Source organism: Rhipicephalus microplus, chromosome X, assembly GCF_043290135.1.
Source record: "Rhipicephalus microplus isolate Deutch F79 chromosome X, USDA_Rmic, whole genome shotgun sequence".
Taxonomy (NCBI): domain Eukaryota; kingdom Metazoa; phylum Arthropoda; class Arachnida; order Ixodida; family Ixodidae; genus Rhipicephalus; species Rhipicephalus microplus.
This window is the reverse complement of record NC_134710.1, coordinates 171,396,993-171,456,652: the sequence shown is the minus strand read 5'-3', so window position 1 is coordinate 171,456,652 and position 59,660 is coordinate 171,396,993. Positions and strand designations below refer to the sequence as shown.

The following is a 59,660-nucleotide window of genomic DNA, read 5'->3' as shown; positions in this document are numbered from 1 at the left end:
TATATATATATATATATATATATATATATATATATATATATATATATATATATATATATATATATATATATATATATATATATATATATATATATATATATATATATATATATATATATATATATATATATAGAACTATATATATATATATATATATATATATATATATATATATATATATATATATATATATAACTAACTATATATATATATATATATATATATATATATATATATATATATATATATATATATATAGTTAGTTACGCCATAGTGGATGACTCGGGCCTCCATTGCGATGGGCCTCTACACTTTCGCCTCCATCAAAATGCGGCCGGGATGGAACTAATGACGTTTGGGTGGTCCGCCGAGGCAGATAGATAAACACATAAATAGTTCATTTACACTTAATTATTAATTCTAAGGCGTATACTACAATTTACAAACAGATTCGCAGGACGTTCCGCCTCAAACTAATATTCATCATCATGATCATCAGCCTTACTACTCCCACTGCAAGGCAAAGACCTTTCCCACGATCCGCCAATCAACACGGTCTAGCACTTTCTGCTGCCACGTTATACCTGCATGCTTTTTAATCTCATCAGCCCACCTAACTTTCTGTCTCTCTCTCTCTCACCTGCTTGTCTTCTCTGGGAATCCAGTCAGTTACCCTTAATGACCAGCGGTTATCCTGACTACGTGGTACGTGCCCTGCCCATGTCCATTTCCTGTTCTTGATTTCAACTATGATATCTTTAACCCCAGGTTTCGTTCCCTCACCCACTCTTCCCTCTTCTTGTCTCTTTAAGTTACGCCAATCAATTTCCCTTCCATCGCTCGCTGCGTCATCCTCAATTTAAGCTGAACCCTCTTTGTAAGCCTCCAGGTTTCTGATCCGTAGGTAAGTACCTGCAAGATGCAGCTGTTATATACCAGAAGTAATATTCAGGGCTACGCTAATTTCCAGATATTCATATCTTCAAGTTGTCCGATGAAATTCACGAGTGTTTTCTAAGAACGAGGGAAGTTTCTTTCTTTCATTTTTTTGTTAGACACAGCCAGTAATGAACCCAACGGACCCTTAATTCGAGGAAGGTATAGGGGATGTTACTCATTATTTTTACCTACAGTAATTATAACATGTATGAAAAACACAAAGGAGACGAAAACATTTGTCGGGAGGGAGGGTGGACAAATCATTTTTGAATAACGTGCTATTATTGCTCAGTGGGCAGAGCATTGGAGCCGTAATGCGAGGGTCACCACCGACGGGCAAACGTATTTTTCGTTCACTTTAATTCACCTTCATTTATGACATTAAGAATACGCCACAATTAAACATTAAAAATAATGTTCTGCCTTCTTGGTTGTATTCAGGTTTTTTTTCTACGTTCCGTAAATAATTGTGTGTTTCGTGGTAACAAAAAAACTGTACTAAAATATAAAATGTAACTGTATCAACGGTGCACACATGCGGTGGCATTCACTGAACATGCGCGGATTCTCAATATTTCGTTCCAAGAGGGTATTCCATGCCTGTTTTCCGGCGAATACTAACGATTGGTATAGTATATTTATAAAAGTATGAAATTATCAAAGAATTTAGTCGATTACGTATTTTTCTATACCGCGCTCGACAATAGAACCCAAAGACAACACATTTATACGCTGTCACCAACAGGCCACATAAATGACACAATTTTATCTGACTATACACGCGTTTTATACATGTTCATTGTGTGTTCGTGCTATTACCAACCTGCGGAGATTTCTGCAGCAACTAAAGCTAATCAGGGACAGTGACATAGCTTACCGGCTACATTTCAAGTGTTTTCGTGGTGCGTCATTATAGGCCAAGCGGCTATCTGCCTCTATAGTCGCTAGCATCGATTATATAGGATCGACCGGTGTGAATTTGGCCACACAATATCCATTGATTGATTGATATGTGGGGTTTAACGTCCCAAAACCACTATATTATTATGAGAGACGCTGTAGTGGAGGGCTCCGGAAATTTCGACCACCTGGGGTTCTTTAACGTGCACCCAAATTTGAGCACACGGGCCTACAACATTTCCGCCTCCATCGGAAATGCAGCCGCCGCAGCCGGGATTTGAACCCGCGCCCTGCGGGTCAGCAGCCGAGTACCTTAGCCACTAGACCACCGCGGCGGGGCCACACGATATCCATTACGTAAAAATTTTAAAAAGAAAGGCGGGAAGTAACGTTCGGCAAATATCGACGTTGGCACAATTTGCAGCTGTATTTCACTAGACCGATTACGTTCTTTACACACAATATAGGCTGATCACAATAGCTCACGATAGGCCCCAACCCCGGTAGCCCATATAACAATTGTGGGCGAAACGCCGCTCGGACAATTGTAGCATCCCGAAGAGGAAGTACCTTGGAGTATAATTAGTGCATCATCCAGGTCCACGTGTGAAATACAGTGAGATGGCGGCTTTGAAATGTATTAATGATCATTTGCACGAACAGCTGATATTTACAGACCTGCGAAAGCAGTTTCTATTTGAGGGCTATCTCGCCTGTGAGTATATCTTTTGTACAGGCGCGCCTGACCACACAATGAAACACAGCTGGCGTTGTCCGAACCCACTAGGAACATTCCACTGATAACATTGTGTGCGGCTTGCTCACTGTATCTTGCTAAGTCAACACGGGCGAGTGTGATAGTCAACCCTCCTACTGTTGGCGCTTTTTTGAGCCACCGAGCTGCTTAAGCGTGACGCCCAACGAAAGCGGGAACCTTGGTACACCGCATTACAACAGTGTTTGTCTTCACCAGGAACACCCGCACAGCGTTCACCGGTGCTGCTAAAAAGCGCCATCTGCCATGCATGCGTGCCGAGCACTGTATGCACGTCACAACTGTGGTTTTATTGAATGGGAGGTCAATCGAATTTCGAACAGCCAATCGAATAGCGTTTTATTCGATTCTATACTGAAACCGAATGGTGCGTATTTCAAATACAGCTCAAACATCTTGCGAAGAAAAATCTTTTGAAAAAGTGATGAAGGTCACGAGGCGCGCGTGACGTATTTTCTTTCACCATGCCATCCCTCCCCTGCTTAGCTTCCAGCACTTTCATCGGTACTAGAGAGAATGCGATTGAAACGTGCGATAAATCTTTGAACCTTTGCTCCTACTGGGCAGATTCTTTTTTTTTTGCAGCGTTGAATTCGTAAGGTGATAAGCTCATTTAGTGAATCCACTCCATGGTTACCTGAAAAAGTGTTTCAATGCCCCTTTAACAGATGTATACATAGATGTAATAAAGCTTGGTAGAAGAGTGAGGCAACACAAAACGTTTCAAAATGCGAATTGCGTAATGAGCGGGTGGTTTAATGCTTCCCACCCATTGCAAAGGGCTCAGCTGTAATTAGTCATTGTCACCCGTCATAGGATCAACAAAATTTTGTAGGATGGTTTTCAGCTTCAGCTTAGCTGAACGCAACAGCGCAATCTGACTCTTTCACATCACTTTCTTAATCGGTGGACACCTAAACCGTGCCGCAAGGAAGCAAGCATCTATGCGCCTGCAAATTCATACTTTGTCTTATAGAATACTTAATTCAAAATACGGCTCCGAAGCGCCCATACTTTGCGACATAATCCTTCCATTTGCGAGTTCGTGAGTTACCCATAATGCCCCGCCGTGGGGGTCTATTGTGCCTAAGGTACCCGGATGCTGATCCGCAGATCATGGGATCAAATCCCAGTTGCAGAGGCTGCATTTTCTATGGAGGTCAAAATGCTGTGTGCCCGTGCGCTCGAATTCGGGAGCACGTTAAAGAACCCCAGGTGGTAAAAATTTCCGGAGTCTTCCACTACGGCGTGTCTCTGATAATTATATGGTGGTTTTTAGACGTTAAACCTCACATATCAATCAATCAATCAATCAGTTATCCAGAATGCGTTAGTAAGGCAACACGTGCAGCTGCACACGTTGCTGATTCTCTAGTTGATAATGATAAATAATTATGCCAGTGTGGTTTATATTGGCCCCCCCAAACCAACCACCTATTGAGCGATTCGCGTGTTTCGATCCCTGGCGTGATTCTATGCTTCTGCCAGGCAATAATAGTGCATGTGTTGGCGACACTCCTTGCACCACACAATTAATATAGCGTTTTTTTTTTTTCTCGAAGTAATTTCGAGCACGGGCATGGCTCTGAGGAAGAACACCGACTGCCCGTGTTCGATTCCCACTCGAGCCACAGATATTTTATTATTTTTTGTTTTCTTCAAGTGAATATGTCTCGAGTTTTCACTCAGTTACAACACTGATTTTTCGCTCACAACCAACGTGCCCGACACTGGATTTTCAGCGGAACGAGCTCTTTAACGCTATCCTGTTAAAGAGTGTGCATCGATGTTCCTGCTTCCTCCACGGAGAGGCGAGGAACGAGGAGCATTGAGCCACCCTCGCATTGAAATGCACATCACAGACACGTGTAACGGGTACCTCGATTCCGCGTAAGAGAATAAATTAACGGCTAAGTGGGGACTTCCCCACTTCGCAAAATTATGATGATTCATGGCAGGGGTCTCAAACACGCGGGTCGTGAACCTTTCGCTAGCGCCTCACACATGACACGTCTTCGTCTCATATATTTTTAATTATTTTTGTAATAATTACTTTCAGGAGCTCCACAGACATGAGTTGTCTCAAGCATTTGTTTGTGTGTGTGTGTGTGCGTGCGTGTGTGTGCGTGTGTGTGTGTGTGTGTGTGTGTGTGTGTGTGTGTGTGTGTGTGTGTGTGTGTGTGTGTGTGTGTGTGTGTGTGTGTGTGCGCGCGCGCGCTGCGCCCCAAGCAGTCAGCATGAGCTCAAACGTAACCATGGAATTTAAAAAAAAAACACCATATATACTACAGAACCGGCGTCCAGATTTCAGTAAAATCTCTGGAGATCCGTACCGATGTTTGTCAAATTCTCACTGCAAGACCCCTCCAGAAATGAACCATCGGATGTACGAAAAAGGCCTTCTTGCAAGTGCTAGCGTCTTATTCAAGACCTCCTCCTCCCCTTTTCCCCATTCCCGCTCTAACCTTCCTCACTGCCCCGTTCCTACGTGACTTGTCGCAAGTACACCAACTTCCCACCCTACGTTTATATCTATCAATAAATGTTTTTCAATCAGTCCTTCACGCGTCTCGCGCTTGGTTTTTGTCGCTGCAAACACTCGTTCGAACGGAGCACGAGACTGCGCTGAAGCGTCGCGGTTGGCTGCAAGTGATCGCATCAAAAAGAGAAAACGAAGAGGCGCTAAGCGACTTTGATAAGGCGCATAAATGGGTTTGAGGAGCTTGTTCGCTAAGATTCCTCTCTTCGGGGCATGTCTCTTGGTGAGTAGAAGCGCAGCTGTGCAATGTACGCTAGGATGCGGCAGGCGAGGGAAAACCAATCAGGCACCCTGATGTACCCACTACACGCCCACTGTAACATTCATGAAGTAGGGAAGCACCCACTATGCCACCATGCTATTCGTCATTCTGCTGGTAAGCAAGCTACCCACTACACATCAGCTGCGAAGAAGGCTCGTCGACAGGCGGACCCCGAAGTGAGAGCCTGCGTAGCAGTGGCCGCAAGAGAACATCGACTCGGGACCTGTTTCAACATTGCCTTTTCCAAGTTTCAACTGCAACCTCTCATTCAAGAACACCTCGCCACATACTTCACCAACCATAGTCTTCAAAAAGAAACCCGTCCTACAGCTTTGTAATCAGTAATGTAAACCTTGTATATACATGCATCGATATGTAAATTATTAAATGTTGTGTATATGTAAGTGTATGTTCAATCACCCCTATAAGATGCCACGTATTTTTATGATGGTAGAAAACTTGTGCGGAGTATTCACTGGTTCTCGCGATCAGTTCCGACCAAGCTCCTCCATCATCATTTCCTCTGTGGATATGTTGTTTATTTGTAGGTCACCTGATGAATAGAACAGAATATAAGTATATGCGTTCTTATTGCAGCGAAATCCTCAAATGGTTCATTCAGCAAAACAGAAGAAAAACTCTAAATCATGCGCTTAATATGGCTCTAATTATGCGGTTAATAAAGCACTAATGTAGTTCTCGTTTGGATTTTAGTGTACTTCTAATGTAGGCCTTGATGTAGTTCTAATTTCTGCCTCCGTGGAACAGTGAATTTGGCGCTTGGCTGCTGACCCGAAGGTTGCGGGTTCGATTACGGTCATGGCGGTCACATTTCGATGGAGGTGAATAGGTAGCTGTCTGTGTGCTGTGCGATTTCAGTGCACGGACACCAGATGGCCGACATTTCCGCAACCCTCCACTACGGCGTCTCTCATAATCATATAGTAGTTTTAATACGTAAAACCCCAATTATTATTATTATTATTATTATTATTATCACTATTACTATTATTTTATTGTTGTTTTTGTTTATATAGTTCTAAATCATCTGCCTATATGCGACTCCACTACCCTGAACCCTGCGGAAACGCCTATAGAATGGCCGACCCATGGAGCTAGTATCACTTGGCAATCGTGCGCTTTGCGAGGCGATGACACACTTTCTTGCCGCATATTTCAACAGCGTTTTTAGCAATTTTAGATTAATCACTGCGACTAACTCTTGGACATCTCTGTAGATTATAACATTTCACACCTTGTTAGCTTATTTTGTACTAGTTTTGGAGGGACTGTTAACCTTGTTGCTGGCCTGTGTTGACCAGTGCATCACCATGCGACACGAGACGTCCCCATTGGCTGCGATGGCACGTCATGTTCGTGCTTCCCATCGCAAATATTCCCTTCCCTATTTAGATTATCTTTTTTCGCATATAATCCCCCTCTTTTTTCTTCTTTTTATTATTAAATTTTATATTATTTTCTTCAAAAATTATATTTCCGCACGCCTCGTGGTCGATCCCCCGTGGTGGGTAGTGCCATTCTTCCGGGAATCATCATCATCAAAAGCTCAGCGGAGGAAAAGAAACGTTTGCTGGTGCACCGGCATATCACCACTACACCACGTCACAATCGTGAACTTATCTTTTCCGAGCGTTCCTTGTCCGCACAACCTCTCGCTCACGTTCTTACTTCACCAAAATAATGGCTACAATGAAAATTAGCGCACAAAGAACAAAATAAGTCTGAAAGGGAAAACGCTCGCGATTGCGACTTTCCAACCAACGTCCCCACGCTTCGTAGCTAAGTGTCTTTTCCATTGGGTTGAAACGGGGCCTCATGTAGATCAGCGAACTATACTTCACAACATAATGCAAAGTGGGCCGGACGTTTGACGTTACCATTTTCTCGCGCCGGGTTAGGCAATAGAAATTTTGGTCTTTGCAGCACAATATGCATAGATATATCTGGGAGGCGTCCCATGTGGCCCTTTCCTCCTTCTCTCTCTCTCTCTTTCCATCACGCCCACTGGTAAGCTGGTGTGCAGCCAGCCAAATATTTAACTATCATGAGGAGTGACGACTTTTTGTGTGTCAGCGCCACATGATGTAACAATGTCCCGAAAATTATTTCGAGGAAATATATGTGGCACGTGAGAATGCACCTGCCCTCATCTTTTTCGGAACTTGAAGGGGCTCTGCAATACTTATTGAGCGTGTTCAGAAAACATTGCCGATCGGTAGTAGAGGCTCCCGAAAACACGCGAGCCAAATATTATAGCGCAGCACGCAGCATAAAAATATGGAAGTCAGCAAAAAACTGCTTTTCTTTCTCTCGACAGCTTAGGGAAGACGCCCAAAAATCACTCCTATAAAAACTTCTATCAGCCATTAGCTGATTTGAACATGGCGTGCTTGGTAGTTACCGGGATCACCGTGGGAGGCCGCGACTTGTCCATGCGTGCGCGCGGTATCACACTGAAAAGGCCGCGTATCCGAAGAAAGAAAAAACTGCTCGAGCTCATGAGGCGCTCATGACGTATTTTATTTTCCCCTACCGTACCTCCCTGCTTAGCTTCCAGCACTTTCGTCGGGACGAGAGAAGAGAGATTGCGATCGCAGCGTGCGACTAATTTTTGTAACTCTGTTTGCACTGGACGAATTCTTAAAATTTTTAGCGGCATTAAATTCACGAGGCAATAAGCTCTTTTGAAGAATACATTTCACGGTTACTTGAAAACGTGTTTCAGGGTCCCTTTAATTCAATGATATGGTGAAGATACACAGAGCAGATTGCCGCTCGCACACGATAGCTAAAGATTCGGGTGACTGTACCAACTGTACCATGGAGCCAGCCCTAGGAGTCGCTGCTGCTACCTCGAACTCTCATCACGCAGGGCGTCGGTAGCATGCGATTGATTGATTTTATGATTGATTGACATGTGGAGTTTAACGTCCCAAAACCACCATATGATTATGAGAGACGCCGTAGTGAAGGCCTCCGTAATTTCCGACTACCTTGGGTTCTTTAACGTGCACCCAAATCTGAGTACACGGGCCTACAGCATTTTCGCCTCCATCTAAAATGCAGCCGCCGCAGCCGGGATTCGATTCCGCGACATGCGGGTCAGCAGCCAAGTACCTTAACCAACAGACCACCGTGGCGGGGCAGGTGGCATGCGGCGTTGGCAGTGCAGGCGGCTTCTGCTGCTTTGCTGGCTCACCGCTTGACAAGTATCACTTAAACGTTATCGGTTCGTTTTTTCGAGCTCACCAAAATGCGACTGCCGCGTTGTCTGCAATTGAACTCACATATTTCAGCTTTGTCGCACATCTTAGCGGCTAAACTATCACGGAGGACAATAGTAAGAAAATATAAATATTTCAGAGCACGCACACACGCACACGCGCACGTACACACACACACACACACACACAAAAGCACAGCATGTACTAAGCCTCGCCAGGCTGGGTCACAACAGAACTGCTGGCGGCACGTTTCAGTTTCTGTTATACCATCTGTACAGAATGCTTGGGCGGTGATTAAGTGAGGGCCAGTTAATGATTATGATGATGTATTTCTGTCTACGACATGTGCACATGGCCAGTCTTGACCATAACAGCGCTGCTGTAAAAAGAAAAGCTAAAAAAATAACATAGTGAACCGAGTAAAAAGCTGCATGTATAGTTTTCAAGGATGCTTGAGTACGTGATAAGCTAGACGAAATGAGGTTAGATTTTCCTGTGGGTCTCATATAGCCAAACAACATATAGTTGCTTTGAGGAATCGTGTCTCAATCATATATTGTCCTTATCTTCATGGTTTAGAGCGTAGTCTTGTTGACTGGCGTTATCCCAGATATCTTCATTCCCATATCATACTGCTTGAATGGTAATCTTCCTTCAGCACACCCCCCTACAACTTTTTTACACTTTATTGTCTATCCTTCGCATCTCAGTGACACGGGAACCAAGAAGCGCCACATATTCCATCGGTTTTGAGCCGAACGTCCGTCGTGCATTAAGCGGAGGTCGTGCCGAGTACTCACCTCAATAGCTCCGTGCGAACGTGCAGAATGCGAGCCTATATATGCGCCCTTTCAGTGCTGCGTCGCGGGATGATACATAGGTACAAGATATACCATATTACTATTCGTGTCGGCACAGAATGGAAGCGAGCTAATATAACAGCCACCCATATGGCATGCGCGCGTCGAATCAGGGCGGATCCTGTATCGCGGTCAGACGCCTTCCACTTAAAAGTAGAAAAACGAAACTTTCAAAGACATGGCCCATCGTGCTCCTCTCTACGAGAACTACGAGAACGTGAAATTGGTTACGGCAGCAAGGCGCAAAGTTCTCAACAAAAGTAAAATTGCGTTGAACATGGTATCTCGCCAAAGACATCCGAGCCGCACATGCGTAAGATCTGAGGATGCAGACAAGCTGGTCAGATCAACGGGAAGCTTTTTGTAGCCTAGTTTAGTGATGTGAGACATTTCAGTATCGCGGCGTATAAAGTGAGAAATATCCGTGCTGTATTGGTCTCTCTGTGCAACACCTCAAGCGAGGGGCGCTATAGCTAGAATTTTTTTCGGGAGGGGTTCACACCAACCTGACTCGTGGGGGGCGGGGGGTGCACTGGTTTCAGCTTTTATCGATGACGTGACTATCAGCGGTAGTTTGAGCAGATTGTGTTCATGCACTGGTATATCAAAGTCATAAGACCCCCTCCCCCTCTCCATGGGTATGCATGTAAAGATAGTAAGTAAAAGTAAAGTAGTTACAGTAATATCCAGTAAACGACAAGTAATTGATTTATTGATATGTGGCGTTTAACGTCCCGATACATCTATACGATTATGAGAAACGTCATACTGGAGGGCTCAGGAAATTTTGACCACCTGGAGTTCTTTAACGCGAGCACACGGGCTTATACAGCATTTTTGCTTCCGTCGAAAATGCAGCCGGATTCGATCCGCCGACTTGCGGGTCAATAGCCGAGAACCTTAGCCTCTAGACAACTGCGGCGGGTGTAAACGACAGGCAGAGTGACCGTTTGAAGCAACGGCCTCTCGTCGCACAACTGAATGAAACATCTTGTAAATATGACTACGCACCAACTAGCCCAAGCTTCCACTCTTGTGAATGGACTAGTCTTCGAAAACGCATCCTTTCGATGACCCGCCCGACCAGAGAAGACATCGTTAACCCTTAATCTCCGTTAAACGTACATGGCGTAGTCCTCATCTTGGTCAATTGCGTTTCACGAGTCAAGGACAGCTCCGCTTAAAACGAGGAATGAGAGGTATACGTAGCATGTTTTTGCACATTCATAATTACATTTCGGTTTCGCTTACTTTGCTGGGCTAATCATTTCTTACTGTTGATATTTGTGGCTGCACGCCTACGGGAATTATTTTTATGTTAAGCTCTATATGTCAAGCAGCCCTGATGCAGTGATAGTTTCTAGTCAACATTTTTTTTTACTTTACTGCGCATCCAAGCATGCTTGCGATACGCAATAATTAATTATTAGTAAGTTATGCTGCACGTTGGCAACACAATTTCGCATGCGTGATTTTTAGGCAGACTTTCTCGAAACCTTGGTAGACATTACACTTGCACTGTGACTTTTGATAGCAATAAAGGACTCCTATCATAGAGGTGTTATCTTGCAATCTGCAAGGGCAAGCTAATCATTCTAGAGAAATGTTCCGTTGGTCTCAATCGAAAATGCACCCGAGACCAGACTATATACCTACTCACATAAAAATAGCTTGTTCGATCAACCTGAATATGCGCAAGAACGCGTAATGTTCTCGTTTCTTTTCTTTTTCGTAAATTTCGTCGCTCTGCTCTCTGAAACGATAGCGTTGCGGCGAGGTGTCTTCCGTTGTTTGCAAGCGTGCAGCCGTCATTTCCTTTTACGTCAAAATATTGAGAACTGTACATAATATTTCACGTCGCAGCATAGATATGTCATGTATACACTGTTGTAACTAGTATACGTGCATTCATGTTTGCAACACTTACGCCAGCGCGAACAGGAGCAGCCTCGTACTGCACAAAATCTCGAGAGATCGGTTCACTAATGATGACGAGTGAAATAAACTAGGGTCTTCTTCAGAGCATAGTGTACCATAATCAACTCCCACGACAACTGCCAGCGCATGAACGCGAGTTTACTTACGCTGTAATGTGCATCATCCGTTCCTATCGGTTGCCTGTTTTAGGCATTATGATGCGAGTCACTGAAATTTCACTGATGTCATCAACACCTTCGCGTTCATTCGCGTTTGTCGTATGGCATCACAGAGAGAGAGATTGACTTTATTTAAAGCATATCCTGAGGAGGCTGAGAAAGGGCCATTCTGACACTTAATTCAACCTGGAGGCTCCGCCCAGGATGGCGCTGGCAGCCGAAGGTGTAGCGATGTCCCGGGCCCTCTGGACCGCCTGTAGTTGCTGCTTATATTCATTGCTCTTGAGGGCTTCCTGCAAAGCCTCTTGGGTATTCAGTTGTGCTGCGCTGTGGGTAGGGCACAGCCAGAGCATGTGTTCGAAATTGCAATAGGGATGGTTGCAAAGGGAGCATGTGGGTGGTGTGTCGGGGTCGACTCTGTGACAGGTGGATGGTGTTATGTACGTACGTGTTTGCAATCTTCTTAGAGTTAGAGCTTGTGCTTTGTTAAGCTTCAATTGGGCGACATATCTACATAATGATAACACACAATTATACATACAAAAAATTATATGTTAACAGTATATATTACATACTGTAATGTCGAGAAAGTGCATCTAAAAATAACGCATGCGAAATCGTGTTGCGAACGTTCAGCATAACTTATTAATAAATCAATAATTGCGCATCGCAAGCATGCTTGCGAAAAGTAATAGTGGAGGCGGATGTCGACAGCACCGTCGCAGTCCGCGCACTCGGCGAGCCTATCCAGCTCACATTCAACAGCCTGATGGGCGAGCTCTACGAAGTGCTCAGGAAGCTCCCACAGATCTTCTACACAGATGAGAGGCTTTTTCCCTCATGAACGAAGCAGCACTCCACCTTCCCTTTCTCGGCGTTCCTGAGCGGCTCCACTCGCAGGCATCGACCGTTGTAACAAGTGGCGTACAGCTTGGCCACCTCAGGAGAATCGGCGATTTTCGTGGAAGATGGCCCACTCGTGAAGAATGCAGTCATCTCCTGAAGTAGTTTGGTGTACGCCTCTTCGTACTCGATAAATCTGAAGTACACCTTGGTAGTGCTTGCCACGCATGATATGAACACATCCACATACTCGGAGATGATACATGGTTCTCCGGCGGAGCTGGTGGGTGAGCCGGTCGAGATGTCGGAGCTGTGGCCGTTTTTCAAAAGTTCCTGATCGGGTGCAGCCTTCGTTCTTGTGGGTTCAGTCTTAGCGACACTAAGAGGGTAAACTATGCACAAGTTTTTCATTTCTGTGTGAACGGCATTGGACTTCACTAAGTGCTCACACCAGTTCCCTGAAAACTGTTCTGAGTAAATCTCCTTGTACTGAGGCTCAAAACCTTCCTTGAGTATTCCGTGTGGTTTATCAAGCACAATGCTAGCCAAACCGCGCACCGAGACCGATAATTCTTCGGGTTCGAGGCAGGAGTCACAGGAGTCCTGTTTTTCCTGCGATGGCACAATTCCAAACAATTTTAGGAGAAAGGAATCGAGGTTGTGGTGGAATGGGTGCTGTCTGAACTCTGAGAGGAGTGATAGTGCCACACTGGCTAGCTACTCACCATTTTATCAAGAGCATGAGCTCCCCACTAGAGTCCGTAGCACCGATGATCTGCTCTGGCTCTAGCCCCCGATCAAAGCCGCGGGGTTGCCCTTCCTCCTGCATTACCAAGGAGACGCAGTAGTTGTAGTACAGTGACAAAAGGTGCAGTAATAAATAAAAAGATAGAAACAAAACGAACTAGTGATTATGCTAAATGACGATGACGCACGTCACCCCGCTAGCCAGTCGCATATTCGCACCTCTTGTTGGTGAAGCCCAAGCTCCGAGACTGCCCGTGCTGCGGCCACCTCCTTGGCTTCGCCCCGAGTGGCTCTTTCCGTAGGGTATGATGGGAAATTGCGTTGCCCAAGTCACAGGGTGGCCAGCCAGGTCGGGGAGTCCTTATTGTGCTTGCTCCGGCTCTGCAAGCTGCTATAGCAATAGAGGAGTCCCTCGCAGCGTGCATATGTAATTGGCACTATAACAACCTGGAGGCCGCCGACAACACTTTTTAGCCACACGCCTTGGTTTGACGGCGTGGGTGCGACTACCGAGCAGTCAACCCGCATCGGAGACGTAATGCTCCAAGAGTGGAATGGCCAGCCCGTCCAGCGAAGAGCGTGCGCCGAGACGCGATGCTCGGCACAACCGTGACCATTAGCGAGGCCAAGGCCACGTTCATCGCTGCGCCGAACGGCTGACCGTGGAGACGCCTCGCCGAGATCCGCGATGCCCTCGGCAAGGAAGAAAACAGCAGGCCAGGCCGCGCCCCGAGATGCAGTACTCCTGCCGGCAATGTCACCCCAGCTGGTAGTTGGACGGCAGTAGCGTGGACAGCCGCGTTCCCTGGCCGGAACCTGGATCGCCTGCGTCCGACGCTTCGGCCCGTTGTCTTCCGTCTGCCGCTGCTTCGGCTCGTCACCAGCAACGAAGCTTACCGCCACGTAATGGTCACACGTGGCCCAATTGTGGCGCGCCACCTCTATGGGCCACCTCTTGTTAAGTTTCGGAAGACTTTAGGCTTGAGGGCTGGAAAGCGCTGCTTAGTTTCATGCTACGCTTCCAAAGAATATCAAGTAAGCTGGACTTGATAAACTCAGCCTCTGTGAAGACTGAGTGAAGGCAGCCTTGCTGCTGTTTAAGAAACAGGACATAGAGATCCCATTAAATGGCTAGCCATAGCACATGCAGGGCAGATAGCGTCTTTTTTAAATTCTTCCAGATTGGTTGGCCAAAAGCGCAGCTAATACAAAATGTATAGGTTACCCTAAAGTGCCTCGCAAGTTTAAACCTTTGCAGGAAGGGGTATTCCAAGGTAAAGTTGTTCGGTTGACGTGCAGAGGCTTGTGTGGAAGGTGACGTAGCTACATGCATACATACGTTACTGAATTGTTCCCGCTTCAGCGAAAAAAGTTTGTTGTGTGTTTATTCAGAAGATTGCAGCAAATATTTCTTGGGTAGAGTATTGCAGCCTGGGCAGAAGAGTTGAAAATTGAATTTTACTGATAGAGCTGCTTTAAAGACTTTATTTCTGCGCTAAGTTAGTATAAAAACGAAAATCGCGCGTGTAAATGCAATCGCAGTAGAAAAGTGTCAGGCCATTTGAGGTCGAGCATTGTTTGTTATTGGTTCTTGTTGCCCGTGTGCATGTCTAGTTTGGAAGTTTGCATTCTTTTGGACTGTGTCATTGTGAAATCAAGTGAGATTGTGATATTGAGACATTAAAGTAAGGACCAAGGCTCAATTGATACATGTTTTCATTCCTCATCACTGTGTATCTGCGAGAAAAGTTGTTTGACTGGAACAACTTTCTTGTGTGGGGGGTTGTTGTGATGGGTGAAGAAAACGACGACAACGACGGAAGTGCGGGGCATCTTACTTAATTAAGTCATCGATTCTTGGCCGATCCCCCTGAGTGGGTACGAGCCATGTCTGTGGAATCATCATCATCATCATCAGCAAGGCGCGTGTGATTTGGAGCCAACTGTGAGCGTGAGGTCAGCCAATCAGCTGATGACCTGTGGCGGCCCATAGAGGTGGCGCGCCACAATTGGGCCACGTGTGACCATTACGTGGCGGTAAGCTTCGTTGCTGGTGACGAGCCGAAGCAGCGGCAGACGGAAGACAGCGGGCCGAAGCGTCGGACGCAGGCGATCCAGCTTCCGGCCAGGGAACGCGGCTGTCCACGCTACTGCCGTCCAACTACCAGCTGGGGTGACATTGCCGGCAGGAGTACTGCATCTCGGGGCGCGGCCTGGCCTGCTGTTTTCTTCCTTGCCGAGGGCATCGCGGATCTCGGCGAGGCGTCTCCACGGTCACCCGTTCGGCACAGCGATGAACGTGGCCTTGGCCTGGCTAATGGTCACGGTTGCGCCGAGCATCGCGTCTCGGCGCACGCTCTTCGCTGGACGGGCTGGCCATTCCACGCTTGGAGCATTACGTCTCCGATGCGGGTTGACTGCTCGGTAGTCGCACCCACGCCGTCAAACCAAGGCGTGTGGCTAAAAAGGGTTGTCGGCGGCCTCCAAGTTGTTATAGTGCCAATTACATATGCACGCTGCGAGGGACTCCTCTATTGCTATAGCAGCTTGCAGAGCCGGAGCAAGCACAATAAGGACTCCCCGACCTGGCTGGCCACCCTGCGACTTGGGCAACGCAATTTCCCATCATACCCTACGGAAAGAGCCACTCGGGGCGAAGCCAAGGAGGTGACCGCAGCACGGGCAGTCTCGGAGCTTGGGCTTCACCAACAAGAGGTGCGAATATGTGACTGGCTAGCGGGGTGACGTGCGTCATCGTCATTTAGCATAATCACTAGTTCGTTTTTTTTCTATCTTTTTATTTATTACTGCACCTTTTGTCACTGTACTACAACTACTGCGTCTCCTTGGTAATGCAGGAGGAAGGGCGACCCCGCGGCTTTGATCGGGGGCTAGAGCCAGAGCAGATCATCGGTGCTACGGACTCTAGTGGGGAGCTCATGCTCTTGATAAAATGGTGAGTAGCTAGCCAGTGTGGCACTATCACTCCTCTCAGAGTTCAGACAGCACCCATTCCACCACAACCTCGATTCATTTCTCCTAAAATTGTTTGGAATTGTGCCATCGCAGGAAAAACAGGACTCCTGTGACTCCTGCCTCGAACCCGAAGAATTATCGGTCTCGGTGCGCGGTTTGACTAGCATTGTGCTTGATAAACCACACGGAATACTCAAGGAAGGTTTTGAGCCTCAGTACAAGGAGATTTACTCAGAACAGTTTTCAGGGAACTGGTGTGAGCACTTAGTGAAGTCCAATGCCGTTCACACAGAAATGAAAAACCTGTGCATAGTTTACCCTCTTAGTGTCGCTAAGACTGAACCCACAAGAACGAAGGCTGCACCCGATCAGGAACTTTTGAAGAACGGCCACAGCTCCGACATCTCGACCGGCTCACCCACCAGCTCCGCGGGAGAACCATGTATCATCTCCGAGTATGTGGATGTGTTCATATCATGCGTGGCAAGCACTACCAAGGTGTACTTCAGATTTATCGCGTACGAAGAGGCGTACACCAAACTACTTCAGGAGATGACTGCATTCTTCACGAGTGGGCCATCTTCCACGAAAATCGCCGATTCTCCTGAGGAGGCCAAGCTGTACGCCACTTGTTACAACGGTCGATGCCTGCGAGTGGAGCCGCTCAGGTACGCCGAGAAAGGGAAGGTGGAGTGCTGCTTCGTTGATGAGGGAAACAGCCTCCCCATCTGTGTAGATCTGTGGGAGCTTCCTGAGCACTTCGTAGAGCTCGCCCATCAGGCTGTTGAATGTGAGCTGGATAGGCTCGCCGAGTGCGCGGACTGCGACGGTGCTGTCGACATCCGCCTCCACTATTACTTTTCGCAAGCATGCTTGCGATGCGCAATTATTGATTTATTAATAAGTTATGCTGCACGTTCGCAACACGATTTCGCATGCGTTATTTTTAGACGCACTTTCTCGACATTAGAGTATGTAATATATACTGTTAACGTATAATTTTTTGTATGTATAATTGTGTGTTATCATTATGTAGATATGTCGCCCAATTGTAATCCTATCTCTTATGTAATACGTTTTGTGAGCTGGATAGGCTCGCCGAGTACGCGGACTGCGACGGTGCTGTCGACATCCGCTATTACTTTTCGCAAGCATGCTTGGGATGCGCAATAATTGATTTATTAATAAGTTATGCTGCACATTGGCAACACGATTTCACATGCGTTATTTTTAGGCACACTTTCTCGACATTACACTATGTAATATATACTGTTAACGTATAATTTTTTGTATGTATAATTGTGTGTTATCATTATGTAGATATCTCGCCCAATTGTAACCCCATCTCTCATGTAATACGTTTTGATAGCAATAAAGTACTCCTATCGTAGAGGTGTTATCGTGCAATCTGCAAGGGCAACCTAATCATTCTAGAGAAATGTTCCGTTGGTCTCAATCGAAAATGCACCCGAGACCAGACTATATACCTACTCACATAAAAATAGCTTGTTCGATCAACCTGAATAAGTGCAAAAACACGAAATGTTCTCGTTTCTTTTCTTTTTCATAGATGCCCTTATGAAAAAATTTAATGTACATTTATAAACAGGCTAATGTCATTCGACATCACAATCATTAAACTGTCCAATGCACTTTTCTAATGTGTACTTAATGAGAGTCTAGTAGTAATTGGCCACCATTAGTCCATAGAGTTATGACATTAGAGTTTCTGATGACCATTGGCTAGTGTTAGTCTATAGAGTCCTGACATCTGAGTTTCTGATGGCCGTTGTCTAGTGAAGTGCCATCGAGCATATGCAGGTTGACATCAAAGGTCGCATTGTAGACTAAGGCCCTATGCCATCAACAGCACATTTGCTGAAAGTGCTGTTTTATAATTACAAACAAAGAAACACCAAATGAGTAATTTCCAGGAATAACTGCATTTGTATTTAATTTTGGACTTTGCACTGATGATAGGGTCTCTTGTAGCATCGTCGTGGTGGCACCACTGCTGTATTTAAAACCTGCAAGAAAGAACATGAAAACATAGAAGGCACTGAAGCATACATTTTAGCGCAGCACATGAATAGACATAGCAATTGACGAGTTATGCCTTTTCTAAATATTGATATATATTAATCAGTTATATTAAATAATGCATCTGGATTCAATGTCGAACCACATAGCCTTGACTTCAAGCTGCATTGAAAAAAAAAAAAAACTAACCACTATGCATCAGTTCAGAGGTCTGCGGATTCATCACGAATTGGAGAGAAGCCAGCTACCACGAACAGAGGAATCAGCTCAGTCAGCTTCTCTAAGGCAATATTGTAGAATAACCTCCTTTCACGATTCCAATTGCACCCATATGTATGACTACGGCATGCAACAGCGGGTCTATTCCACAACTTTGTTTTACACAAAACTTCCACATTAAGACCCCTCTTCTTTAACAGAGAACTATTGAGGGCTCAAGCTCAGAGGTGCAAAGTCATAGACATGCGCAGGGTTTCTCTACACTCGGGTGGTGGGGAGGTTCACCACGGCACCCCCCTTACTTACTTAAGTAAGCTTCCGATTTTGTAGCCCCCATCTTAGGTAACAAGTTGGGTGAGAGGGGGGCTGCTCCCCACTCCTATGCACACGCCAAAGTGCAATGTGAATTTGAGCAACAAACAGGCACATGAAATGTAGAGCTATGTCTAGGTGATACAGCAACACAACTCTAGTGAAAACAATTAAAAAATTATTTTTGTAACCTACAGTACATTACACAAATATGCATGTTGTAACATGTTACAGGTCGTTTCTACACATCTTTCTACACACAACAGATCAGAGGAAGCAAGCAAAACATTTTTGTACCCTTGATTACTTTTGCATATTATTCAATCGGTAAAAATACATTATTTAGATACCTTGAAGACATGACGAAAGTTGTACAAAAAAGTCAATATTTTTACCTAGCTCCATGCTTTAGAGTGCAAAGTTGCCCACGTTCACAAGCCAGTATTGCAAATTATGAAATTGATCGCTGGTCATTAACAAGCACAAGAATCTACACCGAGGTGTGCTGGCACTTGCTAACGTCTTGATAGGACAAGGATATGAACTCTTTCTAAAAAAATATTTCAACAGCGGAAAAAACATGCACAATCAAAAGGGCGGCAACACGAACTAGCACTACTTTGTGTCGTCTCTCTTTTCTCTGTTCATATTTTGCTGTACCTTAGAGAAATTTCTAGGTGATGAATTACCAACCCGACCAAACACTTGCACTAATCAAGTATTTAAGGAAAGAGCACTTCACAGTGTTGAACTCGTGTGACTATTTTAGATCATGCGGATGCCAAAAACATCGCCTGAACCCGCGTGTCACAGAGATAATACAATTTAGGTGTATGTACGAGCTCAGCGGAAATAAAATGTACGCTCAGGAGTGAACAGCATCATGACCTGAGACGCCGACACAGAAACAATAATGGATGCAGCAGTCCATGTATTTGCTTGCACTCCCGTTTCCTCTCAAGTACGTACCAACATGCCCAGTATGGTCAACACATAGGTACGGTACTCACGGATTGAAACAGGACATTCGTAGAGCGTGGCCGCCAATGCATGTGTCGCCGCTCATGGGTGCTCGCGGAACCAGGGCATTGCACCGTTGTATAGAGTGAGGGCGGAAAAAGCTACGGAGCAGGCTTACTTCTTCCGATCGCTAAAAAGTCGGCAATTATTTAGTTCACAAAGTGTACACTGCCAGCGTGGCGCTGCAAGGCTAGCACACTTTTGTATGCATGCAGCCGGAACCGATGGGGACAGCACGAACCATTTATAATGTGACGCAGACAGACGACGCTCTTGATCGGCGCCCTTTGACGATGGAACATGTAGGCTTCGCAAGTAAGAAATTGGATACCGCTAAGATGTCGCGCCTGAAATGCACTCGTTGACATGATAAATAGCTGCACAAAAGCATGAAAAGTTTTTCAAGCTTTTTGTCACGACCAAAAAGAAAAGCGCCATCCATGGGCCTGTTTCGGTGCAGCATCAAAACAATGACTGAGTACTTTGTTGTCTCGACCCGAGCTGTGAATAGTGCGGCTATTCTTCGTGGCAAGCATTTGTAGAGCTGTTGGCCACGGAACAACGAGCGAGCTTCTCGCATTTTTATTCAACAATAAGCCACAGCGTGCCCTAACGACACTATTACATATTACTTTTATGTTGCATGAAGGAAAGCATGCCACACATTTTTTTTCTTGCCGAGACAGAAACCATGAAGTAAACTTTTCATGCTTTTGTGCAGATGTTTATAGTGTCTACAAATGCACACAAGGTGCAATCTACTAACTGAATCCTGCGTCTTACTTGTACAGCATGCGTACTGAATTGCCTAAGCACGCAGAACGAGAGGGTCGTGGGCTGGTGTGGCAATAAAAGTAGTGCGCAGCGGCGAGCCAGTTTGGTCCACATGCGAATGTGCGCGAGTCTTGCAGTGCTGCCTTGGCAGTGTACACATGGTGAACTACAGGCCGACAATTTGGCAATCGGAAGGAGTAGTCCTGCTCCATAGGTGTTCCCCCTAACGCCCTAAACCAACACGCAACACATTGGTTGTACGCGCACCCACGAACGGCGGCACATGTACCGTCGGCCACGCGCTCCGAGTGTCCTGTTTCAATCCGTGACTACTGTACTTCCTTAAGAGCATGAATTCATTCAACAATTTAACTTTGCAGTCCATCAAGGCTATTCAAGGCACTATCACACAGATTAGACTTCTCTGTATGATAGGCCTCCATGTCTTGTGAACTGTGTTACATACACACATTCATGGTATTTTCATAGATTGTGGTGGGAACATATTCCAAACAATGTGATTAAACATGAGTATGTGCTGCCTCCCAAGAAAAGCTGTCCCTAATTCAGATGATCAAACTCTCAGGCCTAACGATTATCTGAGAAGGCTTTATTAGAAAGGAATAGGTACTCGGATGTTGCACGATGTTACTTAAAACAAGATTGCACTACAACTTATAAAAATACCATAAATCTGCTCATACATGTGAAAATTCGAAAACAAGCTGAAACAACAACCCCTGTAACTTCCTCAAACACGAATTTGCCGAATTCTTGTGGCAGAATGTGTACATAGTAAAAGTGTACTTATTTATTCATTAAATTTTTTAGACTTCAATGTTCTTTACCGTCCCTGTAAAAAGCACAAAAAATGAATGACACTTCTACTTGTAAAAAAATGAACTTTCTTAAAGAAATGTTTTAATTCTACTAAAAAATAATTTAAAGGGGTGGTGCCACCAAATTTGGAGGCTACCCCAAGCCTTTTGTGGTGTTAGGACTGTCATCATTATTGAAGTTTTTCGGCCTTTGCGAAAGGGACGAAAATATTTGGACGCATTCCAAGCAAGGGTGTGCGGTCAAGATGGTTTGATTTCCTCTGGGCAAAACCTGAAGGAAGGGTTCAGCCCAGAGAGGCCATTGTGAGCTGGACTCAAGAAAGGTCATTGTGTTTGCTGGGAGCAAGGCTTTCCAAGCAGACCAGGAGACAGCTGGGCCATTTTCGAGGTCACCCAGGATCTGGAAATCTTGGAAACAGCATGGTATTTGCAGTTCAGGCTGAAAGCCAAACTGGTTGTGGCTGCATCTTGTGAGGAGAAGCGGAGCCCCGGATAGAAGCCCTGGATATGTGCTGCTAAGCCACAGGTTCTAGCAAACAACCAAGATTGGCATGTGGGGTTGTAGAAAAGGATAATACCCCTGTCACATGGGCACCCGCGAAGACCGTTTAACTCCCTCGTCCTTACGACAACGAAGATGCGGTCCGTGTCACATGGCCACCCTTACCCAAACGAAGGTAAGCGAAGCGTTTCGCAAAGGACGTTCAACGATCTCCCTTCGCAGCGAAACGAGGTACTCTCGTCCCCAGCAGTCTAGAAGAGGTCAGAGAAAAATTTCGAGCACTAAGTGGCCGCAGTGAAAGAATAATACATTTTGGCATACTTAAACGTTCTTTCGTTGTAGTACTCATTCACAACGCGTGTTTGTTTACATATATTTACGCCCGCCAGAGTTTACTTACTCTCAACACCGATGCTCTACACTCCGTGCCTCGAACGTGGTGCCTCGCGAGTCGGGCCGGCCGGCGCCATTGAAATATATTTCGTCCGTGCGTGTGGTTGTGGTCGTCGCTGTGTCACTCATGGCTGAGGAACACAAAATGTGCGCTCACGAGGCAAGGAAGCACAAGAACTTTCGTACACAAACATGGACACAGGCAACAAAAAACGGAGGAAGCAACAAAACAACTAAAAGCACAATGTGGCCAGTGTCACTAGCAGCATCGCTACATTTAACGAATTCGTTTTTATTTGAAAATATTTTTATGGTTTGTTAGCCTCTTACCTCCTTAATAGTGTTTTTTTTGTAAAAACCCCAGAACGAGGATTCACAAAAAAATCAATAGAGATGAAATTAGAATACTTTTCCGAAAATCAAACAGCGCCAGCTGAGCTTCCTCGGGCCAACTGTTACAACCTTTTCATTGCCGTGTGACACTGCCACAACTCCTTCTCCGTCGAACCACCTAGGGGAGATCTACGTTGACGGTGTTCAACGGAGTTTAGTTTTGGCCGTGTGACAGGGGTATAATGCACTATCTGCTACAGCCCTTGCTGGAGCCCACCTAGGGGATGAGGGATTAGTTGACTACTCCTCTTTCCCTACTTTCTTCATAGGATCGGCTGAATGGGGTGGCATATTTTTACAATAAGCTGGCTCACCACTACATTGTCCTACCCAAACAGTCAGGCAAGTTTGGCAGGTTTACGGGCAGCCGGTTTTTCGAACCTCACCCAGCTGCGAGAAGAATCTTGGAAACCAAAATCATCGGACGTGCGCGAAACTTGGTGAGGTGTGCGAAAACGTCGGTGCAGTGCTTTGGTGACCATATTTGGGCATCCTGTGGACTGTGCCCTCTCCGCATGCATTGTGTGGTGTCTTTCCTCCCTTTCGTGGGTGGAGCACCTAGACCATGGAGCGCCCTATTGGCGGAAGCCACGGACAATGCGCCCAGGGTTTGCAAGGAGGCGCTATATAAGCCGAAGACTTTCGTGTATTTGAAGCTCTACAGTTCAACAGTTCTCCTGTACAGTCCTTGACTTCTCCTTCTCAGTAACCAAACCATGTAAATAAATCGTCGTTTTTACGAGCGCCTCATCTGACTTGTTCAAGGATGGGTCCTAGGACGGCGACCCGCTACCAAACTGAGACCCGCAAGACCCGGAGTCGCAATAGTGGATTTCCTCTGTATGCAAGCACTCTCCACACGAAGGGTTGGAGACAACAAACGCGTAAAATATATTTAAATTATCTTTTAAAAGTGTACCTGAATGCTCACTCTCGCGATCTAGCCCCATCGCTTGCGCAGAAACACTGACGTTTCAGAATAGGAGAAGCAACGGCAGTTGTTGTGACGTCACACCAGTTTTGTAGTGACGTGAGTGACCTCCATCATTTCCGAAACGAGGCTGCTGTTACGAGTGTGCTGGCATCCCTTGCTGATAGACAGTGCGTGTCGCTCGAGGACACTGGGTGCTTTCGAAGAGACACTCTATGAGTCCTTTACGGACAACGAAGGCATCCGTCAGAGACGCTGCGCGCGTCCAACAGTGGGCCAGTCCCCTCCTCCTTCAGCCTACTGTACATACGTTGTAAAGATAAATGCTTTGTTTCCTTCTGGCTGCCTTTTGCTTTGCCAGTGCCTGGATGCTACTGCAGATGGCCACGGCGACTGTCAGTGCGTTTCTTTTTCTGGTGCTTGTGCGACACGTCTGTGAGAGCAGACGAAACTCAGCACGATGTACGTCACAGCCTTGTGTGGTCACGTGACCAAGCCACCCATGCATTGACGTCACTGCCCAACTCGGCGCCGCGAAACCGAAACCGAGAATGTTCCCCTCCCCATAAGTACAGCACTATTAAATTTTTTAGCGAAAATACACGAATCTCGGTGCGTGTATCATGCTTTCTGGAGCCGAAGGAATTGCTTACAGCAAAGAAAACGGATGCCACAAATTTGGTGGCACCACCCCTTTAAGGTAAAAGCAATCGTCACGACAATAAGCGAAACATGATTATAAGTAAGATTTCACTGCACACAGTTTCATAGCAGTCCAAACAAAATGGATGTTGATGGAGGAAATTTGAAGAAAAGACCAACAAAGGGTATAGCAGGAAATGTCCTTGCAGCCAACTTTCCAACTTAGGTGATATTTAGCACAGTGTAACACAAAGACCATGAGAGAGGACGCAACACGTGCCCTAACTTTATATAAAATGGTTTATTGCAACCGAAACACTAAAAAATACAGGGTGAGCATCATGCCGTAAATTTTTGTGCTTCCGTTGCAATAACCCATTTTGTTTAAAGTGCACAGGTCTAATCCTTGTGTTATATTGAGCTAAATATTACCTAATGTTTAACAAACAATGCTGAATGTTTTTCCTTGTGCAACTCTTTAACAAGAACTCTTGCCTTGGTCAAGAGAGCAGTGACAAGAAACCGCTGTTCCCATTATCAAGACGCCTCCAAGAGTCACAACGTTGGCTCCGGCAACATTCCATGTTCAAGGAATACTGCATTGAAGTCCAGGACATACGCTTCCCACACCTAAGCTAAAAGACAGTGTATGCTATATCTCAATAGGTGCCGAACTATCACTCTGTGGTAACAAAAAAAAATGCCTACCACTTACTAAGGCTCGTTAGGGCTTGTAGAAAGACCGATCCAATCGTGCACTGCAACCTGTTCTCTGTGTCGGGACCATGAACAGCTGTCATCGCCAATACATACAAAAAAGATACCACAAAAGATTACTTTCACACACAACAAACGTTATATCACACACAAATAGTGAGTACCAAACATGTCTCTGCAAAGTGTATACTGACACATTAAAAGGTAAATCCTTGAATAATGGGATCATGGCACAATCAAAACAGGCAATATTGGACTAGCCCCTTTTTGCTGATAACTGACAGAATGCCACTGAATGTTTCGCATTCACAAACACTACGCAGAGCATGCACATGTGTATGGCTGATCTAAATGATGAAAATAATATTTACAAAGAGTGCATGGTCTATGCACACATGGCGTGTGTAAGAGCGAGCCATACATACTGTATTACATCATAAATGTAAGCTATTCATGAAACAAACTGTTGGTACTCTGAAGCAAATTCCCATGTAGTTTGACTTTTGTTCACACAAGCTATTGTAGCATTTCTTTTCTTACATAAGCCCTTTGCAAAAATATTAATATTCCAAAACTTTCCGTCAACATCTGGAAACATATGAATAACATTTTTTTGCTTCTAATTTACTGCCTCCCAAGACAAAATAAATACTAAATCCCTGAATGCTACACATAGGTTATACATCCTTGTCACACAAGCAAGTAGGTGAAATCAGTAGACAACTGATGTAAAAATGAAAGCACAAAAATACAACTTGAAGCACCACACAATCAAGCAACAATTATACTACATGAGCACAGTAAGTTATTTGTGATGGAGCACCTGGTATGCTTCAAGTAGAAAACAAAGATTTATATAGCTAACAAAAGTTCACACAGATATTGCAACAAAGGGTGTCATGTATTAGCTTAACTAAAATGAATTCATATATTCTTCTACTAACACTCGATATCGACATATCTTCAATGCAGCAGTAAGAGTGTACTCTTAGTTTGAGCACATAGTGTAGATTACTGAAATACGTATACTTCAAGTTAGCTATCTTAAAATATTTATGAGGCAGCTAGGGTAAAATTCCAACCACAGAGAAATTACATGGATTTCTGGCACAATGATTCGAAGCGCAGCCACGAAAACATCCTTCGTGTGTGCTTCACAAGGCTGTGCGTTTTTCTGTCTACGTGCCCAGTCGTGTGATTGTTTTGCGCGTAAAAACGCACAAACTATCGAGTTGGGTGAACGTGAACTGCTCTCGCGACACCCGAATGTTTAAAAGCAGACACTTTTATAGGGCGACAAGGGATCAAAGGATAATCTCGTGCAGTAAACAGCCAAGGAATAACAGCACGACAAGAGGCTTGCATGACTGAAGGATAGATCGCGTAGCGCAACGCGAATCTTTAAACATGCAATCAACACACACTGCGACTGTTTCTCACGGTGATATAAAATAAGCCATCTTAAAACATACCTGCCTATCGGGTCTCTGGTTCGTCATCCTCGCTGTGCCAACAAGCCGCCCGGGCCATCGCTTCCTGCATGCCATTTGTCACCCAATGAAGTAACCCAGTTACGTAGTTCAGCGACTTTCTTCGACTTACCGAAGTTTTGGCATTGGCTGTGCACTCTTCAGTCGCCCGTCAAAAAGCTCACGCTCTCGTATAACATTAGTCACTGCTTGTCACACCACGAGGTCATGGATTGTCTTCGGAAGTACACTAGACATTGAATCACGCGAACAACACGCGTAATCGATAAATGGAGGAAGAAATCACTTTTCAGATCGAACACAAAGGCGCGCGTCTGATATGGCTATTCAGAGCGGCAACGTACTGCAAGTCATAGCCCGCCACTCGATCAAAGCAGCAGAACTTCCCGACACGCGCAAACTATACCGTAGACAAATTCCAGATGAGGATAAGTATACAATGCACGCAATCTATCAACACGGCAATTATGTAACCGCGGTTTTACTGCAAAAGTTTTCGGGTGAAGCTGGTAGTGAGCCCACAGTTAAACGAGGCCTGTTGCAACTGCTGATTTACAGGCTTAACAAAAATAGGTGTGCAGGTGGCAGCACTAAGGAGTGCTGCCACCGTTTAGCGTTTTTACTTGAACGCTAATTGGTCATTTTTTATAGCAAGCTTAGTTCTCTCTGTTGGTTATACGTACCTTTTGTGCCCCACTGTTTTCTATGTTTATTTTCCGTGTTGTGTCATAAACGTCGTGTGTGTGGTTACGGCGTCGTCTCAAAGTCCGTTTCTCCTCGCACGACACGCAAAACAAGCGTTGACGAACCTTAGCCACGATGGGGAATGATTTTCATTACAATAAATGGCGAGCCTGCCAGGATTAAGCTCTTCTTTTAATTACATTTAAGAGCCTCACCTTGCCCCGCCGCGGTGGTCTAGTGGCTAAGGTACTCGGCTGCTGACCCGCAGGTCGCGGGTTCAAATCCCGGCTGCGGCGGCTGCATTTCCGATGGAGGCGGAAATGTTGTAGGCCCGTGTGCTCAGATTTGGGTGCACGTTAAAGAACCCCAGGTGGTCGAAATTTCCGGGGCCCTCCACTACGGCGCCTCTCATAATCATATGGTGGTTTTGGGACATTAAACCCCACAAATCGAGCCTCACCTTCTTTGTGCGCCATGTTTGAGGAATGGACCTGGAAAAATAAGCCCAATTCTGGGTAGAGCATAGTAGGATTTAGGCCAAGGAAGAAATAATTGGTTGTAGAAGCAGTTAGGTGCAAACTAACGCAGGGGACAGGAGCGTTGAGGTTGTGTGATCACGGGCAGCGAGACTGTTGCGCGGGGAGCTTGACGCACTAATGTAATAGGGGAAGGGGCACGATGGTAGAGGCCGTCTTGGACTAACTAGAAACAGCCATGCGCCCTGGCTTTAGCACAGTTGGTGATGCAGGAGCCTTAGGTCGTGTGAACGATAACGCTAAGCTTGCGGGTGAATGTGGCTTGACGGGTGACGGCTACAACAGTCGCAAGGACATTGTAAGTCAAGCGGGGCTTGGCAGTTTCTGTTGGCGTTTGGCGTTGGCGCCTAGCAGTTTCGGAAGACTTTAGGCTTGAGGGCTGGAAAGCACTGCTTAGTTTCATGCTACGCTTCCAAAGAATATCAAGTAAGCTGGACTTGATAAACTCAGCCTCTGTGAAGACTGATTGAAGGCAGCCTTGCTACTGTTTAAGAAACAGGACATAGAGATCCCATTAAATGGCTAGCCATAGCACATGCAGGGCAGATAGCGTCTTTTTTCAATTCTTCCAGATTGGTTGGCCAAAAGCGCAGCTAATACAAAATGTATAGGTTACCCTAAAGTGCCTCGCAAGTTTAAACCTTTGCAGGAAGGGGTATTCCAGGGTAAAGTTGTTCGGTTGACGTGCAGAGGCTTGTGTGAAACGTGACGTAGCTACATGCATACATACGTTACTAGAATTGTTCCCGCTTCAGCGAAAAAACTTTGTTGTGTGTTTATTCAGAAGATTGCAGCAAATATTTCTTGGGTAGAGTATCGCAGCCTGGGCAGAAGAGTTAAAAATTGAATTTTACTGATAGAGCTGCTTTAAAACAACTTTATTTGTGTGTTAAGTTAGTGTAAAAACGAAAATCGCGCGTGTAAATGCAATTGCAGTAGAAAAGTGTCAGGCCATTTGGGGTCATGCATTGTTTGTTATTGGTTCTTGTTGCCCGTGTGCATGTCTAGTTTGGAAGTGTGCATTCTTTTGGACTGTGTAATTGTGAAATCAAGTGAGATTGTGATATTGAGACATTAAAGTAAGGACCAAGGCTCAATTGATACATGTTTTAATTCCTCATCACTGTGTATCTGCGAGAAAAGTTGTTTGACTGGAACAACTTTCTTGTGTGGGGGCTTGTTGTGATGGGTGAAGAAAACGACGACAACGACGGAAGTGCGGGGCATCTTACTTAATTAAGTCATCGATTCTTGGCCGATCCCCCTGAGTGGGTACGAGCCATGTCTGTGGAATCATCATCATCAGCAGCAAGGCGCGTGTGATTTGGAGCCAACTGTGAGCGTGAGGTCAGCCAATCAGCTGATGACCTGTGGCGGCCCATAGAGGTGGCGCGCCACAATTGGGCCACGTGTGACCATTACGTGGCGGTAAGCTTCGTTGCTGGTGACGAGCCGAAGCAGCGGCAGACGGAAGACAGCGGGCCGAAGCGTCGGACGCAGGCGATCCAGCTTCCGGCCAGGGAACGCGGCTGTCCACGCTACTGCCGTCCAACTACCAGCTGGGGTGACATTGCCGGCAGGAGTACTGCATCTCGGGGCGCGGCCTGGCCTGCTGTTTTCTTCCTTGCCGAGGGCATCGCGGATCTCGGCGAGGCGTCTCCACGGTCACCCGTTCGGCACAGCGATGAACGTGGCCTTGGCCTGGCTAATGGTCACGGTTGCGCCGAGCATCGCGTCTCGGCGCACGCTCTTCGCTGGACGGGCTGGCCATTCCACTCTTGGAGCATTACGTCTCCGATGCGGGTTGACTGCTCGGTAGTCGCACCCACGCCGTTAAACCAAGGCGTGTGGCTAAAAAGTGTTGTCGGCGGCCTCCAGGTTGTTATAGTGCCAATTACATATGCACGCTGCGAGGGACTCCTCTATTGCTATAGCAGCTTGCAGAGCCGGAGCAAGCACAATAAGGACTCCCCGACCTGGCTGGCCACCCTGTGACTTGGGCAACGCAATTTCCCATCATACCCTACGGAAAGAGCCACTCGGGGCGAAGCCAAGGAGGTGGCCGCAGCACGGGCAGTCTCGGAGCTTGGGCTTCACCAACAAGAGGTGTGAATATGCGACTGGCTAGCGGGGTGACGTGCGTCATCGTCATTTAGCATAATCACTAGTTCGTTTTGTTTCTATCTTTTTATTTATTATTGCACCTTTTGTCACTGTACTACAACTACTGCGTCTCCTTGGTAATGCAGGAGGAAGGGCAACGCCGCGGCTTTGATCGGGGGCTAGAGCCAGAGCAGATCATCGGTGCTACGGACTCTAGTGGGGAGCTCATGCTCTTGATAAAATGGTGAGTAGCTAGCCAGTGTGGCACTATCACTCCTCTCAGAGTTCGGACAGCACCCATTCCACCAACACCTCGATTCATTTCTCCTAAAATTGTTTGGAATTGTGCCATCGCAGGAAAAACAGGACTCCTGTGACTCCTGCCTCGAACCCGAAGAATTATCGGTCTCGGTGCGCGGTTTGACTAGCATTGTGCTTGATAAACCACACGGAATACTCAAGGAAGGTTTTGGGCCTCAGTACAAGGAGATTTACTCAGAACAGTTTTCAGGGAACTGGTGTGAGCACTTAGTGAAGTCCAATGCCGTTCACACAGAAATGAAAAACCTGTGCATAGTTTACCCTCTTAGTGTCGCTAAGACTGAACCCACAAGAACGAAGGCTGCACCCGATCAGGAACTTTTGAAGAACGGCCACAGCTCCGACATCTCGACCGGCTCACCCACCAGCTCCGCGGGAGAACCATGTATCATCTCCGAGTATGTGGATGTGTTCATATCATGCGTGGCAAGCACTACCAAGGTGTACTTCAGATTTATCGAGTACGAAGAGGCGTACACCAAACTACTTCAGGAGATGACTGCATTCTTCACGAGTGGGCCATCTTCCACGAAAATCGCCGATTCTCCTGAGGTGGCCAAGCTGTACGCCACTTGTTACAACGGTCGATGCCTGCGAGTGGAGCCGCTCAGGAACGCCGAGAAAGGGAAGGTGGAGTGCTGCTTCGTTGATGAGGGAAACAGCCTCGCCATCTGTGTAGAAGATCTGTGGGAGCTTCCTGAGCACTTCGTAGAGCTCGCCCATCAGGCTGTTGAATGTGAGCTGGATAGGCTCGCCGAGTGCGCGGACTGCGACGGTGCTGTCGACATCCGCCTCCACTATTACTTTTCGCAAGCATGCTTGCGATGCGCAATTATTGATTTATTAATAGGTTATGCTGCAGGTTCCCAACACGATTTCGCATGCGTTATTTTTAGACGCACTTTCTCGACATTACAGTATGTAATATATACTGTTAACGTATAATTTTTTGTATGTATAATTGTGCGTTATCATTATGTAGATATGTCGCCCAATTGTAATCCTATCTCTTATTGAATACGTTTTGTGAGCTGGATAGGCTCGCCGAGTACGCGGACTGCGACGGTGCTGTCGACATCCGCTATTACTTTTCGCAAGCATGCTTGGGATGCGCAATAATTGATTTATTAATAAGTTATGCTGCACATTGGCAACACAATTTCACATGCGTTATTTTTAGGCACACTTTCTCGACATTACACTATGTAATATATACTGTTAACGTATAATTTTTTGTATGTATATTTGTGTGTTATCATTATGTAGATATCTCGCCCAATTGTATATTATCTCTCATGTAATACGTTTTGATAGCAATAAAGTACTCCTATCGTAGAGGTGTTATCGTGCAATCTGCAAGGGCAACCTAATCATTCTAGAGAAATGTTCCGTTGGTCTCAATCGAAAATGCACCCGAGACCAGACTATATACCTACTCACATAAAAATAGCTTGTTCGATCAACCTGAATAAGTGCAAAAACACGAAATGTTCTCGTTTCTTTTCTTTTTCATAGATGCCCTTATGAAAAAATTTAATGTACATTTATAAACAGGCTAATGTCATTCGACATCACAATCATTAAACTGTCCAATGCACTTTTCTAATGTGTACTTAATGAGAGTCTAGTAGTAATTGGCCACCATTAGTCCATAGAGTTATGACATTAGAGTTTCTGATGACCATTGGCTAGTGTTAGTCTATAGAGTCCTGACATCTGAGTTTCTGATGGCCGTTGTCTAGTGAAGTGCCATCGAGCATATGCAGGTTGACATCAAAGGTCGCATTGTAGACTAAGGCCCTATGCCATCAACAGCACATTTGCTGAAAGTGCTGTTTTATAATTACAAAGAAACAAAAAATGAGTAATTTCCAGGAATAACTGCATTTGTATTTAATTTTGGACTTTGCACTGATGATAGGGTCTCTTGTAGCATCGTCGTGGTGGCACCACTGCTGTATTTAAAACCTGCACGAAAGAACATGAAAACATAGAAGGCACTGAAGCATACATTTTAGCGCATCACATGAATAGACATAGCAATTGACGAGTCATGCCTTTTCTAAATATTGATATATATTAATCAGTTATATTAAATAATGCATCTGGATTCAATGTCGAACCACATAGCCTTGACTTCAAGCTGCATTGAAAAAAAAAAAACTAACCACTATGCATCAGTTCAGAGGTCTGCCGATTCATCACGAATTGGAGAGAAGCCAGCTACCACGAACAGAGGAATCAGCTCAGTCAGCTTCTCTAAGGCAATATTGTAGAATAACCTCCTTTCACGATTCCAATTGCACCCAAATGTATGACTACGGCATGCAACAGTGGGTCTATTCCACAACTTTGTTTTACACAAAACTTCCACATTAAGACCCCTCTTCTTTAACAGAGAACTATTGAGGGCTCAAGCTCAGAGGTGCAAAGTCATAGACATGCGCAGGGTTTCTCTACACTCGGGTGGTGGGGAGGTTCACCACGGCACCCCCCTTACTTACTTAAGTAAGCTTCCGATTTTGTAGCCCCCATCTTAGGTAACAAGTTGGGTGAGAGGGGGGCTGCTCCCCACTCCTATGCACACGCCAAAGTGCAATGTGAATTTGAGCAACAAACAGGCACATGAAATGTAGAGCTATGTCTAGGTGATACAGCAACACAACTCTAGTGAAAACAATTAAAAAATTATTTTTGTAACCTACAGTACATTACACAAATATGCATGTTGTAACATGTTACAGGTCGTTTCTACACATCTTTCTACACACAACAGATCAGAGGAAGCAAGCAAAACATTTTTGTACCCTTGATTACTTTTGCATATTATTCAATCGGTAAAAATACATTATTTAGATACCTTGAAGACATTACGAAAGTTGTACAAAAAAGTCAATATTTTTACCTAGCTCCATGCTTTAGAGTGCAAAGTTGCCCACGTTCACAAGCCAGTATTGCAAATTATGAAATTGATCGCTGGTCATTAACAAGCACAAGAATCTACACTGAGGTGTGCTGGCACTTGCTAACGTCTTAATAGGACAAGGATATGAACTCTTTCTAAAAAAATATTTCAACAGCGGAAAAAACATGCACAATCAAAAGGGCGGCAACACGAACTAGCACTACTTTGTGTCGTCTCTCTTTTCTCTGTTCATATTTTGCTGTACCTTAGAGAAATTTCTAGGTGATGAATTACCAACCCGACCAAACACTTGCACTAATCAAGTATTTAAGGAAAGAGCACTTCACAGTGTTGAACTCGTGTGACTATTTTAGATCATGCGGATGCCAAAAACATCGCCTGAACCCGCGTGTCACAGAGATAATACAATTTAGGTGTATGTACGAGCTCAGCGGAAATAAAATGTACGCTCAGGAGTGAACAGCATCATGACCTGAGACGCCAACACAGAAACAATAATGGATGCAGCAGTCCATGTATTTGCTTGCACTCCCGTTTCCTCTCAAGTACGTACCAACATGCCCAGTATGGTCAACATATAGGTACGGTACTCACGGATCGAAACAGGACATTCGTAGAGCGTGGCCGCCAATGCATGTGTCGCCGCTCATGGGTGCTCGCGGAACCAGGGCATTGCACCGTTGTATAGAGTGAGGGCGGAAAAAGCTACGGAGCAGGCTTACTCCTTCCGATCGCTGAAAAGTCGGCAATTATTTAGTTCACAAAGTGTACACTGCCAGCGTGGCGCTACAAGGCTAGCACACTTTTGTATGCATGCAGCCGGAACCGATGGGGACAGCACGAACCATTTATAATGTGACGCAGACAGACGACGCTCTTGATCGGCGCCCTTTGACGATGGAACATGTAGGCTTCGCAAGTAAGAAATTGGATACCGCTAAGATGTCGCGCCTGAAATGCACTCGTTGACATGATAAATAGCTGCACAAAAGCATGAAAAGTTTTTCAAGCTTTTTGTCACGACCAAAAAGAAAAGCGCCATCCATGGGCCTGTTTCGGTGCAGCATCAAAACAATGACTGAGTACTTTGTTGTCTCGACCCGAGCTGTGAATAGTGCGGCTATTCTTCGTGGCAAGCATTTGTAGAGCTGATGGCCACGGAACAACGAGCGAGCTTCTCGCATTTTTATTCAACAATAAGCCACAGCGTGCCCTAACGACACTAATACATATTACTTTCATGTTGCATGAAGGAAAGCATGCCACACATTTTTTTTCTTGTCGAGACAGAAACCATGAAGTAAACTTTTCATGCTTTTGTGCAGATGTTTATAGTGTCTACAAATGCACACAAGGTGCAATCTACTAACTGAATCCTGCGTCTTACTTGTACAGCATGCGTACCGCATTGCCTAAGCACGCAGAACGAGAGGGTCGTGGGCTGGTGTGGCAATAAAAGTAGTGCGCAGCGGCGAGCCAGTTTGGTCCACATGCGAATGTGCGCGAGTCTTGCAGTGCTGCCTTGGCAGTGTACACATGGTGAACTACAGGCCGACAATTTGGCAATCGGAAGGAGTAGTCCTGCTCCATAGGTGTTCCCCCTATCGACCTAAACCAAAACGCAACACATTGGTTGTACGCGCACCCACGAACGGCGGCACATGTACCGTCGGCCACGCGCTCCGAGTGTCCTGTTTCAATCCGTGACTACTGTACTTCCTTAAGAGCATGAATTCATTCAACAATTTAACTTTGCAGTCCAACAAGGCTATTCAAGGCACTATCACACAGATTAGACTTCTCTGTATGATAGGCCTCCATGTCTTGTGAACTGTGTTACATACACACATTCATGGTATTTTCATAGATTGTGGTGGGAACATATTCCAAACAATGTGATTAAACATGAGTATGTGCTGCCTCCCAAGAAAAGCTGTCCCTAATTCAGATGATCAAACTCTCAGGCCTAACGATTATCTGAGAAGCCTTTATTAGAAAGGAATAGGTACTCGGATGTTGCACGATGTTACTTAAAACAAGATTGCACTACAACTTATAAAAATACCATAAATCTGCTCATACATGTGAAAATTCGAAAACAAGCTGAAACAACAACCCCTGTAACTTCCTCAAACACGAATTTGCCGAATTCTTGTGGCAGAATGTGTACATAGTAAAAGTGTACTTATTTATTCATTAAATTTTTTAGACTTCAATGTTCTTTACCGTCCCTGTAAAAAGCACAAAAAATGAATGACACTTCTACTTGTAAAAAAATGAACTTTCTTAAAGAAATCTTTTAATTCTACTAAAAAATAATTTAAAGGGGTGGTGCCACCAAATTTGGAGGCTACCCCAAGCCTTTTGTGGTGTTAGGACTGTCATCATTATTGAAGTTTTTCGGCCTTTGCGAAAGGGACGAAAATATTTGGACGCATTCCAAGCAAGGGTGTGCGGTCAAGATGGTTTGATTTCCTCTGGGCAAAACCTGAAGGAAGGGTTCAGCCCAGAGAGGCTATTGTGAGCTGGACTCAAGAAAGGTCATTGTGTTTGCTGGGAGCAAGGCTTTCCAAGCAGACCAGGAGACAGCTGGGCCATTTTCGAGGTCACCCAGAATCTGGAAATCTTGGAAACAGCATGGTATTTTCAGTTCAGGCTGAAAGCCAAACTGGTTGTGGCTGCATCTTGTGAGGAGAAGCGGAGCCCCGGATAGAAGCCCTGGATATGTGCTGCTAAGCCACAGGTTCTAGCAAACAACCAGGATTGGCATGTGGGGTTGTAGAAAAGGATAATACCCCTGTCACACGGGCACCCGCGAAGACCGTTCAACTCCCTCGTCCTTACGACAACGAAGATGCGGTCCGTGTCACACGGCCACCCTTACCCAAACGAAGGTAAACGAAGCGTTTCGCAAAGGACGTTCAACGATCTCCTTTCTCAGCGAAACGAGGTACTCTCGTCCCCAGCAGTCTAGAAGAGGTCAGAGAAAAATTTCGAGCACTAAGTGGCCGCAGTGAAAGAATAATACATTTTGGCATACTTAAACGTTCTTTCGTTGTAGTACTCATTCACAACGCGTGTTTGTTTACATATATTTACGCCCGCCAGAGTTTACTTACTCTCAACACCGATGCTCTACACTCCGTGCCTCGAACGTGGTGCCTCGCGAGTCGGGCCGGCCGGCGCCATTGAAATATATTTCGTCCCTGCGTGTGGTTGTGGTCGTCGCTGTGTCACTCATGGCTGAGGAACACAAAATGTGCGCTCACGAGGCAAGGAAGCACAAGAACTTTTGTACACAAACATGAACACAGGCAACAAAAAACGGAGGAAGCAACAAAACAACTAAAAGCACAATGTGGCCAGTGTCACTAGCAGCATCGCTACATTTAACGAATTCGTTTTTATTTGAAAATATTTTTATGGTTTGTTAGCCTCTTACCTTCTTAATAGTGTTTTTTTTTGTAAAAACCCCAGAACGAGGATTCGCAAAAAAATCAATAGAGATGAAATTAGAATACTTTTCCGAAAATCAAACAGCGGCAGCTGAGCTTCCTCGCGCCAACTGTTACAACATTTTCATTGCCGTGTGACACTGCCACAACTCCTTCTCCGTCGAACCACCTAGGGGAGATCTACGTTGACGGTGTTCAACGGAGTTTAGTGGTGGCCGTGTGACAGGGGTATAATGCACTATCTGCTACAGCCCTTGCTGGAGCCCACCTAGGGGATGAGGAATTAGTTGACTACTCCTCTTTCCCTACTTTCTTCATAGGATCGGCTGAATGGGGTGGCATATTTTCACAATATGCTGGCTCACCACTACATTGTCCTACCCAAACAGTCAGGCAAGTTTGGCAGGTTTACGGGCAGCCGGTTTTTCGAACCTCACCCAGCTGCGAGAAGAATCTTGGAAACCAAAATCATCGGACGTGCGCGAAACTTGGCGAGGTGTGCGAAAACGTCGGTGCAGTGCTTTGGTGACCATATTTGGGCATCCTGTGGACTGTGCCCTCTCCGCATGCATTGTGTGGTGTCTTTCCTCTCTTTCGTGGGTGGAGCACCTAGACCATGGAGCGCCCTATTGGCGGAAGCCACGGACAATGCGCCCAGGGTTTGCAAGGAGGCGCTATATAAGCCGAAGACTTTCGTGTATTTGAAGCTCTACAGTTCAACAGTTCTCCTGTACAGACCTTGACTTCTCCTTCTCAGTAACCAAACCATGTAAATAAATCGTCGTTTTTACGAGCGCCTCATCTGACTTGTTCAAGGATGGGTCCTAGGACGGCGACCCGCTACCAAACTGAGACCCGCAAGACCCGGAGTCGCAACAGTGGATTTCCTCTGTATGCAAGCACTCTCCACACGAAGGGTTGGAGACAACAAACGCGTAAAATATATTTAAATTAACTTTTAAAAGTGTACCTGAATGCTCACTCTCGCCATCTAGTCCCATCGCTTGCGCAGAAACACTGACGTTTCAGAATAGGAGAAGCAACGGCAGTTGTTGTGACGTCACACCAGTTTTGTAGTGACGTGAGTGACCTCCATCATCTCCGAAACGAGGCTGCTGTTACGAGTGTGCTGGCATCCCTTGCTGATAGACAGTGCGTGTCGCTCGAGGACACTGGGTGCTTTCGAAGAGACACTCTATGCGTCCTTTACGGACAACGAAGGCATCCGTCAGAGACGCTGCACGCGTCCAACAGTGGGCCAGTCCCCTCCTCCTTCAGCCTACTGTACATACGTTGTAAAGATAAATGCTTTGTTTCCTTCTGGCTGCCTTTTGCCTTGACAGTGCCTGGATGCTACTGCAGATGGCCACGGCGACTGTCAGTGCGTTTCTTTTTCTGGTGCTTGTGCGACACGTCTGTGAGAGCAGACGAAACTCAGCACGATGTACGTCACAGCCTTGTGTGGTCACGTGACCAAGCCACCTATGCATTGACGTCACTGCCCAACTCGGCGCCGCGAAACCGAAAATGTTCCCCTCCCCATAAGTACAGCACTATTAAATTCTTTAGCGAAAATACACGAAACTCGGTGCGTGTATCATGCTTTCTGGAGCCGAAGGAAACGCTTACAGCAAAGAAAACGGATGCCACAAATTTGGTGGCACCACCCCTTTAAGGTAAAAGCAATCGTCACGACAATAAGCGAAACATGATTATAAGTTAGATTTCACTGCACACAGTTTCATAGCAGTCCAAACAAAATGGATGTTGATGGAAGAAATTTGAAGAAAAGACCAACAAAGGGTATAGCAGGAAATGTCCTTGCAGTCAACTTTCCAACTTAGGTGATATTTAGCACAGTGTAACACAAAGACCATGAGAGAGGACGCAACACGTGCCCTAACTTTATATAAAATGGTTTATTGCAACCGAAACACTAAAAAATACAGGGTGAGCATCATGCCGTAAATTTTTGTGCTTCCGTTGCAATAACCCATTTTGTTTAAAGTGCACAGGTCTAATCCTTGTGTTATATTGAGCTAAATATTACCTAATGTTTAACAAACAATGCTGAATGTTTTTCCTTGTGCAACTCTTTAACAAGAACTCTTGCCTTGGTCAAGAGAGCAGTGACAAGAAACCGCTGTTCCCATTATCAAGACGCCTCCAAGAGTCACAACGTTGGCTCCGGCAACATTCCATGTTCAAAGAATACTGCATTGAAGTCCAGGACATACGCTTCCCACACCTAAGCTAAAAGACAGTGTATGCTATACCTCAATAGGTGCTATGTATTCGAACTATCACTCTGTGGTAACAAAAAGAAATGCGTACCACTTACTAAGGCTCGTTAGGGCTTGCAGAAAGACCGCTCCAATCGTGCACTGCAACCTGTCCTCTGTGTCGGGACCATGAACAGCTGTCATCGCCAATACATACAAAAAAGATACCACAAAAGATTACTTTCACACACAACAAACGTTATATCACACACAAATAGTGAGTACCAAACATGTCTCAGCAAAGTGTATACTGACACATTAAAAGGTAAATCCTTGAATAATGGGATCATGGCACAATCAAAACAGGCAATATTGGACTAGCCCCTTTTTGCTGATACGTAACTGACAGAATGCCACTGAATGTTTCGCATTCACAAACACTACGCAGAGCATGCACATGTGTATGGCTGATCTAAATGCTGAAAATAATATTTACAAAGAGTGCATGGTCTATGCACACATGGCGTGTGTAAGAGCGAGCCATACATACTGTATTACATCATAAATGTAAGCTATTCATGAAACAAACTGTTGGTACTCTGAAGCAAATTCCCATGTAGTTTGACTTTTGTTCACACAAGCTATTGTAGCATTTCTTTTCTTACATAAGCCCTTTGCAAAAATATTAATATTCCAAAACTTTCCGTCAACATCTGGAAACATATGAATAACATCTTTTTGCTTCTAATTTACTGCCTCCCAAGACAAAATAAATACTAAATCCCTGAATGCTACACATAGGTTATACATCCTTGTCACACAAGCAAGTAGGTGAAATCAGTAGACAACTGATGTAAAAATGAAAGCACAAAAATACAACTTGAAGCACCACACAATCAAGCAACAATTATACTACATGAGCACAGTGTAAGTTATTTGTGATGGAGCACCTGGTATGCTTCAAGTAGAAAACAAAGATTTATATAGCTAACAAAAGTTTACACAGATATTGCAACAAAGGGTGTCATGTATTAGCTTAACTAAATTGAATTCATATATTCTTCTACTAACACTCGATATCGACATATCTTCAATGCACCAGTAAGAGTGTACTCTTAGTTTGAGCACATAGTGTAGATTACTGAAATACGTATACTTCAAGTTAGCTATCTTAAAATATTTATGAGGCAGCTAGGGTGAAATTCCAACCACAGAGAAATTACATGGATTTCTGGCACAAGGATTCGGAGCGCAGCCACGAAAACATCCTTCGTGTGTGCTTCACAAGGCTGTGCGTTTTTCTGTCCACGTGCCCAGTCGTGTGATTGTTTTGCGCGTAAAAACGCACAAACTATCGAGTTGGGTGAACGTGAACTGCTCTCGCGACACCCGAATGTTTAAAAGCAGACACTTTTATAGGGCGACAAGGGATCAAAGGATAATCTCGTGCAGTAAACAGCCAAGGAATAACAGCACGACAAGAGGCTTGCATGACTGAAGGATAGATCGCGTAGCGCAACGCGAATCTTTAAACATGCAATCAACACACACTGCGACTGTTTCTCACGGTGATATAAAATAAGCCACCTTCAAACATACCTGCCTATCGGGTCTCTGGTTCGTCATTTTCGCTGTGCCAACAAGCCGCCCGGGCCATCGCTTCCTGCATGCCATTTGTCACCCAATGAAGTAACCCAGTTACGTAGTTCAGCGACTTTCTTCGACTTACCGAAGTTTTGGCATTGGCTGTGCACTCTTCAGTCGCCCGTCAAAAAGCTCACGCTCTCGTATAACATTAGTCACTGCTTGTCACACCATTGGGTCGTGGATTGTCTTCGGAAGTACACTCAACATTAAATCACGCGAACAACACGCGTAATTGAAAAAAGGAGGAAGAAATTACTTTTCAGAGCGAACACAAAAGTGTGCGTCCGATGTGGCTGCTTGGAGCGGCAACGTACGGAGAGTCATCGTCCGCCACTCGATCAAAGCAGCAGAACTTCCGGACACGCGCAAACTATACCGTAGACGAATTCCAGATGAGGATAAGTATACAATGCACGCAATATCTATCAACACGACAATTATGTAATCGCGGACTCGCTGCACATGTTTTTGGGTGAAGCTGGTAGTGAGCCTGGAGTTCAATGAGGTCTGTTGCAACTGCTGATTTACAGGCTTAACAAAAATAGGTGTGCAGGTGGCAGCACTATCGAGTCACTAAACAAATATTGTGCAGTAACAATCACTTGGATTTATAACTTTTCAAGCCAAATGAAGCCTTCGTTATTACTAGTTTGCAATATATTGTGACGAAGGAACGCGTTTATTTACAGGAAAATGGTTGAGATCGGTACAGCTCAGAGCCAGAAACCGGCGACCGAGCTGCTCGTGACCCAGACCGCTTCTACCTCTTCCTCTTCATGCGCCCATCGAGGTGTGTCATTTCCCCCGTTCGCAGACGATGCCCACTGGGCGAGTCAATAGGAAGGTTGGTGGTGATATGGCTTGAGGCGCGCGACGTGTGTCAGCTGTGTCTTGCTAGAGCGCCGACCATTGCTTGTGACGCCGGAGATGACGTATGTGACGTCACTGAGATGGTCAATGACTACAAATGGTCCGGAGTAGTGGGCCAGAAACTTTTGGCATAAACCACGTTTGCGGACAGGTGTCCACAACCACACCAGGTCACCCTTTGTGTAGGCAACGGAGTGATGGTGGGCGTCGTACCGGGTCTTGGAGCGCTGTTGAGATGCAATGGTTCGAAGGCGTGCGACGCGACGGGCTTCTTCAGCGCGGCATAGTGACTCGGCAACCGATGTTTCCACATCTAACGTAAAAGGCAGAATGGTGTCGAGGCAACTGCGAGGGGAGCGGGCGTAGAGCAGGAAAAAGGGCGCGTACCCTGTTGTCTCGTGTTTCGCGGTGTTGTAGGCGTATGTGATATAGGGCAGTACTTCGTCCCAGTTTTTGTGCTTGGCATCAACATAAATTGACAACATGTTCGTTAGCGTCCTGTTGGTCCGCTCTACGAGGCCATTCGTCTGGGGGTGATACGGGGTTGCGTGGCGGAATTGGCTGGCAGACAGGCGTAGGATCTCTTCAACGACGTCAGCGACGAACTGACGTCCCCGGTCGCTAATGACGACTCGTGGAGGGCCATGACGGAGAATGATATGCCGAAGCATAAACTGCGACACGTGAAAGGCTGTTGCAGTAGGTATAGCCGCAGTTTCTGCGTAGCGCGTCAGGTGGTCGACGCACACGATGACCCATCGATTGGCACTGGCTGACCGCGGAAACGGACCTAGAAGGTCGACACCAACAATCTCGAAGGGAGAGCTAGGAGGTGGTACGGGATGGAGAGGTCCGGGTGATGTAGTCGTGGGACGCTTGTGACGTTGACATTGTTCGCAACCCGCTACGTATTTTTCTGTGTCGCGTCGCATCTTGGGCCAGTAAAACCTTTGCTGGATGCGATGAAACGTTCTGGCGAAGCCCATGTGCCCACTGGTTGCGTTGTCATGGCAGAACCGAAAAATTTGGGGACGTAGAGCGCGTGGAACTACCAGAAGCAGACGGGCGCCTTGGCCAGAATAATTCTTCTTGTAAAGGACGGCGTCATGGACTACAAAAGAGCTTGAACTGGCCGGGTCATTCGCGGAGGCAAACAGGTGATCTAAGCAATCCCAGTCAAAAAAAATCAATGGGTCCAATTGGACAAATACCAATTGCTACGAATTGGTTCTCGACCAATTGGAATTTCGCCACCAGTTGGGAGCGTACCAATTATATCCAATTGGTAGACCAGTTTACGTCCAATTGGTGAACCATTTGGACAGTGCCGGTGGCCAATTGGTTTTCCAATTATATTTAACTGGACGTAACCGAATCTTAATTGGTGCCCAGCTTTCTTTTCACTGCAACCAGTTAAAGCTAACTGGTGTCCAATTGGTCAACCAATTCTAGATAACTGGTGTCCACCTATTCAACCAGTCAATGTAAATTGGCGTCCAAATGGTTATCCAGTTAAAGCCAACTGGTTATCCAATAGAAGCTGATTGGCGCCCAATTGGTTAACCAGTTGAACACGTATGGTGATCCAGTTAAAGCCAACTGGTGCTCAACTGTTTAGCCAGTTGAACACATATGGTCATCCAATTAAAGATACTGGAGTGCAATTGGTCAACCAGTCAATGACAATTGGTGTTCAAATGGTTAACCAGTTGAAAACATGTGGTGATCCAGTTCATGCCAACTGGTGCCAACAGGTCATCCAATTGAAGCTGATTGGTGCGCCATTGGTCAGCCAGTCAAACACATAATGATCCAGTTAAAGCCAACCGGTTAACCAGCTCACGTGAATTGGTGTCCAACTGGTTAACCAGTTGAAAACGTATGGTCCCCCAGTTAGAGTGAACTGGCACCCAACAGGTCATCCAATAGAAGCTGACTGGTGCCCAAATGGTTAACCAGTTGAAAACATGTGGTGATCCAGTTCAAGCCAACTGGTGCCAACAGGTCATCCAATTGAAGCTGATTGGTGCGCCATTGGTCAGCCAGTTGAATGTACATGGTCATCCAGTTAGAGCTGGCTGGTGTGCAACTGGTCAACCATTTGAAGTGAACTTCTAGCTTGGTCTAGCTTGAACCTAACATTCTTCCATTACAAATTGGTGTTTGGCTGAAATACATGGGCAAAGAGCACACCAAATTGTTAAAGCAAAAATGTTCATCCTGACCAAAATGATCCGGTATGCTTGGTCGTGAGTGATGTGTATTGCACATGCATAAAATAAAAACCATAAAATGAAGGTACTTGATTTACAATAATTTATTACTTGTACAAGTATTGCAAAAGTTGACTGGAAAATGACTAGACCAAATTTGCAGGCACGGCTTACTCTTGACCTTGGAATTTGCTGGCCTTATTCACAGCTTTCCTGTGGCTTAAGGTTGTCCTTCTCCCTGAAAGTGTTGAAAAATACACAAGTGCATGAAAGTTACAAGTTCACATCGCTAATGTTACATATACACATGATGCAACGACATTGTGGTGCTTGAACCACACTACGACTTCAAGGCATGAGAGCTGGCCCTTTGCAACATTTTCAATGGTAGCCTGCTGCAGAACTATCCTTAGAAATGGACCTGTCAGAATATTAGGGATAGGTAATGACATTGCTTATTGCTGTAGGCAGAGTGTGTATCATATTTACGCAAATCTAGGCCAATAGTCTTTCTCAAACTCAAATACTGTCGGGTTGGTTTATATTTGAGTACTTAAAAAATTGTTACAGTTGAGTGATAGCAGTAATTGTTTCCACCAGCATAATAACCATGGATTGATCATGCCATCAAGGCTCATAAGCTTGTTGATTCAAGGTGCACCCCGCAACTCTAGGTGTGGCCAGTAGCATGCTGTACTGTGCAAAATATTTCACATTTTCATTTGGACGCACCGGCTGGCCATCGATTAAGACTTAAGCACATGTGGCGATGGCTGCAAATGTGATAGCAGCCACTGACAAACATGAGAGTGCAACGGATTGCCGACAGCCCTATTGCACTAGGCATTTTCGACTACCTGTTTAGCAGCATGTAAGGCACAGCGCCATTTAAACTTACTGCATACTGCTAATATGCAACAACCCAAATGCGTTGGTGCCATGGTGGAATAGCTAAAACCGCCTTAACTGCACAAAAAAGCATAGCCGCCACATTGGCCCAAAATGATGCACGCAACACCCGCTTATTGTCAGAAGTGAACGCTTACGCACAAGAAAATGTTACTGCACAGACACTGACATAGTAAACAAGCACGGAAAGGGGTCCCAGTGCAGTAATATTGTGACCATACATAGCAGGCTACACATTGTAGCAGGCGCCGGGTTTCAAGAGAACAGCACTGTTCAGCAGAGAATCATTGTACACACAAACACACACAGGAGAAAGCTGGACGAGTTGTCTGCTTTGCTGCCATATCAAACTATTTTGCAATCTCCTTTATGGCTCTATATATATATCTGGGTTCTACTGTATGTGTTTTGAGTTTTTTGCATACTGTAAACGTTTTCCTGCTGGGTCTACATTTGAGGTAACATTTTCTTTTCTTTTTTCTGGCTTCAAACCTTAGGGGGTCAGCCTAGAATTTGGGCCTGCTCAGATGTGAGTAAAGTGCTAACTTGATGTGCTAGGAGCTCAAGACTAGTTTTTACCACATGATCTCACACATACTTCACAGGTGTGAGTAAATGCACTGGCATGGCATTTAATCAGTATGATGCTTTGAACACTTTTTTTTACAAGGCTGCATGTCATTTAAAACTACATACAAGAACCTTCCTGAAATTCATCAAAACACATTTACAACTGCATCTCACCGTTTTGCCATCCTCTCAAGGTCTGCCAGCTTCTCCACCACAAAATGGTTTAGCTGCTTGAGTGCAGCAGGCACAAGGTTTTCAGGAATACCTTGGCGCTGCAGTCGCCGTCTGTAACAATCTAAAACAAAAGGTTCACAGGGCATCACTAACTGGCAAGAAGAAACAGTTCTTAAACAAAAATGGAGTCTATAAGAATATGGTCTGAGGCAGAATGAACAAAGACAGTCTACACCAAAATATCTTAAAAAGCATGGACACTTACCCCGCATCACTTCCACTTTCCAAGGCGTCAGTGGAGTTTTTGCAGGCCGATCCGGAAATCGTGGACACCGCTTTCCTGCAAGACACAAATGAACAGTGGTTAACTATAATACTGCTACTTCTAGTTCACAGCGCTAAAAAAAATTATGGCAGCTTCGCATTAGTGGTGCCAAGCCTGAAGAAACAGCGGAGCGGGGCAGCCTTCCTTGTTGCTCCTTTTAATTTCTCGGTTTCTTTCTTGCTCTTTCTTCCCTTCCTTTCTCTCTCTACTGATTACTTCCTCTATCTATGTCTCTCACTCTCTTCCTGTTTCTCTTTGTCTTGCTCTCTGCTTTTCTATCTCTTTCTCCGAGTCTAGTCTTTCGATCATTTTATGCCTTTACTCCTCTTAGTTCTCTTTCTTCCTCTCCCATGTTTGACATGCTCCACTCCGTCAAGCAGTTTTCATTTAACACTTGCACCTGCTGAACTTGCATTGGGGATTGGCCAATTCCTGTGGCACATACCCACCTAGGAATTTCTTTGCCTTGAACAGAATAAGGCTAGCCTAAAGAGCTTTGTCGTTATAAAAAAAAAAATCTATAGAACAGCAACATACCTTGCAAAGAGCGGTTTTTCAGCTGCTCCTTTGGCCAAATTCCAAGAAGCAGGTCTTTCACAAAAAGAGAATCCTTTTGATGGCCCTGGATGTGACTCCACGCACAAGAATTTATTCGAAGGCCACTGCCAATGTCCACCTGCATCAGAGGAATGTATTGCAAAAAAAAAATCATAACAACCATCTGAAAAAGCAGCATTTACAGTTAAGCAAGCACAAAAAAAATTTCACCTACAACGACAACTGTATGCAAAACTAAAAATTCCTGAAGCTGCCCTTTAGATATGCACATTACCGTGGCATTCTCTTTTCTTGGGCAATCATCTGGTGGCGGTGTTGTCTCCCTTGGAATCACATCCATGTCAATATCTATGAGCTCCATCCTTGAGTGCTCCGGTTTGCTCTTAATTGAGCACGCAGCTCTACTGTTGCCTGCACCATCAACATGAAGCGAGGCTCACTACAAACAGCAGAACTCAAGTCACTTTAAGAAGACAGCATTGTCAGCAATCAACATTCAAAACATATGAGTTTCAATATCAAGGCTCTCACCCAAAATATAGCTACATCAAAGAAATTGTACCAAATGCAAGTATTGTATTAACTTGAGTTTTTTTCTTTTTTTTTTTTTTTTGTAACTAACAATTTGAGAATGCACCTCATATTAGATGTGAAACCAGGCTACACATAAAACAGCAATTTTATTATTTTGTTTCAAAGCACCTTCAAAGAGCATTCTAAGTGACAATGGACGTGTTGGATCTATGCAATGTTTTGCACATGCAACCACTGCCTGGTAAAACATGAAGAAAATGCAAAAGGATTTGCTTAACAATAAAACAATAAACTGTCCAAAGATATTCGAAAATCATAGGCAGTGGCATCAAGGCGTAAATGAGCATATAGTTGTTGGGTGATGAAGAAGTGCGACAAATTCTTTCATGCTCCGCTGACTTGAAAAGCCTTTTGTGGTCCTATGCAAGGTCGTCACCACTGGTCAGAAGAGAAGCTCTCCAACATAGGATGGCGAGCTCATGTTATAACTGCAATACCCTATATTTTTTTGTAATTTTCTTAAATAAGCAAACTCGCTCCTTATCGTAAGAATGTGTAAACATGGTAGTATGCACAAACATCACTTCGTTCGATTTTGTGGTTTGAAATTGTAAGGAATAGCTTTAAATTTAAGGAAGCCCATAATTCCCCCCCCCTGAAATTTCAGTTTGGCATGTGTATAAACGCGCATACAAATGCATGCATAAACATACATAAAGCATAGCTGAGTGCCCCCTCCCCCCCAAACCTGAAAAAAAAAAAAAAAAATGTGTGACCATGCTACTGGCATACAAATTACAAATAAGTCTACGTACATAGCAGCCACAGAAGCCACAAAACTACGAAAAGCCGAATTCCATACCTTTGCCTTCATCTAAGGCTGTCAGAATTTTTTCCTGCAGCCTCACATTAAGCCGCCTCAGCTCCATGGCCTCCTTTTCTAATGTGTTATTCTTGTTTTGGAGCTGCTCTATTTTTTTGCTCTTTCTATCCATCAGTTGTTCAAGCCTCTGTAGCTTGTTCTTGAGCTCACTGACTAGGCTGCCCCTATCGTCATAGGTCTCCCTCTTTTTTTGTTTCTTTGTAGCTGTTTCCTCCTTTCGGCAGATGTCATCCTTTTTTCTCTTCAGCATGTCCAAGAGCTCCTGTTTTGGGCCAGAGGGCTTTTTCACGGGACGCTGTACACAAACAAAAAAATGTCTTATGAGGCTGTTTAAGTTGTGCAATGCATAAAGAATGATATGGCACTGCATAAACAAGTACCTCTGGCTGGACATCATCTTCATCCTCACTTCCGCCGTCAGGTGAATAAGCCATTTTTTCAAACCTAGGCCTCTGCCGGCTTCCTCCCTCCCCCTCCAAGTCGTCTTCAGATTCTGGAAAATATTGAGGTCGTACACATTGAAAAATGTTACGAGGAAATAATTTCATTATAAGCCATGGATGTGCGACTAGGCTGCACTGCAAGTATAAAGAAAAACACAGAAGAGTGACAACAGATTAAGTGGGAAGGAATATTATGCTAAGTGTACACTTAAATAAGCCTTCTACTTATATGAAAGGATCCTTGAAATTTCCGGTAGTCTTTGTTTCAATATTAAAAAAGTTCATGCTCTATATGCATGTAAGCCTTAAACAGAAGCAGGGAGAATATATATGTGCGTAGTATCACAACCATAAAACATGTGCTCATTAACTGTCTTTGCATAAGACTACTGTATATACTGTATAACTGAGCTCTAGATGTTTGCGTATATGCATTTGTGTAAGGAGAGGTCAAATACGCAATATATACATATATATATACACGCAAATCCTGGTTCCTTTTTTTTTTTTATTTCGGGGAGGGGGGATCTGACTGCTATGGTGAAGATAATGAATTAATGATTATTGCATGAACACAGATGATCAAAAATAATTATTTTATTTGACCTACATAATAGTTGAATGCACTTATGGAAGGGCGCCGCTATGAAGACTACTACAAAGAACGCAGTTTTACAGACTGAGCGCAAGCATCAACTAGCCTTATTATTCACTACGCATGAAAATAAGACCACTTGACGGTTGCACTCGTTCTGTTAAACTCTGTCCTGTGTTCTTTGTAGTCTGTTCTTTGTAGTCTATGCTTGTTTCTGGTGTATCACTGACTGATCAATAAATTCTCTTGCTGTCACAGCCTGAATTTAATTTATGAAATTACCTGCCACAAACATGTAGTATCACCTAGTTTGCGGGAACGAGTCCAGAGGTGGCTTCTCTGGGTTCTCCACACAGTGTGGAACAATGTCTTCATTCTAGCGCCTGCGCAATTTTTCAACTCCACTTAATACGAACAATTTTATAGTCCCATTCGAGTTCGAATTAACGAGCTTTTACTGTATTCTGAAAACATAAAGGCAGCTGGGAAGGACTCAACAAGTTTGCCACGTGCCGTACGCTGGAAGCTTCGCAGACAATAGCGTCAAAAGTTGGAGGAGAGGGGTCTATGATCTGGATCAGTGCATACATTTTAAGGAATATTATCGAGTTGTGCTGTACCGCATGAAGAATAGAAAGAAAGGCGATCCCTTAGATATCCATCTCACTTAGCAACAAGTTTTAGGCATATTAATTGCATTTGCAAGAGCGCAAAAGACAGTTGAGTATATATAGTAATTTTTATACACTAGCTTCATTAGGCCTATTTATAAATAACGGAAGTTGCAAGACTATATTTGAACTACGCTCATTTCAAGACAAAATTATGTTTCATTAATCAAATTATACCTGCCGACCGACCGCACGCACCGGATAGCATCAACGATAGGCATATGCGCACCGCGGAACACAAAAATGCACTTAATGTTGAACTTGACAAGGCAAAATAAATGTGTGCCAGGGTCGCAAACGAAGAGCTTACCTCCCAAAGCTAGGATCCGAGCCCGGTAGTAATCAGAGGTCCCGTCCGGATCGGTCCACTTTACAGAATAGAAGAACTTGGACTTGAAGTCCTTCGCGTGCTCTGGTTTGAAGTTTTCGATGTCGCCAACATCCACAATCGCAAGTTTCCGATCGTCTTCGTAACGTACTTTAGCGTGCGTGATCATTCTGCAGTACACTGTGCCGTTAGTGCACGAAAAAAACACAAAGAGGATACGCAGCCGAATGATCACTTCGCAGGATCGCACGCAAATCTGCGGCCAGCGGTCAGACTGCCGTTGCACGTGCTGAATGTAAACGTACGCGCGAGCCGCGAGCTCGTACTTCAAGCCGACTGGCAGATACAGGTTTCCACGTAAACACATCGTGCTACATAGACGCATATGACTTCAATATTAATATGTCCATTTTATTTAGGTTTTATGAGTATATATTGGTTTACCAGATGTACAGATATTACAGTAATAAATGAAATATTGAAATACGAAACTGGACATCTTTTGTGACGCTGACCAGTCAGGATGTGCCATGGTTGCCGTTGTGCTGAAGTGGTGTTCGGTTGTGCGCTCAACAACAATCTGAGGAGCATCCACACGTGCACCAACAAATCGTCTAATGCGGTCATAATGTATCAACTTCCAAAGAGAAAGAAGAGAGGCCCATATAAACGATATATCAACCATGGATCGGACTTTGTGCTACCGAGAAGTACTGAGAGGGGTTGCCAACAGCGTGTAAGTTTACCTTTGTTTTTGTTCTAACGCCTTCAATTGGCGCTGGTGTTCAAGACTCACACGAGACTGCATGTCTTGGTTCGCATAACACGCCTAGCGTATTAACAACAGTTTGTGTGGGCGAACAACCTGCGTTTGTCCGCACATGTAGTTGCCGAGGGTGAACGTAAATATTGACGGCAGATATCGCTCGCTTGGCGGTACCGAACCACGCTGTAAATTACTGTTTAGTGAACAACTGGTAGTGAGCAAACTGGTATTGCTGCGACATTTGAGTACAAATAAAGCGGCTGTGAATGGCAGCCGCTATTTGAGCGGGTCATTGTAACCGATTTTAACATTGACTTAAAATTTTTTTTAACAAATCTCTAATAGGGCATTGAAAGCAGTTGTAGCAGTTCAGTACATTGCATCTGTTAGAACATTTAAAGCGGACTTTTCTGTCTGAATTCACGGCTTACGTAAAATGGTAACAATGTTCGCAGGAGTTTTGCGAATATCTTGCCTACAGGTTAGTTATATTTTACATTAATGCGTAATTAATCGATTTTGCGTGCCTTGGGTTTGTTATTAGCAAAATTGTGATGTCACTTGTCATTGCTGAGTCAGTCATTGAGTTAAGTTTTTGTCTAAGTAAACCCAATATTATTATTAGCATTGGGTTTAAATGCAACAAACCCAATGAGAACTGATGCTGTCATTCTCAAAAACAAACAAAAACCTTTCTCTATTACGATACATTAGATAGGAGCTTACACAGTAAAGCTTCGACTTAAGGCGTGCACATATGTCTAAGATACTTCTTCGCATTCAGGAGGTGCCTATGGACACATCCTCGTCTGATGATGAAGCAGCAGGACAAGCTTCAGTCTCGACAGATATAAATGGCATACTTCGAACTGATACGTTGAGTAGTGAGGATGAACAGGTGAGGTAGTATGTTCGAGACGTTAAGTGCATTTTTATTAATAAGCTGTTTTCTTGCAGGAAACTTCAAGCGATGCTTGTAGCACAGCAGCCTCCAGGGTGACATCTGCTCCGGTCAGTCCCACTACTCCAGAACTGCAAGCAACCAATGATAGGCCACAGCATGCCAACCCGATGGTTTCCCATGACACATTGCTAAATGATGAAGAGGTATGCACACATATCTATATTTATGTGGGTATTTTTTTGTATAACAGAAGTGGTTGTTCGGAGTATTTAGTAATATGCGGTGACATCGCAGAGGCATGACAGCACTTGTGCCTGTTGTGTCTCCATATGTGGTGTCATTGCAGATTTTGCACTAAAAATCGAACATGGCTTTGTCACACGTCGAGGTGGTGCCGATCTCTGACGAGTTCCCTTTTCTCTTGGTTTCATCGTTTTTGTGTTTTCTCTGCTCTATTTGTTTTGCAGCTGTCCATGTCTGATGAGGATGGTTCAGAGCAACATGATCCTGGAGAGCTGCCTTCAGAAGATGACATGGTAGGTCCATCGGAAGTTGCAAAAATTACACAAACATGGCTGATGTCATTAACTGCTGGGGGATCACTTAGCTTGTTTAGGCATTGGAAATGCAGAATTTATGAACGGTAAGAGCTCACTGAAAACGAAGACACAATGAAGGCTCACACACACACAGCGCTATGTTTGTGAAAGCAGTGCAGGGAGGGGGATGACAAGGGGGCAAGAACATGTGCCCCTTTATCATTGTGCATCATGACCTTGAGCACCTTCTTGTTTTTCTTCAAATGCGTGGCTTACTGTCAGTGTAATCACAAGTGCACGGAGGGAGGGGGGTACATGGCGGCATCCCGCGGCGGCCACGGTAACTATATGCAGCAAATCAGCCAACCGTCATGGACGTGGGTATGTGGCACAGAAATTGGGATATATGGCATCATTTGTCGAGAAAAGAGGGATCGATTTCTAGCTGACTTGGATAATTAATTGTGAAGTCTCAGTCGAGTGCTGCCATTTTGAACAATTATTTCTTTTCTCCTTTCAGCAGCAAATGCCTAACAGTCCCACGGGGCCGAGTCATGGTGGCAAGTCGCAGTTTGGAGAGTTATTTACTGATGTTATCACTGAAAGAGTGGTTTTGTCCAGAGGTGACATTCTCCTCATGGTGCTGAAGCACGCTGTGAAAAATAATTTGTCATTCACTGGGCTGACCAGCATGTTGGACCTTATTAACAGAATTTTCGAACATCCAATATTGCCTGATTCACGGTACCAGCTCTCCAAACTTTTGAGCAAAACTGGCACAACCATGACATATTATTGTTTTTGCCCCAAATGCTTCACACATATAGAAAATGCTGAAACAAATGCCTCTTTTCAGTGCATACAGTGTGGGCACAGAACGAGTGTTTCCAGTCTATCTGATATGCCTTTTTTTGTGACTCTTGATGTGGAATCACAGTTGCAAAGATTGTTGAAAGACTGTGCACTCCTTGACCTAACAAAGCCACTTCACCATGATGGCTCACTGGGTGATCTATGTGATGGTGAAATGTACCACAAATTCGCAGCTTCAACACAGCAGTGTGGGCCCAGAATCACCTTCACCCTAAATGCCGATGGCACACCGCTGTTCAAATCAAGTGGCACGTCCATTTGGCCTATTCAGTTAATTGTTAATGAGATCCCAGCTGAACAGAGAATGTCAAAACTCGTCCTTGCGGCATTGTGGTTTTGGAAGGAGAAACCAAATATGGAGCTTTTTCAGAACACATTTGTAAAGGAAATGAGCCACCTCAGTGAAAATGGCTTTGTGTTGGAGCGGAAGGGTCAACTGCAGACATACAAAGCTTATTGCATTTGTTGTGCAGTTGACTCTGTTGCCAGGGCACCTATGCAAGGTGTCACACAATTTAATGGTTATTTCGGATGTAACTGGTGTCTGCAGAAAGGTGAACGAGCTGGTGGTTCTACTAAGTACCCTGTTCAACCATTGAACCCCACTGAGCGCACTGAAAGCCAGATGGTCGAAGATATGATGACTGCAGTTAGGGAAGGTGTGACTGTTAATGGTGTTAAAACAGCATCTCCGTTGATCGGCCTGCCCTATTTTAATATCGTATCAGGCTTTGTCCCTGACTACATGCACTGTATTTTACTCGGTGTAGCACGGCAGTTTTTAGACTTGTGGTTTGAGTCATCAGGTTATGCCTACTCCCTCAGTCGCAAGCAAAACATGGTCGATGAGAGGCTTTTGGCTATCAGGCCACCGAGAGACGTGAAAAGATTGCCGCGAGCAACAAAAGAGCGGAGATGGTGGAAAGCTAAAGAGCTGGAGAATTGGATACTATATTACAGCATCCCAGTGCTCCATGGTATTCTGGAGAGAAGATACCTTGAGCATTGGGCATGCTTGGTGGAAGCTTTACATATTATGCTGCAGCGCAGTATCGAAACTGCTGAAGTTAACAGAGCAGAGAAACTCTTGTTAGAGTTTCATGTGCGCTCAGAAATGCTTTTTGGAAAAGCTTTCATGACATATAACATGCACCAGCTGACACATATTGTCAAGAGTATCCACGACTGGGGACCCCTGTGGGCACATTCCGCATTTCCATTTGAATCGGGAAATGGGAGCCTCAAAGAGGCCATCAAAGCTGCAAATGGAATTCCACACCAGCTGTGTAGAGTTCTGCAGATTGAAAACACTGTAATGGAGCTGCAGGATCTGACTGCCAGCCCTAGCGTGGTGCTGTATTGCAATTCTTTTGATGCCAAGGTCACTCACAAAAGCAAAAGCAGCAGTGATGGCACCCGTTTTTTTGGAAGTGGTTCTTGTATTCCACCAGCCTGTTCATCACCTGAGCAAGAAATTCTGCCACCCTCTGTAAAGTACAGAAGAATGATGGTAAACGGTTCAATCCTGACAGACTGCTTGTACGCGTCAAAGAAAAAGACTAATACTTCAGTTGTTCAACTCTTGGATGGATCATTTGCCATTATTGAAAAGATCATTTCAAGTGGTGATAACACATGCATATGTGTCTGGAAACTTCGGTGCCGACCAGTAAAGTATGACTTGGTGACCGTTAACCATGTGCACAAAGTGTTATTCAAACAGTCTCCTACAGTAATTATTCAGCCTCTAGAAATAAGAAGTGTTAGTGTATTAATCAATGTGGAAAATGTTTCATATGTATGTGCACCTCCCAGCACTCTTTCTCTGTAGTCTTCTTCGACAATTCTATGTTCCCTAATTCATCATCATCATCATCATCATTGATTGATATTTGGGGTTCAACGTCCCAAAACCACCATATGATTATGAGACGCCGTAGTGGAGGGCTCCGGAAATTTCGACCACCTGGGGTTCTTGAACGTGCACCCAAATCTGAGCACACGGGCCTACAGCATTTTCGCCTCCATCGAAAATGCAGCCGCCGCAGCCGGGATTTGATCCCGCGACCTGCGGGTCAGCAGCTGAGTACCTTAGTCACTAGACCACCGCGGCGGGGCATCATCATCATTCTCAGCCTGTGTTAGTCCACTGCAGGTTGAAGGCCTCTCCCAATGATCTCCAGTTTACCATATCCTGTGCGAGCTAATTCCATTTTATTCCTGGGAACCTCCGAATTATGTCGCTCTGTCTAACTCCCTGCCTTCCCCAACTGTGTTGACCATCGCTTGGTAACCATTCTGTTGCTCTTATTGTTCACCAGTTGTCTGGTGAACACTTTTCTCTTTAATGATAGTGGCAGATTTCCTGACATTATTTGAGAGTGCCTGACGAATGTGCTCCAGCCCATTACAAGACCAGCCCAGGTCCATTTTTTTCGCTTGATGTCAGCTAGGACATCTGCAACTCCTGTCTGTTCTCTTAGCCATGCTACCATCCTCCGGTCTCTCATTGTTATTCCTACCATTCTACGTTTCATTGCACGCTGCGTGGTCCTCAGCTTTCGCTCTAGCTGTTTCATTATTCTCCATGGTTTATCACCATACATCCGAATTGGCAGTATGCCATGGTTGTATACTTTTCTCTTTAATGATAGTGGCAGATTTCCTGACATTATTTGAGAGTGCCTGACGAATGTGCTCCAGCCCATTCTTATTCTTCAGTGAATTTCTTTTTTGTGGTTAGGTTCTCCCATGAGTAGTTGTCCTAGGTATACATATTCTTGTGTACTCTCGAATGTATCGTTTTCGATCGTAAATTCTTTCTGTTTTGCCAGGCCATTCAAAATTAAGCAAGCTATTTTAGGTGTTTTAGCCCTTTTTGAGTAAGCCATAGGTGTAATCACTAAGAGATTATGGGGCACTGCTTTCTCCATTTGCTCATTTTCCTTGGAAGAGTGCTAGTGATAGTGCAAAACAACTGGTGCATTTGTTTGCATAAGCAGGTACAGTGGCTGCTCATTGTACTCTTGATACATATATAATGAAAGCCATGCTTCTGTGGCATCATTATGTGAAATAATAGCACTACAAGCTGGGTTTGTGCACATGAGCAGCATTGCAGCTCTAGTGACACTGGTGTGAGTGACCGTACATTGAAACTTGGTGCGAACACGACATCTCGCAGGACGAGGACACAGTATGAGCGCCGCCTAACAATTGAACTTTATTGAAACTAAATTAAACGTAGGAAAAACTAAGATCATGCATGCTCAGAAACTGCAGGTCACGTAAAGGAAATTGCTAACCAGCAAATTTTACGGAAATCCATTGACCTCTTAAAATTGTCTGAGTTGCCTAAATGCAAGCACGTCATGGCCAGTGTGCAGTGGGTATTCGGCACTCAGTTTTGTCAGAGTGGCATATGTCATTCAAGTTGCTATACCTTGTGAAATTTTATGTGCACTGTTAATTTGTAATTTAATTTCAGATGCAACTATGTGCAAATTTTGTGCATTTGTGTATTATTTTTTACATATGTACATATATTTCATGCATATTATTATTTTTGTGTTTTGTTTGAGTGTTCTTATGCCTGGACTTGTTGTATTTTTGCCCATTTTAATAAACATATTGTGGTGGAATGCCACGAGCTTTTCTCGGAAATGCGTGGTTGTCTTCTGTTGTACAAACAGCACCAAGGTTATACTGCTGTGATTTCATTAATTTCAAAAGCACTACTGTGCAGAAAGAGGTTGCATAGTCTATCCATTAAGATATATCAAGACCTATAATTAGGCAAGAAATGCTGCCATTTTTGGGCATGAAGCACTTGGAACGATGAAGGACAACAGTATTATTATAGGACAATTTGTTGTCATTCGGCAGCATTCACTTACTGCGTTATGTGCTTGAGGATACAAGCTGACTTCATTAATTTGTTCTTCCTTTCAATTTTCAATAAAATGTTACGTATTCTATATTTTGGCCACTATTCGGCGTCATTAGAATCAAAGATGAAATTTCACTATTCACACACCACTAGCTGTGAGTGATTCACAGGCTATATCAGCCCAGACATTGGAAATCTTAACACAACAGTGTGAATGAGCTCATGTCGCGAAATATCCAGATGGCAGCAAAAAATAAAAATCGTGGGTGAAGCCAGAATCAAACCCTGGAATTCTGCATGGCAGCCTCCACTCAGTCACTGCTTCAAACTACTTTAGAAAGATACCTTGTACAATGAAAAATACCTTGTCAGGACAAAGTAGTTGCAGAGTTGGCTTTCCTGTTTTATATCAATGTGATAAGCTTTACATATGTGCACTTAGGACTGTGCGAGCAATATTCAAGGGTTGCACTTGTCTGTATATAAGCACATCATCACTCGATAGCATGCACTTCATGGTAATATAACTGAAGTGCAAGCTCCAATGGGAACACTGATGTTATGTTGTGCCATAAGCTACCTTTCACGCGTCAGTGTACTTGATGTGCCTGGAAAGTCTACAATATGCACAGAGCTAATCAATTGGGACAAAGATGTCTATCCACCTCGTAACGCTGAAGGCTCAAAATGAAATTTCCAGCATTGGCTGACGCATGCTGACTGCTTCGCATATGACTAATTCCCACAACATGTGTGCTGTGCTGGATTTTTACACTCCGTTTGCACTACAGCTTTCGTGCACCAACTTCAACCTTTAATTTTATACCCACATCAGTGACTATTACTTCGTCTACACAAAATATCCAAGAAAAAAAAATGACAAAAACAAGTGATGAAGCTTGCATGTAGCAATGGGCCTATTTTTGTCCAGGCAATCACCCAGCAGGAGACTGAAAGTACTGCTTCTATGAGCACAGCTATAGGTCACAAACCAGCAGAACTAGCTGCATTTTTAATTGTACCATATTCAAACTCATGTTAACTGTTAATGCTATAACTGTCCCACTGTTTTGAGTTAAAATGTACCTTATAGTAAACGCCACAGCTCTAGAAAAAAAAGTTGCTTATAAGGAACATAAATGACTGAAGAACATAACCTAATGCACACTACAATGAAGTTTTCAATTCAAAATATGTATACATGGCTCAATTGACTCCAATATATAAGAATCATGACAATTACTTGAGCCTGGAATTCTGCCCTGGCCTATAGCAAATTAAGTTGCCATGTAAATAACAAATATCAACTTTTATGTATATGAAACAAATTTTAATTGAAAGAACAATGTTCCAACACTCTCCCAAATTGTAGTTGTACAACCAATTGGACCAACAAGCACACCATTTGGGATGCCAATTGGGAGGCCAATTGGAATGCACTGTTCCAATGGTTTTCCAATTGGAATGTGGGCAGCCAATTGGACTAACAAGCATTCCAATTGGAGATCAAATGGTCAGCGGTGAACCAATTGGACTGGCCAATTGGAACTATAAGGTCCAATTGGTCTTTCCTATTGAAGTTCAGCATTCCAGTTGGCTTCCAATTAATGCCATTTGGGACCAATTCATGGGAACTGGTATGACCAGTTGGACCCATTCACTTTTTTTGACTGGGAGCAGCACCAGTTTCTACAAGAGCAAGAGTGTCTACACTGTCTATGCACACACGCACTTTGTTCATCAACATCACAGCTTTAAATCTTTCCTGTCCTCTACTCTCTTCCGTTGACTTCCGTGTTTCCTGGCGGGAAGGGTTAACCCTGTGTGGCTATCCTACCTTGGATACACCATATACGGTTATAGTGGTGGTGTACAGCTGGCGTCAGCAGGGCCTGTGCTTGCAGACCCTGCAGCGTCCCCTTGTAGGACTCCATGGTGGGTGGCTGGCGCCGCTGCAGAAAATAAACCTTTTCTTATGGCTAGTTCCTTCCCCCCACTTCCTGATCGCCCTCAGAAAAGAGGGCGCACCGATAAAGTCTTCCAGTTTTTTGGTCACCAGAGAGTATCCTTTCCCCGATTCCACGTTATCCACGCTGACACATCCGGCAAACCAGTGCGAACAATTTCACCTTTTCTTGTTTCGAAGTCTTTGACAGAAATCTTTGGCCCAGGATATAAAGCTTCGAGAATGGCAAGTGGTGACCTTCTGTTAGAGCTCCGCGACCAGAAATAATATGAAAAATTGTCTAATCTAGTGAAATTTGGAGATACCAAATTAATAGTAGCCCCACACCGAACCATGAACACCACCCGTGGCGTCGTCTCAGATGATGACCTGTTAGGGTTGACGGAGGCTGAACTCCTGGAGGGTTTCAGCGAACAGAATGTCATCAACGTGAAACGAATTAGGATGAGGCGTGATGGCAAAGAAGTCCAGACTAAACACCTGATACTTACCTTCAATTCAAGTGTACTGCCCGACTCCGTTGAGGCTGGGTATATAGAGCTTCGAGTGAGGCCATATATACCAAACCCTCTTCGATGTTTCAAATGGCAGCGGTTCGGCCACAGTTCACAGAACTGCCGAGGCCGCCTAACTTGCGCGAAATGCAGTGCTGAAGAGCACACATCAGGTGCCTGTGAAAACTCTCTTCACTGTGCGAACTGTAATGAGGAGCATGCCGCATACTCACGGTCATGCCCGTGCTGGAAAAAGGAAAAGAAAATTGTCACAATTAAAGTAAAACAAAACAATTCATTTAAGGAGGTACGAAGGCAGGTGTCCTGCCTACCAGTAACTAGCTTTGCCGAAGTGGCGCGTCATGGGTCAGCGCCACGACGGCCCCCGGCGCCTGTCTGGCACATGCGTAGTGAGCCAGCGGTGACGCCATCCGCCCCCTCGGCGGTTGCAGCCAGTGCTGCTCTGCCATCCAAGAAAGACCCACCAACCTCCGGGCTGGGGGCCGTGAAGATCTCGTCTTTTGAGGGGAGGCCCTCAAAACAAACGCAGCGCTCGCAAGAGCACGTGTCCAGTGCCTCGCAAGAGGCAATGGACACAACACCGAGTGTGAGGGCGCAGCCAGTGCCTAAGGATCGGCGCGACTCCGTCGACCGATCCAAAAAAAAAAAAAATCTCGTGTCACGGCCCCTGGAAAGGGTCCGTGAGTTAACATTCCATCCTTGAGCACACAGCACAAAACACATCTAAAATGGACACACAGATCTTACAGTGGAATGTGAGAGGACTTCTCCATAACCTCGATGATAT

The 59,660-nt window shown here is 44.8% G+C and overlaps 4 protein-coding genes and 2 long non-coding RNA genes across 10 annotated transcripts; 2 read left to right on the top strand and 4 right to left on the bottom strand.

The window, feature by feature from the left end:
* Window positions 1-11,734: 11,734 nt before the first annotated feature.
* On the bottom strand, window positions 11,735-14,126 carry LOC119177171 (uncharacterized). Its single transcript, XM_037428576.2, has 3 exons — window positions 13,426-14,126; window positions 13,185-13,282; window positions 11,735-13,071 (listed from the first exon to the last, which is right to left on the bottom strand). Exons 2-3 carry the CDS (start codon window positions 13,185-13,187, stop codon window positions 12,430-12,432), a joined length of 645 nt encoding a protein of 214 aa, XP_037284473.2. The 5' UTR covers window positions 13,188-13,282; window positions 13,426-14,126; the 3' UTR covers window positions 11,735-12,429.
* Window positions 14,127-18,106: 3,980 nt separating this feature from the next.
* LOC119177172 (uncharacterized) lies at window positions 18,107-27,357 on the bottom strand. Of its 2 annotated transcripts, none has more exons than XR_012887104.1 (4): window positions 26,567-27,357; window positions 26,437-26,500; window positions 24,963-25,040; window positions 18,107-22,412 (listed from the first exon to the last, which is right to left on the bottom strand). It is a non-coding gene; the product is annotated as an uncharacterized LOC119177172 (long non-coding RNA). The 2 variants fall into 2 exon arrangements; XR_005110546.2 differs by having other exon boundaries at window positions 18,107-18,209.
* A 152-nt stretch (window positions 27,358-27,509) lies between these two features.
* On the top strand, window positions 27,510-31,433 carry LOC142775868 (uncharacterized). Its single transcript, XM_075878202.1, has 3 exons — window positions 27,510-29,780; window positions 29,924-30,021; window positions 30,135-31,433. The coding sequence occupies exons 2-3, from the start codon at window positions 30,019-30,021 to the stop codon at window positions 31,041-31,043; spliced, it is 912 nt and encodes a 303-aa protein (XP_075734317.1). The 5' UTR covers window positions 27,510-29,780; window positions 29,924-30,018; the 3' UTR covers window positions 31,044-31,433.
* A 530-nt stretch (window positions 31,434-31,963) lies between these two features.
* Window positions 31,964-41,404, bottom strand: LOC119177173 (uncharacterized). Of its 2 annotated transcripts, none has more exons than XR_005110549.2 (4): window positions 40,431-41,404; window positions 40,301-40,364; window positions 38,814-38,898; window positions 31,964-32,066 (listed from the first exon to the last, which is right to left on the bottom strand). It is a non-coding gene; the product is annotated as an uncharacterized LOC119177173 (long non-coding RNA). The 2 variants fall into 2 exon arrangements; XR_005110548.2 differs by having other exon boundaries at window positions 38,821-38,898; window positions 40,431-40,870.
* A 2,107-nt stretch (window positions 41,405-43,511) lies between these two features.
* LOC119178715 (uncharacterized) lies at window positions 43,512-49,806 on the bottom strand. The gene is made up of 8 exons (XM_037429956.2): window positions 49,404-49,806; window positions 47,765-47,877; window positions 47,364-47,679; window positions 46,242-46,378; window positions 45,947-46,085; window positions 45,350-45,424; window positions 45,085-45,205; window positions 43,512-43,669 (listed from the first exon to the last, which is right to left on the bottom strand). The coding sequence occupies exons 1-8, from the start codon at window positions 49,804-49,806 to the stop codon at window positions 43,630-43,632; spliced, it is 1,344 nt and encodes a 447-aa protein (XP_037285853.1). The 3' UTR covers window positions 43,512-43,629.
* Window positions 49,807-49,942: 136 nt separating this feature from the next.
* On the top strand, window positions 49,943-54,784 carry LOC119178705 (uncharacterized). Of its 3 annotated transcripts, none has more exons than XM_037429948.2 (5): window positions 49,943-50,157; window positions 50,972-51,085; window positions 51,145-51,294; window positions 51,559-51,627; window positions 52,154-54,784. In XM_037429948.2, the coding sequence occupies exons 1-5, from the start codon at window positions 49,945-49,947 to the stop codon at window positions 54,332-54,334; spliced, it is 2,727 nt and encodes a 908-aa protein (XP_037285845.2). In that variant the 5' UTR covers window positions 49,943-49,944; the 3' UTR covers window positions 54,335-54,784. The 3 variants fall into 3 exon arrangements, with proteins under 3 accessions (XP_037285845.2, XP_037285837.2, XP_075734316.1); XM_037429940.2 differs by having other exon boundaries at window positions 52,151-54,784; XM_075878201.1 differs by lacking the exon at window positions 52,154-54,784 and having other exon boundaries at window positions 51,559-51,871.
* Window positions 54,785-59,660: the final 4,876 nt, after the last annotated feature.

Excerpts from the sequence above, each read along its gene's own strand:
- LOC119178705 (XM_037429940.2), top strand. The coding sequence starts at position 49,945 with ATGTGCCATGGTTGCCGTTGTGCTGAAGTGGTGTTCGGTTGTGCGCTC. Across the intron at positions 51,086-51,144 it reads TGAGTAGTGAGGATGAACAG|GAAACTTCAAGCGATGCTTG; the intron begins GTGAGGTAGTAT and ends GTTTTCTTGCAG. Across the intron at positions 51,628-52,150 it reads TGCCTTCAGAAGATGACATG|CAGCAAATGCCTAACAGTCC; the intron begins GTAGGTCCATCG and ends TTCTCCTTTCAG.
- LOC119178715 (XM_037429956.2), bottom strand. The coding sequence starts at position 49,806 with ATGCGTCTATGTAGCACGATGTGTTTACGTGGAAACCTGTATCTGCCA. Across the intron at positions 47,680-47,764 it reads AAGATGATGTCCAGCCAGAG|CGTCCCGTGAAAAAGCCCTC; the intron begins GTACTTGTTTAT and ends GTTTGTGTACAG. Across the intron at positions 45,206-45,349 it reads GAAAGTGGAAGTGATGCGGG|ATTGTTACAGACGGCGACTG; the intron begins GTAAGTGTCCAT and ends CTTTTGTTTTAG.